This window comes from Enhydra lutris, unplaced genomic scaffold (assembly GCF_002288905.1).
Source record: "Enhydra lutris kenyoni isolate GAN:26980312 unplaced genomic scaffold, ASM228890v2 scaffoldscaffold9, whole genome shotgun sequence".
Taxonomy (NCBI): domain Eukaryota; kingdom Metazoa; phylum Chordata; class Mammalia; order Carnivora; family Mustelidae; genus Enhydra; species Enhydra lutris.
The window spans coordinates 76,116,453-76,184,872 of record NW_019154093.1 but is presented as its reverse complement, the minus strand read 5'-3'; the positions used below and the strand labels follow the sequence as shown (position 1 = coordinate 76,184,872).

At 41.8% G+C, this 68,420-nt stretch overlaps 1 protein-coding gene across 1 annotated transcript; it reads right to left on the bottom strand.

The window, feature by feature from the left end:
* Window positions 1-16,033: 16,033 nt before the first annotated feature.
* Window positions 16,034-64,769, bottom strand: LOC111143061 (CTTNBP2 N-terminal-like protein). The gene is made up of 6 exons (XM_022496502.1): window positions 64,727-64,769; window positions 52,354-52,477; window positions 49,362-49,469; window positions 23,627-23,857; window positions 20,131-20,238; window positions 16,034-18,768 (listed from the first exon to the last, which is right to left on the bottom strand). Exons 3-6 carry the CDS (start codon window positions 49,458-49,460, stop codon window positions 17,278-17,280), a joined length of 1,929 nt encoding a protein of 642 aa, XP_022352210.1. The 5' UTR covers window positions 49,461-49,469; window positions 52,354-52,477; window positions 64,727-64,769; the 3' UTR covers window positions 16,034-17,277.
* Window positions 64,770-68,420: the final 3,651 nt, after the last annotated feature.

Genomic DNA, 68,420 nt, shown 5'->3' with positions numbered 1-68,420 from the left:
CCATAGCTTTGTCTTCTGAGGCGTCTGGCCCCTCCAGTCCCTTCTCTGTAATGGGCTGAGCCAACTCGAAGAAGACACAGCCTGATTGTGTCACACCCCTCCTTCCCAATCAAAACTTTTCAGAGCTCTTAGGACAACCAGATTCACAAAGCCCTCCTTATTTGGTTCCTGTGTATCTCTCCAGAATCATCTGGTGCCACTCTGCCCCAGACATCTAGTGACAAAGACAAACTTTAGTCAGGCTCCCCTGCGCCATCTCGAGCCCTCCCCCGCCTTTCTGGGCCTGTGTGGCCAGCTTTAGAGATAACCCCGCTGAGGAGGGTATCACGCATGATATCTGATCAAGTTCTCCATCCCCCTTCTTTGACGTAAAGGTCCTTAACCTTCAGCAAGAATCCTGTTAAGCCGGTTTAGCAAGAATCCCCCTACCCTTGATGGGACCTCTTAGACATTTAACTTGTGCGGACCCCTCACTCTCCTTGTTGGTTCCCCATTTGTCCTTTTGGATTTGGAGTTGAACCTGATCTTTCGCCCCTTTGGCCACAGCTGTGACACCTGTTGGCAATAGTTCTAAATAAAGTCTGCCTTACTGTTGCGACAAGTGCTGGGATAATTTTTTTCTTTAACGCCGGCGGGCTTTAAGACTCTGTTCCTCGGGGTCTTCACTCATATTCTGTTTCCTTGGGCTGCTCTTTCTCCTCTCTCTCTAAAACCCATACATCCTTCAGATCTCACCTCAATGGCACTTTCTCAGGAGACTTTCTTCAACCCAGTTGGTGTAGGTTCTAGTATATTGCCTTCATAGCAAGGGTCACAATTTGTAAGTATGTATTTGTGCAATTATGATGATTAATGTGGCTTTCCATAACCCTTTTGTATGCTCCTTGAGGACAGGGAGACCATGTCTGTTTTGCTCATGATTCTTATCTCTAGCACTTTAACGCAGTACCTAGCACATAGTAGGTATTCCATTGTGTTTGTTATTGAAGGAAGGAAGGAAGGAAGGAAGGAAGGAATGCATACAAGAAAGTGCACTATAAAAAAAGTGCTCTATGAATCATTTTCCCTCGTCTCCAGCTATGGTGATAATCGTGAACACGATTGTTGGGGGAGATACAACCTTCTGTGGCCTACTTCAGCCTACTGTAAACCTTCCTAGCAAGAAACCCTGGGTTATACCCTTGGAGGTACCAGAGAAGTTCAGAGAGTTTAGATGACCCTTTTGAAAGCTCCCTTTCTAATGATTTACTTCTCAATGTCTAGAACAGTGCCTGGGACCTGGTGAACTCAGACAAATGATCTTGGAATTGACCCATGTCCTGATCTGTTTGGGTGGTTCCCAGGAGTACCAGTAATCCTCTTAAGACGAATGGTCTCTTGGATGGGAGTTCATGGAGATGATGCTAGTCCTCTTCTGCCCTGATGGCAGCTAGCCTAGCAAAAGATGTCCTGTGGAGAATAAAATTCATGAGGGCCTTTGCTAGGTGCTTAGTGCTATAAAACAGGAAAATGACGATACGAACTCAGTAAGACTTCCTATTTCTCTTACTGCCATCTGTTTTCCTGTAGTGTTTATTAGTAGAACTCGGGGCAGGGGTAGCAGGGAGGGAAAGGACACGCAAGAAAGCAGGGAGCTAGAAGTCTGTTCCAGAACCTGATGCCAATTCCACCTCCTTCCATTTTCTTCCTTCCCTTAGTTCCAAGATTTTGGAGATCACTTTCTTCTCCCCATCCCCCATCCTCCCTCTATGTGTCTCCTTTTAGCTTTATCCCTCCCTGCCTGCACTGTGCAACTGTTCTCCTAAGGTTTCCTGTGACCATCTTGTTGATAAACCATGCGGATATCTGGGCCCTAACTTGTGCTCCCTGAGGCTTTGGACGCTCTTCTCCTTTTCCTCCTCCTTCTCTTGGTGTCTGTGATGGTGCCCTGATCTTTTGCTTGGTCTCCTGCCTCTCTTTCTCATTCTGGTCTTTTTACTTGTATCTGTGTCTCCCCCAGACAAAAGCTCCTTGAGGGTAGGGGCTTTGCCTGATTCATAGTTGTCTAGTCTATAGCATAGTGTCTGCACACAGTAGGCATAAATATTTGCTAAATGAAAGAACAAGTGATTTCCTAAATCTTTGTCATAGCTACACTAGTGATTAAGGACAGTGACATTAGAGACTGCCTCAGTTCAAATCCTGACTCAGATAATGGCTATCTGTGTGACCTTGGACAAGCTACTTAACTGCTCTATGCCCTGGTTTCATTACAGTATTTTAAAACTGTTTCTTGCCTCACAGGATTGCTTGAAGGTTAAGTAAGTTAATGTTCACATGCCTGGCATGAAGCAGGTGAGTAAGTGCCATATAAGCACAACAACTTGTTTTACTCTATTACCAAACATGAATAATAATACTCTATTACCAAAAATGAATAATAACCACGCCTAGGTGGTTCAGTTGGTTAAGTGTCTGACTCTTGATTTCAGCTCAGGTTGTGATCTCTGGGTCATAAGATCGAGCCCTGTGTCTCGCTCCACGTGCGTACAGCATGGAGTCTGCTCAAGATTCTCTCTTTCCCTCTGCCCTTCCCTTGCTCTCTCTCTCTCTCTCTTAAAAAAATTATGTCAAGACAACAGTTGTAAACTCGGCCTGTCCTGGGCAAACAGAAACATTTGATTACCCTACATGTAAGAGCTCATTAAGTAAATAAATAATGTTTTCATTTTTGTTGATTTTGTTACTCCTGTTCATTTTTTCGGGAGTGGAGGGGCAAAGGGAGACGGAGGGAGAGAGAGAATCTTAAGTGAGCTCCACGCCCAGTGTGGAGCCGGATGCAGGGCTTGATCCCGAGATAATGACCTGAGCCAAAATCAGGTCAGTTGCTTAACCGGCTGAGCCACCCAGGTGCCTCCTTCTTGTTCATTTTTTCTAGTCATTAATAATAAATGCTTCCAACCATAAAAGATTATGCACTTATGTTTGGGGACAACAGAGAAAAAGGAAGCACAGAGGAGGCAGTGTCATAAGGGACAGAGTTGGTAGGGCAGCAGCAAAGAGACAGAAATGAGGTTGAATTCTCCAGCTGTGGATATAGGAAAAAAGGGAAGACTTTCCACATCCCCCTGAAGCGGGGGGCTTGACAGATGGAAGGTGCATGTGGTTTCCTTATAGGTGGTGGGATTTCAAGGGGTCCAGCCTTCCTGGAGCCTGGTCAGTGGAAAGTATCTGTGAGCACTGCCTGTGCCCATCTCCTCCTTGACATGCAGCTGCTGTCGGCTCATGGAATTTGCTGTTAGCTCTCAAACTGTTTCAGACACATGTGGTTCCATTTGCTTCCCCAACAGGGAGTGTTTTTTCATTACCTTAGAGTAGTTGTTTTTATGAGCTGGGATAAATACCTGGTGAGCAGGAGTTTTAGCTCATGGTCATACCAATTTGAATTCCATTATTTCTCTGGCTTACCTGGGGAGGGGAAAATATACTTTCCAAACACAGTTTTCCTTTTTCTGGTTTCCCAGACAGATGCACCATCGGATCATAGTGTCTCTGGAGTTGGCTGCATCTGACGAGGATACCAATGGCGGGAGGTTCTGGGGGTGACCACAGTGCTCCTGGGGTGGGGGAGTGGATGGGGGAGAGCAGCGTTCCTTACCTTGAAGTACAGAAGCTTGTCAGTCTGTGAAGGTGCCATTCAGAGACATGTACCAACTGCATTCTCACACCCCACCCTTCTGGGGTGGGAGCAGAGGTGATGGGGGGAGAAGGAAAGGATAAGAGAATGAACCAACATTTAGGGGTACTTCCTAGGTGCCAGGCCATGGTGTCCTTCTATTTCATTTAATCCTCAGAATAGCCCAAGAATAGAGATATTGGTCTTTCTGGTTCATAGAAAAGGAAGGCGGGGTTCAAAGAATCAACATAGCATTCTAAAGATATATTGGTCGTAGGAAGGAATTTGAATCTGCTTCTATCTGATTCCCAACCCCGTGTCTTTTATCTTATGTCTCTGAGGCCCTGAGAGGGGTTACATTCATTCGCTCAGGGTCACATAGCCAGTCTGCGAGCAAAGGGATGGGGGTGGGGAGAGGGAGGGCTAGACAAAATAGGCAGGTTTTGTGTTTAATTAATATAAGAGAGGGAAAGAGATGTGAAGGAGTTTTTGGCTGCTAGTGATTCCATCTTTTGTTTATTCAACAAATATACATACAGTGCTTACTAATTGTTAGGCACAGTGTCTCAGCTTATACGAAGAGTACAGTAGAAAACGCAGGCTTGAATTTATATGCAATACTTGATCTCGGCTTCGGACATGCTGATTTGAGGATATAGGTTTTTCATTAGGCCTTTGGATAAATTTGTCTGGAGCTCTGGGGAAAAGTGTGCAGGAAATGTAAATTTGAGGGGTGCCTGGGTGGCTCAGTGAGTTAAGTGTCCAACTCTTGATTTTGGCTCAGATTATGATTTTTTCCCCTTTATTTGCTCTTAATGTGGTAAATTATAGTGGTCAATTATCTCTAAATCAATCTTGCAGTCCTGAGCTAAATTCCACTTGATCGTGATGCATTATCCCTTTAAAAATCCTTTCTTTATATTTATGTGTTCTATTTAATAATATTTTATGGAGGATTTTGCATCAACATTCATTAGAGATATTGGCCCAATTTTATTTCCTGGTAGTGTGTTTGTCAGGTTTTGATATGGGGGTAATACTGGTTTCATAAAATGAGTTGATAATAATTCTTTCCTATTTCACTTTCTGAAGAATTCAAGTGTGATTGGTATCATCTCTCCCCTCAGCGATAAGTAGAATTCATCAGCGAAGCTGTTGGGCCTGGAGTTTTCCTTGTGGAAAGTTTTTACATTAAAAAATGCAATTTATTCAATAGATAAAGGGCTATTCCGATTTTCTATTTCTCTTGTGACAGATTTGGTAATTTGTCTTTCAAGGAATTTGTACACTTCATGTATTTTTCTCCCTCCCCCTGCTTTATTGAAGTGTAATTGACAAATAAAATTGTAAGATAGTTAAATCCTGTCCTTTTAATATTAATAAAATTTGTAGTGGTTTCTTCTATTATTCTTGATATTGACAATTGTGTTTCTCTCTCTCTCTCTCTCTCTTTTTCCTTTTATGTATGTAAAGATTAATTAGCTTTTGTTGCACTGCCAAATCCTACAATCTTAATGACTTACAACACACATATTTATAGCATGTTTATGGTATTGTGACCAGGCTCTGACAGCTCAGATCCAGGTTGTGGATTGTATTCCAGTCTGCTTTATGTGTTTTTTATTTTGGGGCTCAGGGTGGTAGAGAAGCAGTAACTGTGGGCATCCACTTTATATGGCTGAGGACTGGAGTATAAGAGGGCAGTGAAAAAGTCTCTTTTTGGAATGTCCACATTAACCTGTCATTGGCCAGGTCAAGTCTCATTAGTCATGCCCCAAGTAAACTGGGGAAGGAAAGTATACTCTGCCTACAGTGACCCATGGCAAGTGTGGAAAAGAAGAAAATTTTAAGCCAATAACATAACCTGTCAAGGGAACATCACAGAATCCAAGGGAAGAGAGAGCCGTTATCACTGTAAAGTGCTCGAGTGTCAAATAAAAGAAGATAAGGATGGAAATTATTCTTTGAATTTCATTTACGAATTTGGCTATAGAAATTTTTTTGAATAGTGGTAGTTAGAGCCAGGTTAAAAGAGAGATGGAGGTGACAAGAAAATAGAAGAAAGGAAACAATTCGTGAGGACTCCATTTTCTAGAAGCTTGGCTTCGAAGGAAAGGACAATGATATTGTCCTAACCAGTGGGGAGTAGAGAACCTGGAGAGATTGGGTGTGTGTGTGTGTGTGTGTGTGTGTGTGTGTGTTTGTGTGTTTACTTGATAATACTTGCACATGTTTATAGGCTGAGTGAAAGAGGCTGGTAAAGAAAGTGGAAGATACCAATATGTTAGTTTCCACTGTATTGCTTCTCCACTCCAAATATACCCTGTATTGCCTGCTCCACGATCTGAGAGCTGAACCCTGTACACATTACTCTTTCACCAACTGGCACAATGTTAAGCTTTGTTGATAAAAGGTGCTGAAGGGACCCTGGGAGAAAAGAGCTTTCCTTCTTGGTTTCCACGTGCTTCTCTTGGCAGGTTCCTGTGGCTGAATGTCAGAGCATATGGTAGTTAGGTGCAAGTGTGGTGCCCCCCTCCCTGTGGACAGCTGCTGTCAGCACACCAGAGTGTGGGATCCTTACAGGTGCTTTCCCAGCAAGCACCTCACCAAGTGTGTCCTTTGGGCACCCTGGATAGCTTTCTGGGCTGTGTGTTGTAGTCTCAGCAAGTTCTGAAGCCCAGATCCTCCATGCACATGGCTACTTTAAGAAGCCAGAGGGTGGCTTCTTGCTGAAATCTATTGGCACACTGTCTCAGTCAGCCTGTCATCATCCCTTTGCAACATAGGTTAGGCCCCTGGGGGTTGGGGCCTTGTCTGGATTTATGTCTTCTCCGGATACTTGGTCTCAATCCCAGAGGTAGAAGTTGCTCCCCATATAGGGGAGTGTGTCTTTTAGAGAGTTCTCTCTTTCCCTTTGGAAGGTAATCCCCGGCAGAGTTAATAATTGTATTAAAATTTCCCTGTTCCATTAGGGTGTGGTTTCTGTCTCCTGAGTAGACCCTGACTGATACACCAATAAAAGAAGGGAATAGAAATGTCAGAGATGGAGAAGACATGGAAGACAAGAATTCAAACCTGGGGGAAAGGCTGATTCTGAACAGGGAGAGAAACATTCTTTGAGCCTGGATACCACAGGAGGGATTCATGGTGGGTAACCTGTGGCTATATTTATGAGAGAAGTGGGGAATGAAAGGCGGAGGGATTTCTTGGCTTTGATTTTCTCAGTGAAGTAGGAGGAGGGCAATCTGCTGAGGGGTTGGGGAGCATGAGGTGGATTTGTAATAGCCCTTGATGAACATTTGTAAAAGACAAGTTTGTGCTGGAGTATACAGTTTTCTCCACCAGGACTCAGAAATACAGCCTTCAGCAGGGCAGACAGCTGTAGAACTGACTCAGAGTCGGGGTTTTCCAGGACTTGTGAGTGGAAGGGAAAGAGAGCAAGAGTATTGAGGAGGCTGATGAGAAATCATCCAAGATACTGACCAGAGGTCTAGCTTGGGTTTAGAAGGATTGAGCCCCAGGGTTGACGAGGAAGGGAAGATAAACTGATAGGCCATAAAAGGGAGGAAAGTGCTAGAACTCCGTGAGGTTGAGGAGCAGAGAAGTAGGAGAACTAGAAGAGAGTTGGCAAGATCTTGGTCTAAGTGGGATGCTGCAGTTTAATTTTGGGGAGGTGGAGCCACGCAGTAAGGGTCCAACTGTGGACTTGACAAATAGAGTAGGTTATTTGAAGTGCTCAGGACCAGGTTGGGGGAGGCGAGGGTGCCAGAGGGTTGGCCTCAGTAATTTGTCTCAGGATGGTGGTGGGAGTTAATGCAGTGGTGAGTGGGGAGAGCCCTCAGCGGGTGGGGGCCAGGGTCAATGACAGCAACAAAAGGTGAGGGCAATGAGCCATGCAGCTTGAGCAGGGCTTTAAATGAGAGTAGAAAAGCAACAGCATGGAAATGGCAGGGGATGCCGGGAGACTGCTGACTCCAAGTGCACCCTTCTTGGCTGGAAAATGGAACTTGTGGGAGGAAGAGCCGCCTCCATGCCAGAAGGCTGCAAGGGAACCAGCATCCTTGGGGTAAGGCCAGGTTTTAGTTACGGTGAGGAGGAGATGTAGTGAAAGTTCGTGGAGGGTGTTGTGAATATCGAATTTGTTTATAGCAGAATGAGGGTTTTCGAGAGCACAGGGGGAAGGAGTCAAAAGGACAACAGAGACAGGGAGGTGGAGAGGACAGAGGTGGTGAGTGGTCCAGGAGAGGGTCTCAAAATACAGCAACTGAGTTTTCATCCATGTAGCACAGTCCATGGTAGGCACACAGTAGGTGCTCAATTAATATATCTGAGTAGTTGGATAAGTCAGTGAATAAATAAAGTCTCTTTTTTGCAGTCGTTTATTGGGAACGCTGCTGCTTTTATCTCTCTAGTTCTGAAATTTATAGCAGTTTCCTCTCCAAAGCCCCAGTTCTTTCCATCTGGCAGAGTGGGTGTCTTATTCTATTCCATTTCACCCTTAGGAGGGCAGGGCAAGTCAGGGCTGAATTTTCCTCTGGTTACTACTTGGGAGAAACAAGTTCAGAGAGAGCAAAGCATTCACCCACTATCAAGAATTAAGATTTATAGTAAGATAGGGAATGAAATAGCAGAGCTCCCCCCACCCCAACCCATTCCAGCCTGTTTCTGGCCCCAAAGCAGCCCCAGAATTGTGCGTGGGGGACTCCTCTAGAGCAGCTGTCCAAGGCTGTGGACAGTCAGAATCTGTGCAAGGCAGCGTCCAGCAGGTGGGGGTGTGGAGTTGCAGAAGGCTGGTAGCCTCCCCTGGACCGGAAAGGCAGAGCCGCCTATGCCTTTCGGAGGCAACCTTCTGATTTGGACTTTGGACCAGAGTAGCTCTTCTGAGGAATGAGGTGTTTGGGGTATGCACAGACAAGCTTGGGAGACAGACTTCTGCAACCCCTTCATTCTCCAGCGATCCTTCCAGAACCATGTTGCCTTGGGAGAGGGGCAGGAAACAACGGGAGATAGATACTCCCTGCCTCTTTTTCCTCTTTGTCCTCAAGCTCTGAGTCTTGAGGTCTTGATGATGGGGAGTATAGCCCAATGGAGAACACACGGGTTGGTGGTTTCTAAGTCCCAGTGCCCCCACATTTTAGCTTGTGCACACGAGCTACTTCCAGACCTCTTTGAGTAAGTGATAAACCTGTCTGCCCCACCTTCTTCTCAAGCTTTTGTCCTGAAATACAGGCGAAAGCCTTGGCAGACTGAACACTGTAAAAAGATACAAATTTATTATTAATGATTAATGGGTAGTTAAGAGCAAAAATATGTTCCTTGATCTATTCTGGAGGGGGAAAGAGGAACTCTAGGGAAGGTATGAGCAGAAGACTTTCCTATTTGCAGAAGAGTTGACCCTTTGACTCTATGTGTTCATCTATGTGAGTGCTGGAGGGGTAAGAATGCCAATTTGCGGTAGAACCATGGAAGGAGGTGCAAACACTCGGAAAACAGATGACCACGAAAATAAACTCACATCTACTATATTCCAGGCACATTATATGTGTTGTTTATTTATTTTTTATTTTTTTGAAGATTTTCTTTATTTGAGAGAGAGAGAATAAGAAAGAGAGAGAGAGAGAGAAAGCATGAGCAGGGGGAGGGACAGAGGGAGAGAGAGAGAGAAGCAGAGTCCCCTGCTGAGCAGGGAGCTCAACGTGAAGCTGGATCCCAGGACCTGAAGATCGTTACCCGAGCTGAAGGCAGATGATTAACCGATTGAGCCGCTGGGTGCCCTACCTGTGTTGTTTAATTCAATCTTCACAACGGTTCAATAAGATAAGTGTAATTATCTCTCTAACTAGGAATGGAATCTTAGAATCTGAGAGGTTAAATACTAGCGGTGGGTTACCCTGATAAAAAGTAGTGATGGTAGGTTTTGAATTTAGGCCTGTTTGGCTCGAACAGCCCAGGACTTTCCTGCTGTAGTGTGTGGCATTTATACTTGGCTACATCTCCAAAACCTTTCTAAGGACCTTTCTCAAGCTGCTCACTTAGGAATCGCTCAGGGAATGTGTTAAAATGCATATTCCCTTTTTTTTTTAAATGAAAGATTTATTTATTTTAGAGAAGTGGGAGGGGCAGGAGGAGAGGGAGAAAGTAATTTTTTTAAAAAGATTTTATTTATTTGAGAGAGAGAATGAGAGAGAGAGAGAGAAAGAGAGAGAGAGAGAGAGAGAGAGTGTGTGTGTGTGTGTGTGTGTGTGTGTGTGTGTGTGTGTGTGTGTGTGTAGGTAGGTAGGTAGGTAACATAGTTCAGGGCCTGCACAGAGCCAGCAGCAACAAACACCCATGGAAAATATGCGATGGAGGATTTAACAGTTTGACATTTGTTTTGTTCTGCGGCCTTTAAGGCCTTTACGTTTGTATCCAGCTGGGACTGCCGGAGCTCGAACTCGTGGAAGGTGAGGACAAGGAATGTGGGCGTGTGCAGCTCGGGGAGCAGCCCAGGCACTGCGCAGTGGTACAGGGCAGGGAGCAGAGCTTTCCCATGGCGAGAATAAGGCCCACATAGAAAGAGAGAGAGGCAGATGCCAAGATCTGAGTGAGAGCAGAAGGAAAATGAGCCCTGAATAGGAGCCTTGTGTGTGTCCCCATGGTGCTGACTCACCAAGACGCAGGGGAAGGAAAACACGCTAGGGCTGAAGAAGGGGCCTGTATGCTGTGGTCACTGCTCTAAACCACCCTGCTACCCTGAGGACAGCGTGTCTGCTCTGAGGCCCCACGGGTCCTGGAAGGCTTTGCTTGGGGTTAGGTGCTCCGGGGGAGCGGGAGAGTGGGTACTGCACAGAAGCGAGATGGGCAAGTCTTTTGGGAATGCCAGAGGCCCTTCCTGGGAGAGCTTTGTGTCTGGAGTTCAGGTGGGGAAGGAGGACCGGAGGAAGAGGGTCTCCCTCTCTCTCAGCATTCAGCTGTCCTCCCTCCATGGGCAGGTCACACTCACAAGTACAGGGGGGAGATATGCTCACAGCTTCCGCGGCCTCTTTTCCACACCTGAGGAGCAAGGAAGGCATGCCCAATGCGTAAGAGTTTCCCAGAGCTGATGCTAGACAGAGGGAGGCAATGCCTGGGAACAGAAGCTCTCCCAGCTTCCCCACTCGTCGCCTTACTTCAGCTGTCAAACGGGTCCAGGGACACGAGGACAGGATTTTTGTGGCAACAAGTGTGGCAGGCAGCCGGAGGACAATGGGCAGAGGACAAAGCTGGGGGTATGGGGCAGCCCAGGTGAACAAGATCAAAGCCCAGACATTGTAGAGAAGCAGGTGAGAGGAGGAAGGAGCGCCAGAAGGAGCCGTTGGGGCTGGGCTAGGATTTCTTGGATCCAGGTCAGCTCAGGGAGGAGCAGTCAGTGCAAGGCTGAGAAGGCAGTCTGGGCTCTGCCATCAATGAGACACGTCAATTTGGGCAAGTCCCCTGACCTTGCTGGACCTCATTCTCCTGATCAGTAATAGGTCAGAGCCAGAATCCAGGGTATCTGAGCTTTCTGCTAGCTGCAGCAGTTGAGGACTCCGTGTGTGTAGGCAAATCATCTTTCTCCTTTTTTCTCACCAAAACCCTCAGGCCTTCGGTATCCCGTTCCTGCTGGGAGTCCCAGAAGCAGGGTAGCTAACTAGTGGATTCTACTTAGATGTTTGATGGACGACACGCTAATGCTCTTAACTCCTCAAACGTATCATTGCTGTTCTGGCTGTCGTGTGGCCTGTGGAAGGAGAGTGGATTTGAAGTCCAAACGGGTGAAGGTTTGAATCCCAGCTGTGCCACCAGCTTACAGCCCTGCTCTGCTGCAGGACTGCAGGCAACTTACCGGGCTTCAGGCGGCCTTCACTACCTCGTGGGGCAAGAAGGATTCACTGCTTCATTTAGTAGTTGTGTTGCTTGAATTAAATAACATGGAGGATACCCTGGCACCAAACAAATACTCAGAAAATGTGCCTGCTCTCCTTGGGAGGACTTAATCATGACCCAAAGGAACAGAGTGTGAGATGGAGACTGGGAATCAAGAGACTAACCAGGGGTGTACCCTTGGCATCCATAGGAAGGGACAGAGGGGAGGAAAAACGGAGGAAGCCGTCCCAACAGACGGCTCAGCCAACCCTACAGGGGTTTTGAAGCAGGGCATGACCCTTCAGAGTTCTCTTGATTTGGGACAGGAGGCCAGGTTTTTAAAAAATTTATTTGAGAGAGAGAGAGCGAGAGCGAGCGCGAGCGAGCAGGAGCAGGAGCAGGGATGGGGGTGTGGAGGGTGAGGAGCAGAGGGAGAGGGAGAAACAGGCTCCCCGCTGAGCTGACAGCAGGATGTGGGGCTCCATCCCAGGACCCTGACATCATGACCTGAGCTGAAGGCAGATGCCTAACCAACTGAGCCACCCAGGCACCCCAGGGCCAGGTCTTTATACTGCATACCAATCAGTCTTTGGACATGAACCGCCCCTTGAAGGAGAGGTGATCTTGGTCAAGTTAATTACTTTCAGTTCAGGCAATTCCTAGAAGTGGTGGGTAGCTTTGGGTTGTTACTGTCAGCACTTCCAGCAGCTAGCAAAATAAAACCTTTTGTTTTCTTGAGATTTTGTTTGTTTGAGAGAGAGAGAGAGCATGAGTGGAGGGAGGGGCAGAGAGAGGGAGAAGCAGACTCCCTACTGAGCAGGGAACACCCCCTCCCCTGCCAACGTGGCTCTTGATCTCAGGACCCTGAGATCATGATCTGAGCCAAAGGCAGATGCCTAATTGACTCAGCCCCTGACATGCCCCTAAATCCTTCATTTCTGAAGGGACCCGACTATCTACCATGTGGAGTTAGTCCGTTGGACTCCTGTCAAATTAAGTAGGTGACTGACTCCCTAGGGATAAGGCCAGTCTTGTTGCAACACTTCCCAGGAATTTCCCATTTCCACTTCCCAGTCGCTAAGGAGAGCCACACAACACCCTATGCTTGCCAATCTAACGGCAGCACAGTCACACTACGAGAAGACAAGAAGCTGCTTTTATTCCCCTCCAAGGCAGTAAGCCACTCACGAGTGTCCCAGGACTTGTCTGCCTCTTTTCAAAGCTTGATGTTCATTTTTCTCTTTTGCTTATGGAGATTTTGAGGGTAGGAGGGAACACTTAAGGGGAATGCAGTATTTTCGCAAGACAGTCCTTTCTCTATTTGCCTTTTCCTGGGTCTTCCCTACAAGTTGTTGGGGAATGTTTAGCAGAGTGCTGTGCCCTGGGAGCTCCTTCCACCAGCCCAAGCCCTCACAGAGAGCACTTCACACGGGTGTCTGTCAGTCTCCCTGAAACAGCACTGCGTTCTTGGGGATTTCCGGTGCGGCTGTCTCTGACCACAGCTGAAGACTAGGACAAGCCAGCTGAGACATAATGCAAACACAGGGAGATACTGCAGAACCCCCAGGGGAAGAATGCTTTGGAAGGAGGAGAAAAGACATTTGCTCCTTTCTAGGAACTTTTTCCTGCCCACCAAGAGCCCTGTGTGCTACCATAGTGCTTTTCCCATTCAGTTGTCTATCATTGACGTTCCGGCAAACCGGCTTCAAGAGTCTGAGACATCTCCGCAGGTCAGAGGCGAAGACCAAGTTCTTGAGAAAGAACAAGGTAAGGGCTGTGAGGCGCTGTCTTTCAAAATGTGAGCCTTCACCTACCTGCATCAGCCGACCGTAGGCCCAGTCCTCAGGAGGCCGTATTTTGGAAGGGTTCCCAGGTTACAGGAAAGTTTGAGAACCACTGTGGTCTCCTTTCTCCTCCTCTGCTTTTACCAATGAACTGGCCATTGGTACCCTAGCAGCTGGGTGCTCTCAAGTTTCCTCATCTGGTTTTACAGCAATGAAATTAAAATGACTCCCGTGGAACTGTGCTCATTACCTACTTCGGACTCATGATCTTGAGAACAGATACTATTTTGAAGCCAGCATTTCAAGACATTTGAAGTTCTGTTGGGAGGACCAAGCATCAGAAGAGCACTTTATAAATTAATTGACAAGGCAGTATTGCTCCTTCCGGGAAGATGGCAGAGCAGAAGGATCCTAGGCTCTTTGGCCCACAGACATACCTAGATCACCCCCACAGCAGTAGAAATGACCCAGAAAACGACCCAGACTGGTAGAACATTCTCCAGAAGAGGCCACATCCAAGAGGGTAGGAAGGGCGGTGACATGGTCTGGAGGCAAAGAGACCTGCGGGACTATCCGTGGGAGGGAGGGACACTCTGGGCGCAGAGACTCCACGCCAGGCACGAGGGACCCTCACTGGGAAGACAAGGCAGCACGGCTGACAGCGAGGCTCTTACAGGAAAACAGATATACCCAGGGTTTGTTGAAATGATCATTAATTGCCTTAAATAGTGGAAACTTAACATATGTAAACATCCACACTGTCTCCAGGTCTTTTGTACATCAAAGGATTTTTCAGGTGCTTCTGTCTGCCTACAGCAGGGTAGCGCCACAGCACTGGACTAGGAGATAAGGGATACATTAGTCACTTGTAAAACGCGTGGGCAGGGCAAGATCAGGCATTCTTTAGCTCGAGTACATGAATCATGGATGGCTTCAAGGTCTTTGGATCTTGGGAAGCCATCAACCACATTCTGCCTGTCAGTATATCCATTTTTCGGGGGATGTAGTCTTAGATTCTCAGAAGGTCCAGAACCCCTTTAAACCCCTCCAGGGCTTAAAAATTATAGGCTGGATCATCGCAAAGCCTTCTTGCAGCTCCAAGGTTCTCAAGAAAACCAAGAGCCTGGCCCCTTTTGGAGTCTAACCTGAACGGGTCACGGACTTCGCTTGGTTTTCGAAAGCCCCAGGCACGCGCTCCCTCCACACCACCTGCTCCTTCCCTGACAAAACAGGCCCAGTTGTGCAACATCCTTCACTTTGTACAAACAAGACTAGATTTCCCCAGAGAGTATGATTTAACTTGTTTTAATGTAGTCTGCTATAAAAATGGATGAAGACTTCTGCATGGTACACTTGGCTTTACAAACGAGAACAACGAGTTAATGCTTGTGGTATGCGCGGCACATCCATTAGCATCTGCTGACTAGTCATCTAGCGTCCACAACGTGGGTTAGTACCAAAATTGTGAGTCATGGAACTTTTACTTAGCACACACACACGATCTACAGCAAACGTAAATACTAATCTCTAAGACCTAGCTGGATTACTGGATCCATTGCAGTATTGTGCTTATTTATCTTAGAAGATAGGCAACTAGCAAAAATACACATTTCTTTTACATTTCCCCACCCCCATATTACACTGTAAAAGAAATACATTATTCAGTGCACTTCCTAAGAAATAAACCTCCTTATAGTATCTCTCTCTATATATATATCTATGCCGAAACAAAGGAAGAGCACAATGCAACTTTTAAGATTACCATTTAAAGCAAGAGAGGTAATAACACTCTGGGACTGTAGCCCCTCTCCTGTTCAGGAAGTTCAGCTATTTTATCACTTTATTTGGCCGTGCGTGGGAATGAAGTTTAACGCATGATTGCTTTGGGCAGCTTAAAAGATACCCCGTTCATCACTTGGTAGACACTCTGGGGCACAAGGAGCATTTTAATTTTTGATGTATTGGCCTTAATCAAACCGTAAGCCCTGGAGACACCAATTGTGATTTATACATTGATTTCCATCACTGGCCGGTCCCCCATCAATTCATATTGGATTAAGAGGAAATAGACTTAAATTACAGCAGGAGAGCAGGGCTGCTGGGTAGATGTTGGCTAGGGAGAAAGTATGCGAGGACACCAAGGCCTCTCCATCACTGTGGCCACAAAGTCCTATAACCGCCTTGTCCGAGCTGGGCTGCAGTCCTGTTTGGGGGGCGGAGATCGTCATTATATTCTATGGCCACTGTCAGCTGTACTAGACTACACACTGGAAAGAGGGGAGGTGTCTGTCCTCACAAACTCACAATGATGGCAATGACAGAAGTTTCTAGAATGAAAGAGGTTGCAACTTGGCAGCCTGTGAGCTAAACCCAGCTGCAGAAGTGTTTAACCAGCAGTTTCAAATTGTGTTTGAGTCTGTTTTGATATTTAAAAGTGAGACTGTTTCTCTGAAAATTTGGATTACACAAAAATTTGAGGAGCTGGTAACCCTGGTCTAGCACTGTTGCATGGCAACAAGCAGCTGGCTCTTGCCTTTCAGAGGGGGCTCGGGCAGTTCCGTTAGCTACAGCTTCTCCCGCCCCAGCTGACTTACAGCACTTGATCGAGTGACCTGTTTCACTCTTTTCATATGGCCAGGTGAGTTCTGTGCTACGGGTCAGTTTGGCTCTGGTGTTTTAGGGTGCTGAAGACCTGACTTCATCTGGAACTCCCTCCCACGCTGTCCCCCCCCCCATCCCTGTGGACAAGATTCCTCCTTTGACCGATTGGGTCCCAGGCACATCGAGTTGCTCTGTTAGGTAATCTTAATGTGCATTTCTACTCGCCCTTTATGCTATATTGCAAACTCCAAAGATATAATCACACTAATATTTATGTGTTTAAGTGTGTGTATGTCAGACACGTAAAAGGCTGTGTAGCTATACAGATCTATGTATACTTCCATTTAGGGAAAAGTTAATTTGGTTCCACAGATACAGACACCAAGTGCTGGCAGCTCCGAGAGTAAGTGTAACAATTTGGTAAAACCTGTATAATTCTGACATAATATTACAAAGACAATGAATTTTAAATTATTGCTCTTTGATTACATAATAAAGATCTCATTCTGTTGCAAACCTTTTTTTTTTTTTATACAGAACAAGTAACCATTTCCTATTCAAGTAATAGTAATCGGAATCAGAAGTTCCTTACACAACAGTAGATGCCTGAAGACATTTTTTGAATGGAGAGGTGATTTCATTCTATTCAAGAACTGCCGCAGGACACTGCAAGTGACTTAATTTTTCAGAAGTATGAGAAAAATCAGCACCCCAGCTGCTTCCTGCTCAGGAGGGATTCTCAAGGGCTCTAGAAAGCTTGGCTTGGTGGCGAGGTCACATCCACCTTTTTCCAATTCCCGTTCTACTGATGCAGCCTGGTTTCTGAACACAAAGCTTATATGAAAAACAGTAAAAGAGGATTAAAAGCAGTGTTGGTTTTTAACATTCAGGATTCACGGAGGATCTCATTTTCTGTAATTAAATGATCCACTCTGTGTTTTCGCTGCAGAATCACATTCATGTGGCAGTCTTATTTCAGGCACTTTTGAAACATGTACATCTGGAATAAAAATCTGCGCAAACCACTTCTGCATAATTCACCGTGAGTGTTGAGTGATTCCAGTCCCCAAATAGACAGCAAATCACCAGCTGGTCCTCAGTTAGCCTTCTCCATCACAATGAGATGGTGACTGCTCAGCTTGAGACGTCTTTGAGGTGCCCTTCTAGCTTTAGTACAAAGGTGGGAGGCATAAAAATCTGAAGGACTCAGTTTCTACTTAAAAAAAAATACAAAAAGGCGAAAAACACTAAATGGACTCTACAGATGGTTCCAGCTACTATCAAAATAAATAACATGATCTGACTCAACGGTTGGACTCTGAGCTCTTGGACGAAATCTGGTGGAATGTCAGCCGTGGAGACTCCTGAGAGGGACTAGCTGCTGGTGGGCAGGAGTATCTCCACGTCCTTGCCATTAGCTACGACAGCCGGGGAAGAGCAGCTGACGGCTAGGTCTTCTGTGGTGGCCAAAGAGGAGGCCTGGGAATGAGTTTTGGTCAGTGGAGTGGTAGTGGATGGAGAAGGGGTGAGGCCAGGTTTTTTGGGCGGGATGGGTGGAGGGTTTCCTCTCTCAGCTCTGGGGATGGTGGGGGACTTAATCCCTGGAGACAGAGGGCTCAGCGGACTGGACACTTTCCCTGGAGTCGGGGAATGGCTGGCGTCGCCTCTTGGGCTGGCGGTGTTGGCCAGATTCCGATAGTCTGTGCCAAAGGGAGAGCTATTGGGGGAGACAGGCTTGATCGGCCCTTGCTGGCTGGTGAATCTGGAGAGCACCTGAGTGACGGTGTTGCGGGCCAGCTGCTTGGCTGCAGAGTTATCTATGAGGGTGGGAGACAGGTCCCTGGATGGGGGGCTCTGCACACCACTGGCCTGTTGGTCCTGATCTGCTTGAGACTGAAATTTGTGCCGGGCTGCATGGAACCGCTGGTTGATCCCTACTTGGTAGGATGACTGGTAGCCGGGGCTGCTGGCTGACGACCCCAGCAGGCGCTTAGTTAGCACTGGGGAGGAGCAAGGAGAGGACGTGAGGGAGGAGGAGGCCGTGCTGCTGGGAGACAGTGAGCCCCCACTGGACGGGAGGTGACCAGGTGCTGGGCCAGGAGTCTCGATTCCCACAGGACACCCGCCATTCTCCACTGCTTTCTCTTGGGCCGACCCCAGAGACCCCACAGATCTCTCTCGTGGAGGCACTTGGTTTTCTATGCTGCTGCCTGCCCCTGGCTCCCGGGCAGTCTGCATCTCCGGCTCAAAATGGCCATTGGCTTTTGCATACGCGTAAGTAGGAGTGGCAGGACCAGGTAGCCCAGTGGCTGTCCCCTTGGCTGCGCTGCTCCCCTGGGTTCTTTCTGCCTGCGGACTTTCGGTTTGGCAGAACACAGACACCAGCACAGGAGGCTCGGTCACCGTGCCTTTAGACATGGTCACCGGCTTCTTCGCTTGCTCAGGAGGGCTGCTGTGCTGGTGAGAAGCCTCCAGATCCTGCACTATCTTCTTCAAACTCTCCATCTCTTCCTTCAGGGTTCTGGTGCGGTTCTCTTCTCGGTTCAGTTTTGCTCGCAGTTGCTCTCGCTCGATGTCGAACTCGGACAGCTGCTTCTCCACCTGGGCCTCCGTCTGCAAGCCTCGCTTCCTCTCAGCCGCCAGCTCTTCCTCCAGTTTACTCACCCGGCTCTTCTCCTTCTCCAGTTTCAGGCTCAGCTCGCCCGCCTTCTGGCCCTCCTCGGCCGCCTTGCTGGTGGCTTTCTTGCACTCGAGCACCAGCATGGATGAGAGCTGCTTGTGGCGGGAGCGCTCCTCCTCCAGCTGACTGGACAGCTTCTTCTGCTCCTTCTCAAACTTTTTCACTTGGGACTTCTCAAATTCCAACTAGAAAAGAAGGCCACCGGACAGCTTGATTAGGACAAGACAACAAAGAACTCGGTCGCAAAACTATTGTCAGCTGGGGCGTCCCGGTTGGCTCTCATCTGACGCATGGAGGCCTCGTGGCCATGTGCTCAGCTCAAGTGCTTCTGAGGCACCAGAGCGCCTGCCACCTGGGGGTACACGCTAGGGTCTACTCTTACTCTGGTGATTTAGGATGTTGATAGCGGCGGGAATCTGGACCATCATTTGTGTTTTAGGTCTGCGGGGCGGGGGTGGGGGGGTGGGGTCAGAAGATCGGAACGGTCAGGACTGATAACACAAAGCCACACACATAGGGTTTTGTGATGAATACTGAGGAAGACAAAACTATGCATCTTATTTATTTTAACTCCAGCATAGTTGATGCGGTGTTCCAGGAGTTTCAGGTATATAATATAGGGCTCTCATCAGCCTAAGTGATGAAAATAAAACTTTTCAAGTTTTGGTCATCATTCTTTCTGGTCTTAAAAACAAACACATAGTTGCATTTAAACTGTACTTTTGAGGTAAAACGTAAAACAAGATGAAACCAGAGAGGGAGACAAACCATAAGAGACTCTTAACCAAACGAAACAAACTGAGGGTTGCTGGAGGGGGTTGGGGGGCGGGGGGACATGTGATGTGAGGAGCACTGGGTGTTGTAAGACTGATGAATCACGGACCTCTACCTCTGAAACTAATAATTATATGTTAATTTATTTAAATAAATAAACTGTACTTTTTACACAAATGCAGTCTATTTTAATTGTTATTTCCACCCTATTTAAGGCACAGAAACTCCGAGCAAGAGAGAGAGCGTTGATGGAACCCTATTAGTCAATGTTTTTCAAACTCATTAACGAGACTCAGTGGTTGAGGAAACCAGTCTCATGAGTCACGATCAAAGTTTTAAGAAAATGAATGGCAGTAAGGGTTATATATAATTTCACGGGATTTTTGTTTCAGGCATGTGTTTGTGTATGTCTGTACGCTGGGTTGTGATGTATCTGTTTCTGGATTCCTAAGTGAGTTCGAAGTTAGTGTTCCCAAAGTATGTTCTACATGATGACAGTCCCACAGTGAGTGAGTTATGGAAAAAAAAAAGAGTCTATGAAAATAGATTTGCTAAACTCAGAATACGATCTTGTTCTGACGACTCACAATGCACTTTTCTGTACTAAAAGGTCTAAGAAATTAGAAACCTATTTAACGTTGTTTAATCCAGTAATTCCCAGATATATTTGACCACAAAGCCCTTTGTTTCTGAGTAACAATAATTTACACCCTGCAGAACAATGTTTGAGAAATGCTACTTCTCCCACGTGGTGCTGTGAGCACCATCACTACCTGCTGAGTCAGCCGCTCTCTCTCTTTCTCCAGCATGTAGGTGACGTCATCTCCTTCAGCTGTGTCTTGCGCATGCCTCTGCCTTTCTTCCTCAAGGTCCAGGATCACCTTTAAAAGAATTAAAGAAACAAAAATTCCAAATATCAAGAAAACACACTTAAAATACAACACAATTAAATACTAAGCGCCTATCTAAGCACCTAAGATAGTTCCAGAGTTCAATCCACCCACCCTAGTCAGGGCCATCCAGGATCACATTATCTAGCAGGGTGAAAGATATGCAAGCTATGTGCCAGAAAACAGTAAGATCAATGCTTTATTGGAGGAGATACAAAATGGCAAGTAAGCAGAGGAGGACAACTAATGAGCTCTAGGGATTGAGAAGGCTTCCGAGAATTAATAGGTCCAGCAACCGCAGGCCGTTTGCTCAGACTAGGGGTTGAGGGGAGGGGATGCAGCAAGACAGGACCACCGAGAGCTGAACACCGAGATCCTCCTCCCAAGCTCAAATCTCTGTGCCCCGCTCAGTCAGCAATACGCATTTTGTGTAGAGTTAGCTGACAGGTAGAGACTCTTGAGCTCAGCCTGCACGTAAAAAGCCTCAACACTTGGGATCCTATGTGGAGATTTTTTCAGAAGGCCTTTTAACTCATCTGCCACCCCAATCCACTTATCCTGGCACCAAAGGATTAAGCCGAATTGGAAGGCTAATACTGTCCACATTTAAAGGAACATTTCCCACATAATCCCATCTATAAATACTGCACAAGATGCTGAAAGACCAGGGCTTTTTTTTAGCAGCTTCTGCCCCTGCTTCCCAGATACCTTGGCCCAGACCTCTAGGGCAGAGCACTGTCCTCCCAATGACCATTTCTCAGCGTTTCTCTACACTAACAATCTTCTTGTATGGAGAGAGGAAAAGTTTTTGGGACATGAAACCCAAAATGTTTTCATTCAAGAAAAATGAAAACATCTTGGTGTTCTTCCTTCTGGTTTAAAAAAAAAAAAGCCTAACTTGGGGCGCCTGGAGGGCTGAGTCATTAGAGCATGGGACTCTTGATCTCGGGGTTGTGAGTTTGAGCTCCACGTTGGGTGTAGAGATTACTTAATAAAATTCTAAAAAAACAAAACTAAACTAAAAAACCCCAAACCTTAACTTTTCAATTTAATAGAAAAACAATTTTGGCTAATGGTGGTCAATCATCTTCTCTCCTTTTGGACAGCCCTCTAAAATCACAGAAATGGAATGAAAAGATAAAAACCCTCAAAGACAGAAATTGTAGCACACAAGAAATGTTAATAACATCTAAAGAGGGCAGGAGGCAGGAGGTGCGGTGGCTACTTTGGTATGAGGGAAGAAGCTGTTTTGCCCTGCAGGGCCCCAAAGAGATATGGAACCTGGAAATGGCAGGGGCTACAGAGGAGAGGTGAGATATGGGGTAGGAAACAAGGGCACTGAATCAAAATCTCTATTTTCTAGAAGGTTATCTGTCTCCTCAGCCTGATTCCCGTACATAAAATGTTAGGCATCCACTGCCCAGGAACAAGGCAAGTGTTTATCCTCAGAAGAAACAGAATGCGGCAGGCTGAGGATCTGGGAATAGCAGAGAATGAGGGTGAGGGAAGGAGGCTGTGTTTGTTTCAGGAAGGTGGTAGGGTGGAATGGGAGGCAGGCTGTAAGGTAAATCCGTATCTCTAATGACAGGAAGCAAGGTAGGTGTCAAAAATTGATATGTGTGGGAATAATATACCATTTAGAAATATGGAATTTAGCTACCAAAATAAATGGTCTTTGAATATGGAGAAGAAGGAATGGGGAGAGGTGGACGAGGGAACTCTGTTTCATAACAAGCAGGGTAAGCATGTAATTTACCGCTCAAACCACAGCACTTCTGAGAGTCAAAGGAGGTATTCTTAATGACTATGCCAAGGCGACAGACGTCAACTGGGACTCTCTTGGGCAAACTAGGACAATAAACACCCTAATTATAAGCCTCTAGGTACTGTTTGATTCGTAACAAGGTCAGGGTTTTACTTTGATAAAAACACTTACAGATAGGGAGTTGGTTTAAAAATATTTAACACTCAAAGAATCTTACAGTGAAATATAGTATTAAAGAATTTTGAATTATTTTTAATTTCTTCCTCTCCTAATCACTGAGAGCCACAAATTATCCCAGTACTACAATATTCATGGGCATGACAGCCGGCCAACCCTTCAGGGTGGCTCAGCTGCTTCATGGAGGAAGGGGTTAAAAGGCCGAGCAAACCATGCTGTGAAGACTTTCTTAGAGGATCATGTAAAAGGCCCCCAAATTTAGGCAACTAACACAGACCTGACACATTTTAAATTGGGCAAAAATGTCTTTTAGATTCCTTCATTCTAGACCAGCGGTTAAACTTTGCTGGGTCTTGGACAACTCTGAGAATTCAATTACAGATAGGGGAAAAAATTCACATTCTATAAAAACGTATGGACTTTTGGCATTCTGTGTATTTTCTGGGGGATCCTGGAACATCTGAGGCCCATCCATGGTTAAGAATCTCTACCCTGGCCTTTCACTTGGACCCTGGGAAGAGTGAGAAAAATGATGGGCAAGACCTATGCCTGAGCAATCTGAAGGTGCATTTTAAGCAGATTCTCTAATGCAAGACATCATAAAAGCAAGCTAAAGTTCATCAGTTTGCAATTGCTGACCCAATTTTTCAGAATAAAATGCTTCCTACTAAATGTGTTGATGTCTCCCTTGCTGGTATAAATCTAAACCAATAGTTTTAGAAAATGTAGTTTCCTGCCAGGCATCTTTTACAGGCCAAATCTGAGTGGTAAATCAGGTCGGGGAATAAAATCACAAGCACTAGAATTCCAATGAGATGAGATAGAGGAAAGCACAGGTTCGCCTTCCTAACTAGGGTCTGTAAGAGGAGCCAAACAGGTGCATGTGCGCGTGTGCCCGCGCAGACACACACACACACACACCCCTTACACTTTCCTAATACGATAGAAGAGCTTTAAGATAAACAATGCTTGGGACTGTTTATGGTTTTAGGAGAAGTAAAATGCAATGAATCTCAAAACTAGAGACATAAAAAACAATCCATTGGCTTGCATGTTTATAATCAGGTAAATTCTCTCTCTCTTGTACAGCATTCCCCAAATACCTGTTAATCTTGCTATTTGTCACTTAGGGAAGCACACAGGGAACACTCTGTTCAGCTGCGAGCTTGGTCAAACCCCAGTCTGTTGACAAAGTTTGGATGCTCAAGAGCTGAAAGGACAGAGCAAGTGTTTTGGAGTGTCCTATCAGGAAGGAATGCCGTCTTAAATAACATGCCTGGCATAGTCCCTAAATTTAACATTCTGCATAACTCGCGTTTTCTTCCTGGACTCTTGGCTCTAGGAGACCCCCTGACAAGTACTGTGGGAACGGGATCGGGCGTAGCCCAGCAGGTATCCGTGCGGGTCCACGTGGCAGAGTCCGGTGGGAGAACGTACTTTGCGGTGCCTGCTCTCGGCGGCCGCCAGCTGCGACAGCATGCGCTCCTGCATGTTCTTACACTGCTTCATCACCACCTTCAGGACGGAGAGTGGGTTTGTGCAGACCGGCTGCTTGTCGCCATCGTTCTTCTCCTTCAGCGTCTCGAAGTCTCTCTGCAGAGCCATTAAAGGATCACTGATGTTATATTTCCCGTAGCGTTCTTCAATGAAAGTATCTCTGTGTTGGGCCTGGGAAAGAGGGAAAAAATGAGCATTTTGCTTTTTAAAACTACTGTGGCCCGGGCTTTGCTAGGAGTTATATGGTAAAGACGGCAGTGTGAGTGTGAACGGAATGTGCCGACTACAAATCTGACTGGTGATCAGGCCGTCTTAATGTAGAAGCAACGCCAGAAAGGGGGCACAGTATAGTAACATCAATGAGGACAAAGTCTTATGTAGAGCCAACTATGTAGTAAACACTGTTACAAGCATTTATATTCACACTGACTTACTTAAAAATTTTTTTAGGTTCTTTATGTGGTTATATCTTTAGGATATAACCTTTTTTTTTTTCTTATTTTAAAGATTTTATTTATTTATTTGACAGAGATCACAAGTAGGCAGAGAGGCAGGCGGAGGGGGCACGGTGGGGAAGCAGGCTCCCTGCCGAGCAGAGAGCCCGACGTGGGGCACGATACCAAGACACCAGGATCATGACCTGAACTGAAGGCAGAGACTTAACCCACTGAGCCACCCAGGTGCCCCTAACTTACTTAAATTTTATAAGCCTCTAAGGTAGTGCTATCATGCTCAACTTGCAGATGAGAAAACTATGATAAAGTGGTCAAGTAACAGGTGGTCGGAACCAGGATTTAAAACCAGGCAGTCAGGCTCTATGTCTTTGTCCTTAAGCACCATGCTTACTGCCTCTGCTTACGAACGCTTGTGACTGCCAGCAGGAATACCTTATCCTTTCCTTCTGTTATGGCATTTGCATTTCTAAAATATGGTAAACATGAGAATTTTACAGTTTACATATTTAGGGATGTAACAAGGCAGTTGTATATAAGTAAAGAATGCTAAATGTGTTTTCACGTTATATTCTACGACTATTTGTGATCTGAACATGCAGAACGTCACTCAGTTATTGGTGGGTCAAGAAGACCAGGACACTCACAGCCAGAGGTGCAGACAAAATCCCTTCTACCGGCTGCTAAATTCCACCCCTTCTTTTAGTCTGTTTGCTGCTACCTGCCATCTTTCTGTCCCTTTCAGGGCTTGGTGGGCTTCAGGGATGAGACAGAAGGTGAGCAGGGAATGCAGGCTGGTATTAGAGTCTGCTTTAGGGCTTGGGGCCACACTGGATGCAAGGATCAGGAAGGGAGTGGAAAGATATTCTTTGACTTCCCTATTCTTTCAGGTCTGCTAGGAAGGACTTGAAGTACTACTTTGTAAGAACATCATATATTACATGCAGGCGAACAGGGTGACAGTAACGAGTACTTTACTACACAGACATTACAAAGGTTCCTGAGACATTTTACTATGAAAAAAAAAATGAAGTGTTAATACAGCATTGAAGAAACTTTCTCAAAAACCACAGCAAAGTACTGTATGATTTACACTTTGATATGAAATCTAGTCATGAAAACTACTGTCATTTGTCAATTTTTTAAAAAGTATTTCATCAAAAGCTAGGTTTTCTTTTTCTTCTTCTTCTTCTTCTTTTTTTTTTTTTGGTTGGGGGTGCTAAGTATTCATCATCATCAAAGAGGAACCCATTTGAAAAGAAAGGGAAATTTACAGTTCAATGGCTATGCTTAAAAAAACAAAGCAAAAACAAAAACAGAAAAACCTCTCAAGACAGTAAAGCAAACATGGGCTTTAACACAGAAGTATGTTTCAGTCCTGAAAACATGATGCTTCCTTCATTAGACTGTCCAAGTTCAAGACCTAGGAATCACTTAGTTTTATGCTATAAATATACGTTGGTGTCAATTGGCAAATGTTCAAAGCAGAGTTAGAAGCCCTGGGGTTTTACTTCTGGCTTAACTACAATGATTAAAAAATTTTTTAAGATTTTATTTTTTTTAACTACACCCAACATGGGGCTCGAACTCATGACTCTGAGATCAAGAGTCGCAGTTCCTTCGACTGAGCCAGCAAGGTGCCCCTAACTACAACCATTTTTTTAAAAAAAGATTTTACTTATTTATTTGACAGACAGAGATCACAGTAGGCAGAGAGGCAGGCAGAGAGAGGGAGGAAGCAGGCTCCCTGCTGAGCAGATGCAGGGCTCGATCCCAGGACCCTGAGATCATGACCTGAGCCAAAAGCAGAGGCTTTAACCCACTGAGCCACCCATGTGCCCCTCTATAACCATTTTAAATGATGACATTATTGGGGTGTTGGTATACTGGAATTATGAAGAACCAAATCGATTTGTTCCTTTAAGTTACCATCTTAAGATAACCATCTTCCTGACCTTACTACAAGTGTGTGTGTACGTGTGTGTCTGTGTATGTCTGTGTAAGCATGAGAATTAAAGAGGCAAGGATGTGAAAGAATCCAAGACAGACTCCTATTTTCTCAGCTCCCAATTAAAAAGAAAATCCTCAGTAAAATTTCAAAATAGTCACTATTCCATTTTAGGATAGAGAAACACAAGACCAATTCCTGAATTGGCTATTTTTATTGTTTTTTAAAATCATGGCAGGAGTAAAACAGAAAAAGCTAGTTTTGAGTTAGACTTTTAAAAGGAATAGTGTCAGACAACAGGAACTCATCAATACTTTCCTTTCACCAAGAACATCTGTTTCTTTAAGTTCAGGTATAAAAACTCGAGATTGACAACCCAGGATGTGATGAAAGAAACTGTCTGTAGCTATTTACGTCCTAAAGGCAAATCCAAGTTCAGAAAAATGCTTAGACAAAGGAAGCAAGAGGAAAAAAGACTCTTTGAAAAGTTGAAATTCTATTTTTCTTACTGTCACATTGTTTTATTCATGATTACCATTCTGGTCTGATTAGCAATGGTAAAGGAATGATTCTCAGTACTGAAATTGGTTTGGTAGGGCAGAAAGGAACACGGAAACCTGAATATTTCTACAGCTTTCTTTTCAGAACAGCAAGGGGGAAGTGGGATGGGACAGCAGGAGCTGGGAGTGTAATTCGTGACCTTGACAGATCTGCTGAGAAGCTGTCTCTCAGGCTGGAGTATATAGTTAACTAATACTTTAAAACATGACTTTTTAAAACCCACACTGTTATTATCCTGTATAATTAATAACCATCACTGAGTTACGAGTAATAGATGAGCTTCTTTGGTGAGGTCTCAGACTTCTCTGAGAACAGTTGTTAAGCTGTCTGTTTTCTCTTGAAGTACTTCATAGTAATTCCATAATCACTTGCATAGTAATTGCAAGTTATACAAAATTGGTGGTTTTGTACATAAATGAAAAGAATCTGTGGAATAATCTAAAAAAAGCTCCTTGTCACAAAACAATTCTTTAAAGTACATTCAAACGTGGGGCCCAGACATGGGGAAAGTGAATTCAAAGTCTGCATTTACTATAACCAAACACTGAATTGGAAAATGGGAGAAGGAATATGGTATTTTTCAACCAACTTAATGCCTCAATCGGGTGGACTGTATGGATAACAGGTTTCACAGAACAAATAAGGACAACAAAAATAGACGTTAAGAACTGAAGAATGAAAAGAACATTCATGGAGGTGTGTATTGGTTATCTAGTCCAATATAACAAGTCACTCCCAAATACAGCAGCTCATATAGTAAACCCTTCCTTATCTCATACAGTTCTGAGGGTCAGGAATCTGGGCGGCATTGAACTGGGTGGTTCTGACTCTGTTTTATGAGGCTGAAGCGGAGCCCTTGGCCAGCGCTGCGGTTATCTGAAGACACAACTGGGGCTGGTGCATCCATCTCCCAGCTTACTGGGATGCTGGCATAGGCTTTGGTTCCTTGCTTGTGCTGGCTTCCCACAGAGCAGGTGACATGACAGAAGGAGAGAGAAAGAGAGAGAGAGAGAGAGAGAGGAGAGGGTGGGAGACAGGAAGAGAGAGGGATGGGGGAGTGAGTGAGAGGGAGGGAGAGGCAGAGAGAGAGACTGACACCAAGATGGGCATCCCAGTGTCTTTTATATTATAACTTAATTTCAGAAGTGACATACCATCACTTCTGATGTATTCTATTGGTGACACAGACCAACCCTGGCAAATGTGGGAGTGGCCTACACAAAGGTGTGAATATCAGCAGGTGAGGTCATTGGGGGCCATCTTGAAGGCTGGCTACCACAAGATGAGTGACTAGATATGCTACCACTACTGTTTACATCTCAAGTCAAACTTAGAGACCAAATCCCTATTAAACACTAAAAACTGTTAAGGTTGAATTTTAATACTTTAATGGTGTATCAGCTATTTTGTAAGAAATTTTAAGTGATCCAGATTTGACTTCTGAAGGGAGGAATTCAGTAATACAGCTAAAAATCAATCAACTTCTTGCAATTTCATTATTTTCACTTCACTGACAACATATATTTTAACTGAACAGAAATTTCTACAATGTCAGAAAACATCATGGTCTTTAATTTCAGACAATAGGAATATAACTGGCTGGTTAGACAGATTCACTGATAAAGGGTATTGCTACAGCAGACAAAACACACGAGTCATCTATTACTCACTTTTCCTGTCACAGGCTGAATGAAACACCACTACTACTGAAAGCTTAAAATAAAACTGTATAATTCTTGGGAGTCTGTCATGCTTGCTCTCCAAAATTTTCAGCTTTGCTATGACAAACTTCAAAAAGAAATATGAAACAGTCACCTCCTCTCCCCTCTCCAATACAATTTATACTATTAGATATGTCACATATGACAATATACCTAAATAGTATAATACATAAAAGCAGTGCAATATATTTCTATATATAGTATAGTATGATAGTATCCTATTATAGTAATGTATGTGTGTGTACCTATCCTTATGTTTTTTTCCAATCTTGAAACAGGAAATCAACTTCTTCATTCTTTGGATTTCACCAACATGAAAAATGGTTCCAAATCTAAAAGTGAAGATTTAAGGCCCACTTAATTGGGGGTTTACGTTCAAGTACAAGTTTTATTTTTAAGACTCAGGATGGTACCCTAACTGGATGAGGATACATCTTTGCAATTGGTTGCCAATCCTGAAGTGATACTTTTAACAATAATCAGCAATACAAACTTTGTGCCTTTAAAAATAGCTGACTATCTCTATGACAGAGACCAGAAAGACCAGAGAACATGATTCCAGGATGGTTTTAACTAATGAAGCACCAAAAGCATGTTAAAAACTATCCTTTTCACACACAAGTTGAATCTACTAATCCTCAACTAATTTATACTCTGGAGTCCCTGATGAACCATAACTGGAAATAAAGTGACCGTGGATAAAGATGCAAGAACATTACAACAAGTACTCCCTCTGTTCTGAAAGTGCCTTTGACTTGCTCAAAGAAAACTGGATTTCAGTGTTTGACAATATTGGTAAGAGAGGATTTAGCCATGTTTGAATTAAATCTTAATTTTTGGAAAAGGGTACAAAATTCGACATGAAAATTTTTATGATTTAAAAAATACTTCTGGGGGCACCTGAGTGGCTCAGTGGGTTAAGCCTTTGCCTTCGGCTCAGGTCATGATCTTAGGGTCCTGGGATCGAGCCCTGCATCGGGCTCTCTGCTCAGTGGGGAGTCTGCTCCCCGCCCCCCCTGCCTGCCTCTCTGCCTACTTGTGATCTCTCTCTCTGTCAGATAAATAAAATCTTAAAAAAAAAATACTTCTAATATATTATTGAAAATCCAGTGCTCTTTCCCCTTAACCATAAATGCTATTTTTTTCAAATCTATACATTTATTTTCTTTAATATACTTTCTAAACATTTATTTTCTTTAATAATTTTTGGCTCTGGAGCCTTACCAGAACTGGTTCGTATCTGGGCTCTATGACTTTCTATCTGTATACTCTCAGCAATTCCCTTAATTTCTCTGTACCTCAGATCCCTCATATGTAAAATGAAGGTTAATGACCTACCTACAGGTTTGTTTTACAAATTAAATGAGTAATATAAAATGTTTCCTATAAGTACCTGGTGCATTGTTAAGTACTATAAATAGGAATTAATTTTTCAGTAACCAAGTGTAGAGGATAGGTTTTCCTTTTATTTTAGACCCTATGACTAAACCTACTCCTGGATATGTAAGAGCCTCTAAAATTGGACCGAGCCAGGAAGTCTTCATTAAAAGCAAATGAAATTAACCAATCCACAGATAACTCCAAAGTAATACATTACTAAAAATATACTGGGAACCTGTATAACTGATAATAGTATTTCTTTAGCAATAATCCTGAACTGTGATATTTTATGTAATAAATATAATAAATATTTATGTAACATATTTACATAAATATTTATGTAATAAATATCACATAAATAATTTGTGATATTTTATGTAATACCATCATTTGGTATTTATCTCCTGCATTATGATTAAACATTCCCCAGTTTTCTGTCTTGTTTTTCCTCCCGCCCAGATTGTAATGAGGCAAAGGAGAAAGCACTTCTCATACATCTTTCTTCTTCCTATATCCTATATTTCCACTTAAGCCTAAGGCATTTAACAGATGTTCACTTTCCAGCTCTTTCCTGATGTTTCAGCCTCTCCTAACTCTCATCATTTTTAGTGAGGCCAATATTTCATTTCGCCATTAACAAAATCTAGGATTTATTTAATATAATCATTTAAGGCAATATTAATTTATCCATTTAGCAAACTGACTTTGAAGTAGAAAGAGTTTCGAAGATTCCCTTTGGAGTCAGTTTGCAGCTGCTGCTGTTTATAAAACCAATTATTTACATAAGGATAAATGACCATTTGATATTATTTGACTAAAGTGCACTCAATTCTTTTGAAGACTAAAAATGGTAAGTTTAGTACAAATAGCTATAAGTGTGATATTTCCAGCTAGTATGCTGCTTGTTGATAGACTAAGAATATGGGTATAAAAGGAAGCTAGATCCTATTTCCTCTAGAGCTGAAGCTTTGCAGCACTCTATAATTGGCAGACTTGGTGTGGACGAGGTGTTTGTGCTGGTCTCCTAGGGAAGGGGCCTGTTGTGCTAAGTCCCAGGTGGACTTGCCCTAGTGGAGATGGGCCTCCAGGGTGCAGGGGGGTGGGGCTTTCAGCACAGATAGGGGGAGGAATATGGTGGCACCCTGACCCCGTCTACCTTGCACCCTCCCCGCCCCAGTCTAGCCCTGGAGCTGAAAGTTCACATCCTCCACTCTTTAGGAAGCCCCCACAGAAGAGCAATCAATCACCACTCTTGTGTCCCTGGCTTTTGTCAGAACTCTGCCTTCTCCTTGCCTGTGTTTGAGCTGTTTTATCTCAGGTGTAGGACTGGGTTTCAAAACTCCAAATTTTAGGGACTCCTGTGACGCTGATGGAATGGATAAAGATGTGGTGTGTGTATGTACACAAAACACAAAACACACACACACACAGTGGAATATTACTCAGCCATCAAAAAGAAAGATGTCTCGCCATTCACAACAGTGTGGATGAAGCTAGAATGTATCATGCTAAACAAAATCAGTCATTCAGAGAAAGACAAATACCATATGATTTCACTCATATCTGGAATTTAAGAAACAGAGCAGATGAACACATGGGAAGGGAGTAAAAGAAGGAGAGAGGGAAACAAGCCATCAGAGACTCTTTTTTTTTTTTTTAAAAGATTTATTTGACAGAGAGAGAGAGATCACAGGTAGGCAGAGAGGCAGGCACAGAGAGAGGGGGAAGCAGGCTCCCTGCTGAGCAGAGAGTCCGATGCGGGGCTTAATCCTAGGACCCTGAGATCGTGACCTGAGCCGAAGGCATAGGCTTAACCCACTGAGCCACCCGGGCGCCCCGCCATCAGAGACTCTTAACCACAGAAAACAAACTGAGGGTGGATGGAGGGAGGTGGGTGGGGGATGGGCTAGCGGGTGATGGGCATTAAGGAGGGCACTTGTTATGATGAGCACTGGGTGTTGTATGTAAGTGATGAATCACTAAATTCTACTCCTGAAACCAATACTCCACTGTATCTTAACTAAAATTTAAACAAAAACTTAAAAAAAAAAAAAAAAAGGTAAACAGCTTAATGTAGCTGCTTCAACATTCAAATTCCAGAAAGCCTTGTGAAAACTCCTAATGAAATTGAAATAAATGTATTCAGTGTTGTTGTCTTTGCTCTGTTTTATTTTGGAGGTGGGTTTATGTGTGTGGTTGAAACAAATTACATATACAATCTGGACTGGGGTCTCCATAAATAATTTTTTGAGTTGGGAAAGAAAATGTGCAAAGAGATTCAATAAGTACTGAACAAATTAATGAACATTAATTAAGAATTGTAAAGTATAATTTTAATGGTACATTAGATCCTAATCTCTTTTATCCAGGAGACTATAATGAGAGTTGACATCAACCTCATACCACACACAAAAAACAGGGATGGATCACAGACATGAAGATAATATAGGAATGGCCAAAAAGCACATAAAAAAGTGCTCAACTCATTAGTGATCAAAGAGATGTAAATTAAAACAATGATAAGATAACACTAGAAAGCCACTAGAAAGGCTAAACTTAAAGGCTGACAACATCAAATGCTGGAAAGGATTTGGAGCAACTAGAACACTCACCACATTGCTGCGGGGAGAACGGAATATCCACTTTAGAAATAAATTGGAAATTAATCATAGAGTTAGAAAACGCCTACCTCCAGCTAAGTACTTATCCAAAAGAAACAAAAACATAAATCCACAAAAAGACATAAACAATAATTGTCTAAAGCATGCTTTTTTCATAACAGTCCCACACTGGAAATGATCACCACAGTTTTATGGTGGAAAAATTACAGCAGAGGTTGTCTCTGGGTGTTGGGGAACAAGGTACCAGGAAGGGACCCAAGATGACTTTTTGGTGTGATGGGACTGTTTACATCTTGATGGGGATGGAGGTCAAATGGATGGGTGCATTTGTCAAAACTTACTGATCTGTGTTATCAACACTTAAGATGTGTGCACTCCACTATAACTAAATTATATCTCTAGTTCAAAAATATAAAAATACATAATGAGAGTTAAAGGGAAAACAAAGTTATATGAAATGTATTCCTTATATACAGTGTTTCAGAAACATGGGACACTGGAATCAATGTGATTTTAATAACAATTAAACAATGAAGCAGGTGCCAATATTGTAGTGCCTGCCAGGTATGCCAGGCAGTGGGCACATCTAATCTAATCCTAAACGACATAGCTCTGGACGTAGACATCACTTATATCTCCATTTTATAGAAGAAACTGAACATTAACATGGGACTTTCCCACAAAGCCAGTTAAGTAGCAGAAGTACTGTAAATGGTACAGAAGTACTGAATACGTTAGCTGAATGAGTACTACTTAAACAGATATTCCTCAGGACTTTGTAGGAATTAATTTCAATTTAGTAGGTCTCTCTCAGTGGCTTAAAAATGGAAGAGAACAGAAAACATTACAGAACACCGAATATTGTGAGTCGTGTTTCGAGACTTTTCTTCTGACCTAAGAATATAGGTGTGTGTATGTGTGTCGTGTGTCTGCATGTATGTCCCTTGGGTCACAATACAGTCTATTTTTACTCTGTGTCTCTGTCAAAAAAGTATGAAAAACACTAGAATAGAATGACAAACCCAATTAGTCTGACTCCTGAATCTATGATTTTAACAGCTTAAGCTATCATATATAAATTCTAAAAGAAGTGATAAAGTAATCAGTATTGTTGTTTTATTTTAAACTAATGAATGTTATAAATGTCTACAAGCCACGAGATGTTTGGCCTAACAACAAATATACAAGAATGTTAACAAAAAAAATCTCCGTGTTATCAGGGTTAGACAACCAAACACAGCACTGGAGAGGTTTGGGAAAATTTCCTGGACACATGGCTGATTCACAAGGACACATGTTTTGAATGCCTTTACTGACCACTTAATGTTTGCGGGGTACTACTAATACTGAGTGATGTGGGCAATGATAATGGGGATATAGACTTGACTAAGTAAGATGTAGTCTTCTGCTCTTAAGGGGCTTAAAATATGCCAGACAAGTTCAAGACCTAAGAGCAGAAATAAACAAACTGCCTCTGCTGTTTAAATGTTTTCTAAACAGTATCATTAATGTTTAGAGGAACACCAAGTACAATTTATTTGATCAGGACTTTCTAAGACTCAGATCTTACACTCAGAATAGGAAGGAAAAGGCCAACCCTGGAAGTGGGCGGGTTCTGGCAGATAAATGGGACTATCAGCGATATAATGAATCACAGGAAACACCAGGAGGTTGAGCCGGGCATATAATCCAAAAACCGTCTCTGAAGTATGGCACAGGGAGACCCAGACCACAGACTATAACCTGTGTGTGATCCTTTAAGCAAATGTGAACTTGAAAAACTTCTTTCTTAGAAGTGTGCTCAGCCTCTTTAACTCACAATGTATTAGCAGTGCAGAAACTAACTTCAAGGCTAAAATAGTTAAAAAGAGCTCATTAATAAGACTGAAAGGGTATCTTCCTCTTCCTCTAGTTAGGGGATCTTATGGAGGGAGCTGTATGATTGTGGGACGAGTCTTAACTCTAAACGTTTTTCTTAAATGACACACGCAGTCATACTACAAGGAAGCGTGGCAAGAAACCAGCCGCTCAGTGGTAAGGTCATGGAGAGAGGGTCCTTATTAGCAAGACTCAGGAGTAGAAAGTGTTCAGACTGAGAAGTTTAGTGAGGAAACAGGGCTAAGAAGTTTTGTGGGGGTTGAAAGGGGACTTGTGTGGCTCTCAAGCCACAAGGAGAGCAAGATGTGAGGGCAGGCAAACAGAAGCAGGGACTGTGCTAATTCTACCCACTGATGAGAGAAGGTAAAACAGTATTTATGATGAAATACTGAGAGAGAGCACAAGCCCTCTGTCACAAGTCCCAGGCTGGAGAGGTGGCAACCTCTGTGGTCACTGAGGACTCACGGAGGAGGAGGCAGCTAGCTATTCAGTTTGAACCAGCCGTCATACAGGGAAACTGGGGACTCAAAGTAGGGCAGGATGATTTTTCTTTAGAGAACAGAAGAGGAAGAGGAGTAAAGAAGCCAAGACCGAGAAGAGAAAGGTGGGCTACAAGTGCATTGTGGGTATTTCATGAAAATTTATTAAATGTGAAATGGCAATGTTTATCACTACAAGAAGGTACTGGATAAATACAGGTATGGTGAAACCCAGCGTGCTCAAATTGACCCCAGCTACTACTAATCCCAAGTAATCCCAACCCCCTACTGCTTTTATCTCCATAAAAGTGTACTGAGGAGATTAGAGGATGAATGGATGGGAAGTTATCTTTGCTTGGAGATATAAGAGCGCTTCCTTTTTACTTTAAAGGATAACAATACCTTTAGGAAACTTTAATGTCACCAAGGACAAGAATGGGATAACCTTGACCATTTCAATCCCCAAAGAAACAGCACCAGCGGCTCTATTCTAAGCCTCTCTGTCTGTCTCAGCCTCTTCCCTAATGGCTTCTTGGCCTCCTCTGGAGGTCGTCACTTGTCCCAGGAAAAAAAGGTTTTAAAGGGAAAAGAAAGGATTTCAAAGGGAAAAGAGAACAATTTGGAAAGCAACCAGAGAAAGGGGGGAATGAGGAAGATTTGGTGGGAGCCAAAAGCAAAAACCCACTCATGAAATGGGACATAAGTAAACAAGTTCTGAAAGATTAAGAGAGAGGATATGTGTAATTTAGACAGATGCCCATGGAGGCCCTTAGCTGCAGTGTCTGGGCAACAGTATTTTTGGATATACTTAGATACATAAGGAAAGACAAGCGATACTATACTCTTTAAAAAAAGATAATATACGATTTTCAATGAGGCTCACAAAGCTCCCATTGCTGGTCAGTCAGGGAGTGCAGATGACTACATTCCACTCTGACAGATAGGGACCCCGAGGTAAAATGCCAGCTGAAAACTAAAATATGGGGGTGCCTGGGTGGTTCAGTCAGCTAAGTGTCTGCCTTTGGGTCAGGTCATGGTCTCAGGACCCTGGTATCATCAGGCTCCCTACACCCTGCTCAGTGAGGAGCCTGCTTCTCCCTCTCCCTCTGCTGCTATCCTGTGTCTACTCCTGCTCTCTCTCAAATAAATAAATAAATAAAATTTTTAAAACCACTAAAATATGGCCTTTCATTAAAAAAAAAATTATTTATTTATTTGACAGAGTTCACATGTAGACAGAGAGGCAGGCAGAGAGGAGGGGGGAAGCAGGCTCCCTGCCGAGCAGAGAGCCCTATGCGGGGGCTTGATCCCAGGGTCCTGGGATCATGACCTGAGCTGAAGGCAGAGGCCTTAACCCACGGAGCCACCCAGGCGCCCCGGTCTTTCATTTTTTTTAGATGAAGACATAGGCATAGTGAACAAAGGTACATATCCCAATTATTTGGTATCCTTTATGACAAATATGGAAACAAACACAAGCAATGATTTCCCGTCTGAAGAACAAACCGTTCCTTCTTAGTGCAGGGTGAAATGTAAATAATGTCACCGAGTGGGAATTATCAACAGTAAAAGTTATGAAATTGTATTACGATAGTGAAGCCTCTCTTCTCAAAAATATGAATTAATAAGAGGCAATCTATTTTGGGCCTTGAATACATTCAACTTAGACCCCAAAGGCCTGAACTTATTCCCTCACATGACAAATACTTCTGCAAGAACTTTGGAGGTTCTAGACATTCAGGATGCAGGGCTGAACAAGATGAAGCATCCATCCCTCGTGGGGCTTGCTTACATTTATTGCAAAAGAGAAATATCAGACATAAAAGAGATGAAAATCTCTATTTTCTGTGGTACTTAGCAGCAGGAATTGATAAATTCCCATATTATCACTAATCTGGTGCAGACAGAGAAAAAGAAATCACATTAAGTATGATTCAATCCTACAAAACTTTACTGGATACAGTAATGGGAGAGTTTTTATGTATGGAGTTTCCAGTCAATAAGAATAGAGACTTCTGACTTCAGTAACACAGTCCCATACTCAGTTCTACCAATGAATTTAGGCTTTTGTCGAACAGACAGCCAGTGAATAAGATTAAAATAATTTTTGGAAGTTATGCCTATCTTAGAACTCACTAGGTGGAGTTGGCTTTTCCGACACAGAAATTCTTTTTGTTGTTGTTAAACAATGGAATATTATGAACTACAGATATGAAACTGAAGCCAGGAAAAGTACTTTGAAGGGTTATAGGTCTCCTGCTATGATAATGGTATTTCTTGAAATTTTAGTCACATAGTTCCTCATATATACGTTGTCAGCTCTATTAAATTTGAGTCCATGACCTGTGAAAGAATCTGCTTTGAAAGAACTTTTAGGCATCCTGTTCAAAAGGAGAATTTGAAAATTAATGGGAAATTTACTCTTTGCTCTTTTTGGGAGAAAATCAGGGATATGGTGTTAATAAGCCCATGCTCTCCCAAGTATGCCAGGCTTGTCTCTACCCTCTTAACTGTATCTTAGAATTATTTAGATTTATGTGAGAGTATAAATCACTTAGAAGTAAAGACACTTAAGAAATAAATGTGGTTCTTAACTCCTTAATGTTCCAGTTCATACTATATTTCTTTAAAATATAATTTTTAATTTCATAAATGAATATTTTCTAATAAAAAACTTAACTATACAGATAAAGCCAAAGTCCTTCCTGAACACAACCCAATCTCTCTTTTCTCTTTAAGAGTTTTTGGTGTCATGGGTATCCTTTCAGACTTTCTCCAAGTATATCCATAAATGTGTATATGTGCACTTTTTCATTTATTGTGTCTCAGATCTTTCTAATTAAGTCAGTACATTGCTTGTTTTTTTCTCATTAAAAAAAAAAAGCAATTAGATAATATGCCATAGTAAGGATGGACCACTTGATGTTGCTATATTTTATTAATGGACATTTAGATTGTTTATAGTTCTCTAATACTATATCAAGCAATACTTCAATGAGCATTCTTGCTCATGGATGTGACTAGTTTGGTGGAATAGATCCATTCCTCTGCTTTTCTAAGGAAATAAATCCCAACATGATAAAATTCCCTGCTTCACTCAATATATGCTCCCCAGTACTTAAGATTTTCAGCAAACATACAAGATGATGGCTTCCTCCTGTCTTTCCAAATATTCCTATAACTGGCTAAACTGAAATACTAAATGATGGATCACAGGCTTTAATTTTGCAAGCAACCTCGCTATCCTCCTTTCTCTCTCTTTAAGGGGAGCAACTAGAAATAACTTCTGATTAATCCCGAATCACAAGGCTCACACATGCAAGGAAGACACAATAAGAGGAAGTAAAAATAACAGGAATAAGCTGTTTCCCTTTTTTATTTGCTTTAGTTTCAGGCTGAATAAATGTGGTGAAATTCCCCACTGCTATAATCTTTTGTGGAACTGCTCCCCAACTGCTAGAGAACTGTGCATTCTCTAAATAGGTAGCATTGTACAAGCTGAGTTCCCCCTTTCTTGCCTCAAAGGCATACAGAGAACAGGCCACAGGAAGATGTGGTGAAATGAGAAATCTGCTTATTTTTTGGAACTTTCCCTCTTGAACCCCTAAATACCATAATTTGTAATACGAATGATGATGTGGGTAAAATCTGCAGGGCAAGCAGCTGATATCAGACAACTACTCTCAAGAGTCAGTTAGCTATTCCTTCTGGGGCTCCACATTTTTCTGAATGCAACAAAGATGCTTCATCATTTAAGAATGCAGTCCTCTCTTTAATATAAATACCCAATTTAGAAACAGTCCATATAGGACCAGCCTTTCCTGCTTCTTTTGGCTCTTTTCTGTCAGAGTACCCACCATTAAACCTGGTACATCCCTTTCAGGAATCTCACTCTCTTCCCAGGGCAGAACATTTTTTGGGAGCTCCTACTATTCTCAAAGAAACCAAGCCAACGGGAAGCAAGAAAGAGGCACTGTAAGATGTATTTCTGGCTTCACCAGTTGCAACTTAATACTGTTTCTTCCCCCCCCCACCATGCCCACTGTTCTGTGACTTATTTTCTCACTTAACCATATCCTGGAGAATGTTATACATAAAGCTCTATCTCTCATTCTCTTTAATGATTGCACAGTATTCTACTGCATAATATTACCATAATTTACTTGGCTGGAACCCTACTAATAGACACTTAGGTTGTATCTGGCATTTTGCTGCTATGACCAATATTGCAATAAATATCCTTACACATACACTTGATTGGATGGGCCTAAGTACATCTGTGAGGAAAATTTCTAAAAGTGGGTCATGAAATTAGGTTAGTAGGATCACAAAGAGCATTTAATGAAAAATAAAGTGCAAAAGATCAGAAAATAATATAGTACGGTATAGTATAAATATTATAGTAAAGCATAAAGTTAGTATACATTTTGGTGAAATTTCTGCTTTACTTAATACATGCTTGTTGCTGTCTATATGTGGCCTGGATTGTGGCAGAATGATGGAATATATTGCAAAACTGTTTGAAAGACACCTCTTTAGACTCTGGTATGATAAAGAGGTATTTTTATTATAGCCTTCTTTCTTCTTTCCCTAAACTCTATGATCTTTTTATTGTATAGCTTGGGAATTGAGGTTGGTTTTTCAGGCAGAGATAGTTATTTAGGGTGGGCTAGAAAAAGAATAATATTAACAATATCAGGAACAACAAACAGGGGATAATTTAACTGTAGTTCTAATTAGCTCTGACATCTTTCCCTACAAAGTGAATATTATGTAACTAAATTATCGTCTTAGGGCATGACTGTTAACAAACAGAAATTTGAACAAGAAGCTGTTGTATACGATTACTATATTTAAAAGCACATGTTTCTGATTTCAAAGTAATTTACATATAATACATAGGTTTTGGAGAAAAAAATTAAAATGTACCTATGATTCCACTACCCAGGGACAACCACTATTAATATTAAAACTACAAATTTCAAGGGTGCCTCGGTGGCTCAGTCAGTTAATTGTCTGACTCCCGATTTCAGCTCAGGTCATGATCTCAGGGTTGTGAAATCAAGCCCTGCCTTGGGCTCTGTGCTGGGCATGGAGCCTGCTTAAGATTTCTCTCTCTCCCTCAGCCCCTACTCTTCCCTACTCGTGCATGTATGTGCACTCTTTCTCTCTCCAGAAAAAAAAATAAATACAATAAAACTACAAATTTCAATCTATTTGTTTGAGTCCTTTTCCTGTGTATACACACATGCACACGTTATTCTTATAATCAAGATTAAAGGATATATTTAATGTTACGCACTGCTTTGCAAATTTAACATTACACCATAGGAACATTACCAGGTCGTTAAAACTTTTTCATATGCATTATGTTTTTTTAAGGTTTTATTTACTTTTTATTTGACAGAGAGAGAGAGACAGCACAAATAGAGGGGAGGAGAAGAGGGAGAAGGAAAAGTGGGGTCCCTGCTAGCAGGAGGACCTGAGCCGAAGGCAGATACTTAACCCACTGAGCCACTCAGGCACGCCAATGTTTTAAAATAGCTATGTAAAATAGCTACCTAACAGTTGCCATGTGGATGTATTACCTAATTCATGTACCCATTAACCAAAGGCTACTCTTTATAAAGAATTAATTGGAAATAGAACAATATAACTATGTTATCATGAGCTGTTTGGGGGGTAACTGGAAGTAACATAGAAAATTTTTTCTGTAAATAAATTTTTACATAAAACCATTTAGACTACAACAAGTCTCTTCAATAAATAGATGTCTTGAGATTAGTATATTTAATGAAAGAAACCAACATTGAATTTTTAATTCAAAAGCATAACAGCGAGGTAAACTATGTCTACCTATTCTGCAGTAACCCTCTGGAATAGCACTCAGATACAGGGATGTTGCCTCTAAATAAATCCCCTTTAAAATAAATTTTCTTCCTATGGTCCAAATTAACAATGAGAAAAAGAATGCTTTCTAGGAAATAATAAGGAAACAGTATATTTTAATGTCTATTTACGGGCTAGTGAAAATCATTTAATATAAAACTTTTTTAAAGATTTTATTTATTTATTGGACAGACAGAGATCACAAGTAGGTAGAGAGGCAGGCAGCGAGAGAGGGAGGGGGAACCAGGCTCCTTAATGAGCAGAGAGCCCGATGCGGGGCTCGATCCCAGGACCTTGGGATCATGACCTGAGCCGAAGGCAGATGCTTTAACACATTGAGCCACCCAGGCGCCCCTAAAATGTTAATTTTTAAGATGATCTTTAAACTTTAATTAGATTAGTTCTGTTACTTTTAGGAAAGAGGTAATAATATTCTATCAAAAGGTGAAAAATGTACATACTGTTTTTTTCCTCTTTAGAAAAATTACTCAAAATAATAAATAAAATTATTTATCAAAAAATAAGATACAGGGGTGCCTGGGTGGCTCAGTCAGGTAAGCATCTGCCTTCCTTCGGCTCAGGTCCTTGGATCAAGCCCTGCCTCTGGCTCCCTGCTTAACAGTGAATCTGTTTCTCCTTCTTCCTCTGTCCCCCCTCGTGTTCTCTCTTTCGGTGTTGCTCTTGCTCTCTCAAATAAATAAAATCTTAAAAAAAAAATAAGATAGTAAACTATTAAAACTAATAAAGACAAGGGATAAAAAGCTGCTTTAAAGGGAGCAGTTCATTAAAGCAGCAGAAGTACTGTTTCTTTTTCTGAGATGGCTATGATTTTTAAATTACTATTAAGTTTTGCCATTGGAAAAATAATTAGTGAACTCTCTTCAGCAAAATTTTAAAAATTAAATTACAGAATTTTAATTTCTTTAAAAAGAATTTTTTAAAAAAAGATTTTTTTTATTTATTTGACAGAGATCACAAGTAGGCGGAGAGGCAGGCAGAGAGAGAGGAGGAAGCAGGCTCCTAAGCAGACAGCCTGATGCAGGGCTGGATCCCAGGACCCTAGAATCATGACCTGAGCTGCAGGCAGAGGCTTTATCCACTGAGCCGCCCAGGCGCCCCACAGAATTTTAATTTCTAAAAAGCGGTAGAGCAAAGCTGAAAAAGCTACTCTGCATCACTTTACTCGATCTAAGAGAAGGTTAATAAGCATTGCCAGAGGCAAGGGCAACAAAAGCAAATATGAACTATTGGGACTTCATGAAGATAAAAGCTTCTACACAGTGAAGGAAACAATCAACAAAACTAAAAGGCAACCTATAGAATGGGAAAAGATATTTGCAAATGACGTACGTGATAAAGGGTTAGTATCCAAAAATCTATAAAAAATTTATTAAACTCAACACGCATAAAACAAATAATCCAGTTAAGAAATGGGCAGAAGACAAGAACAGACATTTTTCCAAAGAAGACATCCAGATGGCCAACAGACACACAAGAAGATGCTCAACATCACTCAGTGTCAAGGAAATACAAATCAGAACCACAATGAGGTATCACCTCACATTGGTCAGAATGGCTAAAATTAACAAGTCAGGAAACAGATTTTGGCGAGGATGCAAAGAAAGGCAAACCCTCTTACAAGCTGGTGGGAATGCAAACTGGTGCAGCCATGCAGCCACTCTGGAAAACAGTATGGAGGTTCCTCAAGAAATTGAAAAAAGAGCTACCCTACTAGTGATACATATGACAAAAGATGGGAAAGACCTATACACTGAAAACTATAAAGCACTGCTAAGAGACCTAAATCAATGGAGACAAATACCATGTTCATGGATTAGAAAAGACAATTTTTAGATGTCAATTCTCCCCAGATTGATCTATAGATTCAATGGAATCCCAATCAAAACCCCAATAGCATTTTTGGAGAAACGGATGAGCTGATTTTAAGATTCATATGGCAATGCCAAGGAGCATGAATCACTAAAACAACTTCGGAAAAAACACAAACCAACCCACAGTTGAAAGATTAACACCACCTGATTTTAAGATTTATTATAAGGCCCCAGTAATCAAGAAAACGTGGTACTGGCATCAAGACAGATTAATGGAACAAAACATTAAATCAACAAGGAAATGCAAATTAAAACTGCAGTGAGCTATTACACACCTATTAGAAAGGCTAAGATTAAAAAGACTGGCCATACCAAGTGTTGGTGAAGATGTGGAGCAACTTGAACACTTACACATGGCTGGTGGGAATGTAAAGTACACCAGTCTTAAAGTCTGGCAGTTTCCTAACAACAACAAAAACAAACATACACCCACCAGGTAACAGAGCCATTTCATTCCTAGGTATTCATCCAAAAAAAAAAAAAAAAAAAGAAGAAGAAGAAGAAGAAGAAAGAAAGCAAGCAAGCATATGTCTATGTAAAGCCTTGCATATGCAGTTTTATTTGCAGCAGTTCAAAACTGGAAACAATGAAAATGTTCACCAACAGATATGGAGGAGACATACACTGGAACACTACTCAGGAATAAAAGGAATGGACTATCAATATAGTAACAACATGGATAAATCTCAAGATAATCACACTGAGTGACATACTGGGCCAAGAAAAAAAATGTGCATTCTGTAAAATTCTAGAAAATGTAAACTGATCTCTAGTGGATTAGTGGGGTGGGTGCCAGTAGAGGGAGAAGGAAAGGTAAAAGAGGGGAAGGTTAGGTAAAAGGGTCACAGAGAGGCATGGGAAAAATTTGGGGGAGGGGATAGATAGATAGATATGTTCATTATCTTGGTTGTAGTAATGGTTTCATGACAGTATGTATACATGTAACAAAACATCAACTTATACACATTAAATATACATAGTGCAGCTAGAGTATGTCAATTATACCTCAATAAAGCTGTTTAGAAAAACAAAATGTAACAGCATGCCAAATCAAACAACAGAGAAATACACAAGGAAATCAATGGGAAAAAAACTTACTTCTAAAAAGCCTTCCACGATGTCCCTGTATTTCCTGTTTTCATTATGGGTGGAAGGGGGATATAACATAACATCTGTTTCATGCCCCAGAGCACACCCTTAACCCTTGCCAGCTGTCTCAAAGTACATGCTTTTGGTGGTGGGGGTGGGGATGGATCCACTCACAACCATCAATTCCCATAAGAAAAACAAGCTAAAGTGTAAGCCCTAGTGACAACAAATATTTAATCTAAAGATTCATCTTTTGTATGAAGAACAGCATATTACTGAATATACTGTTCGAAATGGATGGACTGTAAAACTTTTGTTCTAATAAACATAACTAAGAGTAAATGACTACTGAGTACCTCAAATAGCACTTGCTATCTCATTTAATCCTCACAATATATCATTCTGCTGATAAAGCTTATAGTGTAAATAACTGGCCAAAAAAATCACACAATTAAATGGCAGTACTCTAAACTTTTGATTTGAAAGCTCCATACTCTTAACAGCTATACTTAATTTGAATATTCTAATCAATGGCTTTGTAGACTGCCTAGTAATTATCTTTATGTCTCTCTTGTTTGAAAAGCTAGGATTTCACATCTGGACTTCACTCAGAGAGAGTAGGAATAGAAAATATCAGCCATTCTAACTATAAAAAAATTAAAATACGGCCCCAAACACCCGCTGATTAAATCCCTTCTAAAACATGTTTTACAGTAAAGGTTATGAACGTAAATCTAAAAACCTTAATAAAACCTGACACTGCATCAGATCTAAGACATGCAGATATAGTACACCCAATGTGGAAGACTCAAAAATAAATGATTTAATCTAACTTTTATTAGCAATCAAATCTATTTTTCCAAATGTTTTAAATGGCCATTAAGGGTCCTCTATCTTCCTCTGGAGTAGTCAAACCTCGCTGGGAAGCCATCTCCTAGATCTGCTTAGAATTAATGAGCTCTCTTACTGAACTGTGGGATGCCGGCCCAGGCAACCCGGGACAGTTAGTTCATGAGCACTGTAATTTGCTTTCACTATGGAAGGGATTCCTATAGTGTACTCATTCATGAAAATAAACTGGTGAAAGAGAAAGACTTTCACAAAGAATGTTTCCCTCTGACATAATCTCTTGTAAAACAGAAAATCACTTTATATAAAAGTTCAGTTAGGACCAAATACAGTATAAATGGCCTCTGTAGCAACTAGATTTTTAAATACAGAGAAGCTGAATATTACACTATTTTCTACCGACTTTCCTGGTTCCATGCCAAACACGCCTTGGCTGCAACAGAAGAACGAGGAGGCTTTTAGATTTTGGGGAGAAAAGTAACTATGGCGGGGGCTTTTCTAGAAGGGTGTAGTTGCAATCTGGCACTCTGCAGAAATTCTGGAAAATGAATGAAGTTCTTTTATAAATATAGCTCTATATGTAGAATCTGGGACCTTTATAATAAATATATTCCTATAAAAACCCAAGCCCTGCCAATGTGACCTACTATTTATTTAGCAGCAACTGTGAACCATATGGTTTTGTTCAAAGTTGCAAGGTTGAAGAATAGATTTTATGCCCAGGAAAAAAATCTATTTTGAAGGTAAAGAGGGAAAAAAGATAAGCTTTTTTACTTAAGCAGAAGGAAAAAAAACCAATCTATTTCAAAAACTTTTCAACCCACGAAACATGAATTAAGAAAGAATACTAAATGTAAGAAAATTAGTAAGCTGCCATATTAGTCCAAGAAGCCCAACAGGTGCTTGTTGCTAAGCAAGAATTATAGAAATAGTAACAGTAAAATCTTTATATATTATAGAAGCCCAAACAAACAAACAAACAAACAACTACAAACAGAGATTTCATTTTAACTTTAAGAATCTGGTATGGCAGTTGCTTTTCTCAAAAGGACTGAAACAGTTTTGACCCCAGCTGCTACTGATTTTATCTAACAACAGACTGTTTAAAGACGTCTCACTTCTGGTGAAGCTATTCATTTCAACCTAGACTGCATCTAGCTTAAGCTTCAGAAGACAACTTTATCACCTCCAAGCCCTATGCAGACTAAACACAACACTTGTGCCCCATTCTGAATGGTATCTTATATCCAAATGCTCCCTTAATTATAGCTCCTGCTTCTCAAGCTGCTCTTTCAACTTGTCAGAAGCTGCCTAAAGTAACTAAAATTGGATTCGCGCAGAAAAAATGTATTTTAGGAAAACATGTGCAACAAGCACCTACGCATCTGTTAACATTAAAACCAGAAGGCAGTATGTTCAGCCACATAAGAACAAGCTATAAAATTTAATAATTCACAACATCCACTCTGAAATCTTATGGCAGTCCGTTATTTATTTATTTTTGAATATTTTATTTATTTATTTGACAGAGAGAGAGATCACAAGTAGGCAGAGAGGCAGGCAGAGAGGGAGGGGGAAGCAGGCTTCCTGCTGAGCAGAGAGCCGGAGCCACCCAGGGCCGCTCTGGCAGGCTTTTAAAGCAGCGCATCACAATGGCACGATCATTTCATCTGTTTGACAAGTCTTTACTGTCTGTCTGTAAGCCCTACGCTGGGTGCAGAGGATACAGTGATTAGCAAAATAGACACATTTGGTTTCTAAGGCTGAAAAGCAAAGAGAAAATAAGGTTGGCTTAGTTTTTCCATTCGAGCCAGCCATCCCCCCACCATCCCACCTCAATTGTGAAGGGGTTGAGGCCCACAAGTTTTTGTAAAAGTCAACTGTAATATTGATATGGGGAACTGCCTTCCGGAGCCCCAGTGCCGACAGGGGTAGATCTTTAGCTGAGTGTCTTTAACACATGTTGCCAAACTACTGGAGTTTTCTAAAATCTGATTGCTATTTATAATAATAATGCTCCTAGAAAATGCTTTCTGGGTTTTACAAGGAGTCATTGGTATGAGCCAAGCACTTCCCAGTGCAGCTTAGGCAGAGAACTCTTCGGGTTCTAAGCTGGTAACACCTATGGGCAGGAGAGCCAGGTTCTCAGATGAGAACCAAGAGAAGAAATGAGAAAACAACAGGCAATACAAATGAGAATTAGGAACGAGCTCAAACTTCCCCCAATCCTTTTCTCTCTTCTCTTCATTGAGCAGAAAAATACGGGATAAGAAATGGGAGCGTGTCCTGGGTTTAATCAGTTTATGACTACTGGTAACAATGGGATGGGATTATGAGAAACAGAATAGTTTCCAGGGATGTACAGGGAAAGGAAGAAAATTCACTAATAGTGACAAAAAGGGGAGGCCTGTGGAAGCGGCAGAAATGAGTCACCAGCCAGAGTGAACATTTATATGCAATGTAAGTTGGCAGGGGAGTCATTAAAAAACTAGGCACCACTGAGGGCACACTAAAGTCATCCATTCATAATATTAGCGACCACTGACTGTTCCTTGGATATGGGGAATGTGGTATGCACTGAAAGAATCTACATAAAGGGTAAAAAATGGCTCCCATGCTGTTGCAGGATCTGCAATGCCCGGCAAATTACAATATTACACACAAATACTAGTTAGTAATCATTTATTCTTATTACAGAAAAGGAAGCTGTGCTCCAGACAGATTGAATGATGTGACCAAAGTCATACAGTTCTAATTAGCAGTATGGGAGGCAAAGACGCAGGCAATGAGCTTTAACGTATGTGACTCGGCATGTGTCAAAGCCATAAACGTGATCCCCAGGGAGCCGCGCAAACCCAAGACTGAAGCAAGCAGGGAAAGGAAGAACAGAAAACAGACTCCCTCCCTACCTCCGCCCCCCCACATAGCAGAAGGGAACTGCCTCATGCACTCTGGAGAACGAAACCACTGGAAATTACTTATCACATACGACAAAGCTACCAGGGAAAACAAAACAAAACAAAAAAACCAATAGTTTTCGGTGATAAACTACCCTGAGGCATACTCATTAGACAGAAATGTCAGTCTTTTTCAGTTATTCTTGAAAAACACATTAGCATGTCACTTTAAGAGCACATAGAAATAATAGGCTTAGATTTAATTTTATCACAATTATAATTTTAGAGTAATCAAAGAAAAGACTACCCAGATATGACCAAACAAACAACACATTTACTCTGTATCAGTGCATGAAGGGAAAAAGGCTTTTTGTATGAACTCTTTTGAGTGGTTATTATTGGCTACTTAGGAAATCACTGATTCTCTAAGCTTCCTTGAAATTATCTAGAAAATTATCTTTGTTGCTGTAAAAAAATTCTTCATGGGGCGCCTGGGGGGCTCAGTGGGTTAAGCCTCTGCCTTGGCTCAGGTCTTGGTCTCAGGGTCCTGGGATGCATCGGGCTCTCTGCTCACTGGGGAGCCTGCTTCCCCCCAACCCCTGCCCACCGCCCTGCCTGCCTTTCTGTCTACTTGTGATCTCTGTCTGTCAAATAAATAAATAAAATCTTTTAAAAAAAATCTTCAACAATGGAGCCTCATATGAACACACATGAAATAAATATTAATGCAATATTTTAAAAAGCAGATAATTTTGAAAACAAAACAAAACAAAAAAACCCAAAATACTTCATAAACTTTTTACCAGTGAGTTTTAAGGTGTATACGGATCTAACCTCTAATTAAAATTTGAGACTATAAACCTCTTCTTAGATCCTTAGTCTGGGGTGAGCGCTCTGCAGGGGCTACTCTCTCCAGCATGCTCGAGTCTCTCTTCTTTGGCCATTTCTCCTCCCTCTCTTCCTCCTGCTGCTCACACAGATACCTTTACTGTCTTTTCTCTGCATCTGCAAATCTGATCTCAGAACAGATTGGGAAACATCCTCACAACGGTGTAAAGGGTTCATGAAACTTGAAAGGAGGTATACCCCCTTATATTTATTAAATTAGACTTTATTTTTTTAGAGCAGTTTTATTTTTTGTCTTTTTACTTATTTTTTTTTTTAAAGATTTTGTTTATTTATTTGACAGAGATCACAAGTCGGCAGAGAGGAGGAAGCAGGCTTCCCGCTGAGCAGAGAGCCCAATGTGGGACTCGATCCCAGGACCCTGAGACCACGACCAGAGCGGAAGGCAGAGGCTCAACCCAATGAGCCACCCAAGCGCCCCTTACTTATTATTTTTAAGTAGGTTCCAAGCCCAGTATGGAGCCCAATGCGGGGCTTGAACTCATGACCCTGAGATCAAGATCTGAGCTGAGATCCAGAGTTGGATGCTTGACTGACTGAGCCACCCAGGCACCCCTATGAGAGCAGTTTTAGGCTCACAGAAAAACTGAGTGGAAAGCAGAGTTTCTACATATGTCATACCTGCCTCCCCCCTCCCCCTTATGTCTTAACAGATATCAAATACTAAAACAACAGTAAGAATTCTTTATCTGGGGTCTAGGGAATCCAGAGATGGTCTTCATGGAGTCCTTGATCACCCAGATATTATAACCTGAATTTTGGTATATGGACATATATACATTTTTTAGGAAGCAAGTCTCATTGCGTTCTGAAGCAGCTGGCATTCAAAAATGGTTAAGGCCTCTAAGCCAAAGAATGAAGTTCAAGTTCCAGACATGAGGTAGAGAGACTAAAGAACTATTTTGGGGTCAGAAAGGCTTTACCAGCATCCTTAAAAGCACACCACACAGGTAGCTGCCAGAGCAAGTATCAATATGTACAACCAGACCTTGAACTTCAACAGGGGCTACAGAAATAGGTTAAAACAGGTTAAAAAAATTTCAACCCATAAAATGACTTTCAAAACATACGATGACCTCTTTTTTTTTTTTTTTTTTTTTTGGTTTAACACACCTTTAAAGCCTCTATCACAAGGTCCCTTGCTTCAAGCTCTCCTTCAAGAATACTGAATAGCGTTAGGAGTTCAGGCTTGCTGAGTTTTTCCAGATTCATCCTGAAAGCCTAAAACAAAGACAACGATCAGACAAGCTCCAGAAGACAGAGTGAGTTTGATATTACTAAAGAAAAAAATAAAGTGAGTCAGACAAGAAAAGAACAATAATTACAGTAAAAAATGGTTTAAGATGGCAAACAGTACAATTAAGTAGAAGAAATAAGAGCCTCTGATGTTAATCATAAACTGAGCAGTAAGGGAAAATAAAATTCACCTTAATTACGGATTTCATCACTATTCAAAAGATCAATTTTTCATCATTTTTCCTCCAAGCATATTTACGAACATCCTGGGAGGTCTCAGAAAGAGTTAGTCATGAGTTTTGTTACTAGAAGCACAGGTAAAATTCTGTTACCATGAACACTATTTCACCAGAAAATCATGAGATCATGAAAAGACTTCCCAGTTTTAGAGAACCAAATTCCTAAACTGTTTATAAAACATTCTGGCATCCCTCTGAAGTTGGATGAAACAAAACCTGGGCAAAGACAATGGCTGGTGGCAGTATGGGAGACAATTGTTTTTAAACCATCTGCTTTCACGTGATAGGTGTTCTCTCTGAAATAGAGTTTAAAAGGAAAAACACCTACCATGGTATTTATATTTCATATAGTAAAATAAGACTTCAATGCAACCATCATACAAATATACTTTCAAATAATTTTTTAAAATATACCCTCCTTATTAAACATCTTAACTGGACAGACTACTACAAACTGAATTTATCTGACTCAGCAAGGTCATGTTTCCAAGAAGTCTTGTATCTTCTGAAATATGTTAAATGGCAAACTGTATACCACAGACTCAATCCTTTCTATAAGATTAATTTCTCAAAAATCACAAAGAGACAGAAGTTAGACTGCTACACAATTTTCCAAGGGTCTTCTGACCAGTGGGTATGGTGAGATACATTTTGTAACTTCCGAGGCTGAGCAAATACTACTTTCCTTTTCCCTCTTTTTACTTCCAAATTGTCACTCTCATATAGTTTCCTTTAAAGTGAATTACAACATGACTAGTTCACACACCCTCCAGTAATTCCCAACTCTTATGAGCACATGAAATTTTAGGAGGCAGACAAAAGAGTCATTGATTCCTTCCAGAGCTACCGCCTCTCAGTGAGGGAGAGCATGTAGGGAAGGCCTACTTCACTGTTGTTAGATTGTGTTCCAAGACATGCCGTACGAATCTTTCGCCACATGGCAAAATATGTTCCATCTAACTTCAGTTTTAACTGTTAACTTTCTAACTACCCGAGTTTTAGCAGCTGGTTAAGTGGTCCTCACTTTGAGATTAGAGAAGACCTCTCACATCAGGTATTTTAAACATAACTAAAAAAACAAACACACAACCACATAAATCTAATAAAGCCACACACTTAATTTAAGATGGGATGCTGGAAAGAGCTTTGCAGTCAGATAGATGCCAGGTCTGTATAACCTTAGCTGTGTGATTTGGGGCAAGTGTTCTGATTCTCGGTTTTCTTATCTGTGAAAGAGGGATGATGGTATCAAACTCATAGGGTTGCTGGGAAGACCGGGTTAATAAATGTAAAACATCTCGCCAAATTCCCGATACAAGCTGAACAATGGTCTAATTATTAATAACTAGTATCCTCTCTCATTTTCCACAAGAATTCTAAGAAAGGCATTATCAAAATTGGGGGCAGCCAAGATCAATGACCTCAGAAATACCTTCAAGCTGCCCTTTTGTGGTTTGGAAACACAAGTGGAGAGGGGTGATAGCATCCTGGAGTGAAGAACAGTGAGGAATTTAAGCCACCAGTTGAGTCACACTGGTTTCGTGGATGAAACCCTTCCCCCTCTTCCTGACGGTTTCATGGTTCAATCTCGCAGAGATTAAAAAGCAGAGGAAAAATCCCATCATTTTATGCCCATTCCCTTCCCTCCCATGATGTTAAGCAGAATAATAGGCACTTGGAAAAGTACTCTGTAAACACCAGCTACCCTGAGGAAATGAACAGGTTGCAGAAACACCAAAATAATAATGGTAGTGTTCACACGTATTCTCCTTTTTTTCCTTCAGTATCTTTGTAGTCCTTCAAAACTCTTATTTAGAGATCTAAAACTGGGGCTGAAGGAAGCAGTGCCCGGTGAGGAAAGCTTAACAGACCGGGAGCGAGGTGTGCAGAATTTCAGTCTGGGCTCTGCCACTGAGCAGCTCTATGGCCGTGGGGACAAAAGTTACCTAGTTGCTCTGGCTCGGAGTTTCCTCACAGGTAAAATCAGACAGACTAGATCATCTCTAAAGTCCTTCTGGTTTCCATTCCAAACTTTCATGGGTAAAAATCCAGAACTAATTGTTAGAGAATGCAGTGAAATAAGAATAAAGTGAATATACAATAAACTAAAACAGTACCTAAATCAAAGTCTTGGATCTGTTGTGATAAATATACGTCCTCATAAAAGAGGAAAATTGAAACAATCTTCAGAGTCACTTAACTATTCAGCCTAGGCAAGAAAAAATTCCAATCTTTGTCAATGGCATAAAGCACTATAATCTTGTTATCTGCATTTGTAAATCACTTCGCCACACAAATCTTAGTATCTGGAACAATCTGCTAATATGTACCCACTCGTCCAGCTGAGTGTCTACATAAGGTAAATACAATACAAATATGACACAGGAGGAAAAAAGGGGTCACAGCTCTGTAACTGAAAAACCAATAGGTCTGTTTTCACATACTCTTATAACCTTTCTTTGGAAATACTAAAAATCAGCAGTTCTTTGCTGTTCTTCATATTTGAATCCAATCTTAAATTTGCAATAAATTTAATATAAACGAAAGACCATAAAACCACAGCATGTTTTAGGGGAATAGCGATATTCCTGGGAGTGGGGGTAAAGGTGAGGGGTGGGGATGATACTGACCTGATAAGTGGCAGTTACACTTTCCGCCTCGAGGATAAATTCTTAAGGTCTTCTTCAGTTAAAATTTGGGAAAATCGGCAAATATATTTAAAATACCATCAGCATGGTGGAAGAGTGTCCGATGCTGCAAAATAATAAGAAATTTATTTCTATGTTACTATACCATAAATGATTGGATAAACCCCATGAATGTCAACTATCATTACAACTGATAAGGCCTGAGAGGTGTGGGTTGACACAGACAAGAAAGAAAACAGCCACTTCTTCAAGTCGAAGCTGAGTAATAAAACAAAAATACCCCCTGGGGATAAAAAGATATTATATGTTTATGAAAAAGAAAAATTAAAAAAAAATACCATGCATCTGACTTCCTTTTTGCAATTACAGTTAGGGAAGGTGAGGGCTTTCAAAACCTTTTTTACTTTAAGATGTGCACTGCCATTTTAAGGACTAACTTATGAATGCCCTAGAAGAGAAATGACTTTGTCTCCCTGAATTGACAAAAGCCTATTTGCTTAAATCACCATGACTAATGCACAATACACTCGGATGGAAAAATTACATAATTACAACTGAACTTTTCAAACTGCTAAATTTTGTAAGGTACGCCTTTATACCCTCACCTTCTGCCAGGCAATGAACAGACAAATCAACCTGTCACCATCTGGACTTTGTCTGTAAGGCTAATTCCTCACCTAGCTCCAACTTTTCCCCATTTTTTCCCAAACGTTAAGTGTTGAATTACATGCAAATTCTGTGTTTATATTTTCCTAACAGTATATCAGACCCTGCAAACTTTTTAAAAAATGATAAGACTTTAAATTTTATGAGGAAACACAACTTTTGTCCTATACTTTAAGACACCAACTCTTAAACTTGACTCCCATTCTTGCCTAATATATAAGTGATGTGGCCCAAGATATTTGGAAAAAGGCTGTTGCTAATTCCATATTAATTGTCAGAAGTAAGAGTGCCAGATTTCTGGCACGTCGTCATCTACAGACTCGTTCTCCACTTGCTTTCTGAATGAGCTGTTACTTGTCACTGTCATGATCCATTAAGTAACATTGAAAGACAAGATCATTTCAACCAGATGCTCAGTTCATTCCTTCCATTTGAAAGTCTCCAAGACACAACTTTCCTTAGAGTTTAGAGGCAGATATGCCTGTTCAAGGCATGCCACAGTCTATAAATCTGAAATAAAAACCACTCGTAGACAAGTTGTCTGAATACATTATTATACACTGTGGCACAGCTAACTGTGGCTATAGTAAGCTTTATAGTTTTCTCAATTAAAAAATAAATGTCTATAAGAAAAGAGACAGGGCGCCTGGGTGGCTCAGTGGGTTAAGCCTCTGCCTTCAGCTTAGGTCATGATCTCAGAATCCTGGGGTTGAGTCCCGCACTGGGCTCTCTGCTCAGCAGGGAGGGAGCCTGCTTCCCTTCCTCTCTCTCTGCCTGCCTCTCTGCCTAATTGTGATCTTTCTCTGTGTCAAATAAATAAAATCTTAAAAAAAAAAAAAAAGATAAATTATACATATTTTGCTACCTGGGGTAAAATAAACCTATTTATGGGATAGGTATGAAACTTATTTTTAGGCTATCAATAAATAATTTTAAACACCAGTTTGCCCAGCACACCATTTGGTCTATTCACAGGCTACTTTCCATCAAGCCAGGACCAACAGTCAGGAGTGTGTGAGTCTTTGACACAAACTTTTATGTGCCAACAGTCACAAGAGTGGAGGCTACCAAGAAGGATGCCCTCACCCCTCCCTGACCCTCCTCAGTGGCAGTGCTGATTTTGCCATGGAGGTATGTTGCTGTGGCTTGGGTTCTGTTCATTTTATTCTGACATTTTCCCTTCTCTGGATAATACCCAAGCTCCATTCGTTCTGGTTCTGGTTGCTCCTTTTCGTTCTTGACGAAGCCCCAGGTTTTGCTCTAGAAATCTGAATTAATTCTACAGGAGAGCAGGAGTTGCTGCCTTTTTTTAATCACAGAGACACTGGTTGGCAGAAAAAGAAACACCCTAGGTTTCTATAGCTATGTAAGCAGGAGGGCAGGGCAGGGTGGAGTGCAAGTACATGTTTGTATATCTAGTATCTGGGTGTGTGTATGTCTTTATGTGGAACAGTAGGCTTGACTTCTAAATAGTGGGTAGTATGGGGCATGAAAGAGGGAAAGCACATTTTTGGTAAGTCTTAGGTACTTCTGGACATAGAAACACCTTAAAAAAATCTACACAGATCTGGGTTTGTTTTTTTTTTTTTTCTTTTTTAAGTCAACTTGGCTAGTATAAAAAACAAATCAGTTGTTTTGCCCAGAAAATCACACTTGCAAACTGCATAAAAATCACTTCTTTAATATATACTGAGACATCAAATTTAAAAAAACTTATACTTGGGCTGCAACTGACTGGGATTCAGGCCATTTAGTAAGTTTTTAGTATTAGCAATAAAACAGAAAGCAAATTTGCTCCCACTATGTGAGGATTTTCACATACATATCAGCTAAGGCAACATATAGGAGGCCAATTAATTCTTAAAATTCAGAGTCAACACTGACATACAAAATGGGTGTTTTTGAGAGCTTTCCACTAGATAATGTACTTTCTTAAAAATCCAGAATATATGAAACTTAAAAAATAAAATAAACATGTCATATTTATAAATACTAAATCTAAATATGGACAAAAATGCACTGCTATTTTTAAAAATGTATCCAAAGCAACCTACTATCTGGGGGTGGAAGGCGTTGACACATTACCTCGACTATCTCAAAAAGATTTGTTTCCCCATCCTCTGGCACTTCTAGTTTTTCGGAAGGGTTATTTATGCATTTGGGGGTAAGAGAGTGACAACATTCCAAACTGTATTTCTCATTCTGCTTTTGGCATTTTAGGATTAGTCTAGGGAAGAAAAACATGTCAAAATACTATCAGAAAATAATTTTCTGACCAAGAAAGCAGATCTTTTGTATGTTTACTAAAGAGAGTTGTTTTTGCTATTATTATTTACAAAGGTTCTAAAACAAAGGTATAAAAACAAATATCATTTTATTGAATTCTACAATACTAAGCAATATAAGCTTTACTACAAATGTCAAATAAATCTTTCAGTTGAAGATAAAAGATATTACTGGACTATTTGGATCCTTACGTGTCTATGTGTTTTAATAAGTGTTTGGACTAGGGGTGTCTGGGTGCCTCAGTCAGTTAAGTTCCAACTCTTGATTTCCGCACAAGTCATGATCTCAGGGTTGTGAGATCAAGCCCTGCATTGGGCTCCACGCAGAGTGTGAGCCTGCTTAAGATTCTCCCTTTCCCTTCGCTCCCACCCCCTGCTCGCTCTCTCTCGGAAAAACAAACAAACAAACAAACAAACAAACCACAAAACTGTTTGGGCTAAATTGGATGCCTGCCCCCATTCATATATTCAAGTCTTGATCCCCAACACCTCAGAATATAATGCATTTGGAGACAGGGTCTTTAAAGAGGGAATTAAGTTAAAATGCGGTTATTAGGGTAGGCCCTAATCTACTATGGCTGGTAGCCTTATAAGAGGGGAAACCTGGATACAAACAAGGGACAGGGAAAGACCATGTGAAAGAGGGTCATCTACGAGTATAAGAGAGAGGCCTCAGAAGAAACCAATCCTGCTGACACATTTCCAATTTCTAGCCTACAGGATTTCGAGAAAATAAATTTCTGTTGTTCAAGCCATCCGGTCTGCCTTGTTATGGTAGTCTAAGCAAATGAATACAACATGTTAACCATTTACTACTTTACAGACTCTTAGAGCAACTAGATCTGAGCCTTCCCATTACTAGGAGAGTGCTATACACTTCTCAGAATGCCTTGCTTTGTCTTATTGCTATCAGTTTGTTTTTTCAAGCCACACTATAGATAGTATTATATAAAACAAAATGGTCTCAAAACAGTTTTGAAGATTATAAATTTCACGACCCTGAAATGTAATATGAATAATACACTTAGAAAGAAATTGCAACAGTGCTAAGGGATCGAGATGATTGTGTATCGATAGTCAATACAGACTTTGAAGTAGGCCTCAAGAAACCAGTTCTGTAATGAAGCTAATTAATGTCGACATTTAAAATACTTTCAGTACTCTATTCAAACATACTCTATTCACAGCAGATTCTAGAATGCCAAATTTTCTGGATTTATGTTTAGTGCAGAAATGAATAATGATATAATTGAGCCTATCAATGTTAATCACCACCACCTCAGAGTTTTATAGCAGAGTTTTCCAAGAAGAATTCAAGCAGGAATAGTTTTAACAAAAAAGATATTAATCGAGCTAAATAAAAACAAAACAAAAAAGATAAACATTAATGTGTTCCAGGCAGTGTTCCAAGTACCTACCATGAATTAATTCAATCCCCACAACAACCTTAGATGACAGATGCTACAACCACCATCACATCCCCATCTTACAGACTAGAAAAGTGAGGTACAGAGGCTAAATAACTTGCTCGAAGTCTCCGATATAGTATGCGGCAGAAATGGGATTTGAGCCTAAGTAATTTGATTCCAGTGGCTTCCTTAACAACCACTGCGACTTGGTAACCATTGTTCACATCTGATCTTCTCCTTTTACCAGCTTTATGAACTGTATGGTAGAAAAACCTCTCTAAAACGTGATCCACAAATCTGGAAGGGACCTCAGCAATAATCTCATTTGGCACTCTTCATTTTACAGATGAAAACTGAGGCCAGGGTTGTTCAGTGAATTCCTGAAGATTACAGTTAAATAGTAAAGCTATGTTTTCTATAGATCCGGTCTAATCCACCTTCTGGGACACCATGTTTTCTATAGATCCAGTCTAATCCACCTTCTGGGACACCATGATGGATATGAGATTTTTGTTTTGTTTTGCTCTGTTTGAAGACTCCTGCATCTCTGGTCTATCTCTTTCTGTGTGTGAATATCCATCTCCTCTCACTATGTGTGTATGTGTATATGTCTGTTTCTCTCATTGTTTCTCTTATTTGTTGCCAATAAGATTTATAGGAGTATTGAGGAAAACAAGGAAGTGGCCTCATGCCCATAAACAAATATTCAAACATCTCTCCCCCAAAATGAGGACATTTAGCACAACGCTATTAAAAACAGGTCTGTCTACCTGGATATCTGTTACACCCTTTCAAGTATTCTCATCTGAGACAAGACCAAACCAGAAGAACTACATTAGTTAAGCTACTGGAATGTATGTTAATGAAAATGAATAATAGATTTTACATTAATATTTTTCATTAAAAATGTCTTTTAGCATTGGAAAAATACCAGAAGTATGAACCATTAAGTATATGCCGGTTGACTTTATTTAGCTTAAATGAAATTATAACAAGATTCATTGACATATACATCTGTCTGTATCATCTATCTGCCTATCATTCCCCTAAACTTCTGTATTTCTGAAATAATGCCACCATGAGTTGTAAAATACTACAACAAAGAAAAAAAATAACATATAGATTGATTTTCTTTCCAGTAAAATGATTGATGGGCCACAATTCTAGGAACAGCCTGAAATACAAAAACCCTTCAAATGTCAATGTAAAAGGAAGTTGTTGACTCCATCAGGATTCCAAACCGAAGAAACAGAACATACATACAAGCCATAAAACAATCAAGGTATCTGTATTGTAGCTATGCTCATAACCTGATTCTCCTAGAACTGTAAAAAATTCCACAATAAATATTATAACTGTGTGTGTTTTACCTTTTAAATTTTGTCTTCCTTTTTAAATGAAAATTTTTTTTTTTTTTAAGAGAGAGAGAGCGAGAGAGAGAGCATGACTACACAGAAGTAGGGGGAGGCAGGACGGTGCAGGGAGAGGGAGAGAGAGAATCAATGTGGGGCCCAACTCGAGGTTAGATCTCAGGACCCTGAGATCATGACCTGAGCTGAAATCAAGAGTCAGAAGCTTAATCGACGGAGCCACCCAGCCACCCTTTAATTTTTGTATTCTAAATCAGATCATGGATTTAAAAAATAAAAGTTTAACAATTTGCTATCAGCTGAAAATTACCAACAATGGACCTAGCAATTGTTTTTGCTCCAAGGTTCCTCAGGGACAGTAATGCTCCTGAGAGGTGGTATGTTGCAGCAAAAAGCTGTGTGGGCTTTGGAGTAGGACAGACCTAGGTTTGCATCCTGGCTCTGCTACTTCAGCATTCCTCTATCCACTTAACCTCTGAGTTTTCAGTTCTTCATTTATAAAATGGGCTAATACTAACTACTTTAACAGGATGTCGACCAGTTAAAATGAGTAGCTGGTCAGTTCTCATCCCTGGAGCACATATGTGGCTTCATTAGCAAAGATAATGAAGTTTACTTTTCCTGTGAGTTGCCATTTTCTATTATTCATGTGTCTAATTTAGAAATCAAAACAAGTTTACTCCTTCTGACTTGGCAGGTTGAAGGTCAGAACTCAGGAATATGCACAGCATTTGTTCAGGCCAATGGTTATCTCCAGACTTGGGAAAAGAAAAGGACATCCTTCTGCCTACACTAGCTTTTTGTGACTTTAGGACACAGGTGAAAAGCATGACTTCATTTCCACAGAATTTTTTACAGCTTTTAATCAAGTCACAATTTTTTTTTCAAGTCACAATTTTAACTTAATGCCTGAGAAATTGATTTTCTAAACATAACATGGCTATTTTTTGTATTATGTTAAATGCATAGTGGATATGTATCTATATTTGTAACCCAGGAGCAATTACGACCTTCTGTTGTATCAGTTCTTCTGTTTTCATATCTGTCTTCTAAGACCTCTCTCCTTGACAAACTCAAGCTGATTAAACTTAGCACCTGGCAGTGTGGTTCAAAGGAGTTTTTTAAAGTATGCTGGTTGGAAAGAAATGTACAGCTCTGAATTACAGCCAGCAAGACTGGGCTTTATCTTCTAGGAAATGAGAAGCCACTAAACATTTTTCATCAGGTAAATTTCATAAGAGAAGCATACTTTTAGGAAGGGAAAGAGCTGATTTGACTGAAAAATTGGAAGCAGAAAAAGTAGTTAAGAGAAAACTTCAACAGCGCAGGGATGAGGCAAAAATGTGTGAAGTAGGATGGCAGCAGTCAGGATGGAAGAGAAATGATGGATGCAGGAGACGTCGTGCAGAATTTATAGTAACTTGGTACTGGTTCCATTCTATGACACAGGAGGCGAAATTATCCCAGCTTGGCTGAACATTTAGACTGATTGACTAGAATGATGACGCCATTAACAGAAACAGGGATGTTAGAAAAGGAACTGGTTTTAGAGGAAAATGGTCACTGATGTGAGACATGCTGAATGAGAAGTCATCAGACTCCCAAGAAGAACGAAATGTGTTAAGAGTCAGTGTAGGGAAGACTAAAGGTTTCGAAGTGGAGAAGTCTTCATGGGTAGAGCCTTTTAAGAAAATTCCTCCTGTGCCTTCAATTTAAGAACAAGAGGCAACAGGAAGGAGCTGATACATGGGATGAGACCTGATCATTTTTGTATCCTCAACTATTAAATCACTTAAGAACCAGATTTGTTCTGTCCTTATTCCTGAACCACCTGCTGCAACAGAAAGGTCTGGCTGGCAGAAACTGAGAGATGGGGCACCCCTTCCCCACACCTCCCCAAAGCAAAGTTAGTGCTTCTCTCTTTTTCCTATAACCTACCAGTCACTTACCCTTTGTTCCTTTCTCTTTTGTAACTTACAGTTCTTACTTCTTGTTAAAACAATTCCTCCCAGCTTGCTTCTCCCTGCCATACTTCTTCCCTGGCTCTCACCAGTCTAGGATGGCAAACCTACAGCACTCTTCAGCCTTGCCCTGCCTAGCAGCTGTGTACAAAGGACCCAAGCAGATGCTCTTAAGGCTCAAGGTCAGAAGTTTTTTTGGTCTGTAAACCCCATCATCCTGTGCTCTCCTATTTTCTTTTCTAGTTTTTATTGAACTCAGTAACAATTAAGGTAACATTCTTTGTGGCTCCACAAGTCAGAAAGGCTTCATTTAGCAGCAAAGGATACATTTAGATGGGAAACTCTGGCTTTGGACCTGAAATACAGAGTTTGGAAATACTTGGCAGAGAGGAACCCTATTACTGCATTCTTTACTTCAATGCCTGCTTGTAGTCCTATTTTCCTCAACCCACACACCCCTGTCCTCAACTCCTCTCACCTCCACTCTTAACTCCTGTCTATTGTTTCTTCTCACCTGTTCCCATCATCGCTCCTTACTTTGGGGGCAGTTGGGGGAGCTGTCTTCAAAAGGCAAAAACCACTTTTGATCAAAATTACCACTGAAAATCCTTAAATCTAACAGAAGGTGCAACCCTGTACTGTCATCCCCATGTCCACAAAACCAATTATAGGACACTGAGGATGGAGGTACTTAAGATGGTAGAGTTTGGATTGTAGCAACTGACAAGTCAGAGAAGACACAAGATGGTTGAATCCCTTGCCTTTCTTTTTCTCAGGCCAAAAAATTCAAGGAAGATAATTTGCATGACAAAATTATGAAATATACACTCTATGAGGCGGACATACATACTCCCCTAAAAATCCTTGTATCCTTGTATCAGATGTCTGAGATCATGATGTATAGAAGCTTTGTTTCCTCAACTTAGGAATCTTAGCTATATACTAAAATAGTTAAAAGCAACCAAATGATAAGTAAAGTCATATACTGATTATTTACTTTCGTTAAAATGCCAAAGGAGTAAAAGAATATTTAACACTAAATTCTGTAATTCACATGCAAAGTGCTAGTAAGGACAGCAATAATACCTACCAATACTGTATGCTTCCTACATGCCAGGAACCTCGCTCTGTGATTATGTATACATTAGTTCATGTAAACCTTAAAAAAAAAAAAAAAAAACTCTAAAAATTACTTCTATGTCACAGCTGAGGAAAATGGGATGTGGTGAGATAGAAAACTGCCCTTGCCTGGGGCACACTTTGTAAAAAAGAGCAGCAGAGCTGGGATTTGAACCCAGGTTTGCCTTTAGAGTTTCTGCTGTCAATTCCCACACTCTATAGCTTCAAAACAAATAAGCCATTTTGTCATTGAAATGCTTTGAACTGCAACTTACAAGATGTGATTTTTAGTTATTAGCAGCAAACATGTAGGAAATAAGAAAAAATGGGCCTTCAGAAACAGCTGACAAGTCATTCCTGGGGTCAACCACCAGAGACTGGACATATTTCCTCTAGAAATAAATCTCTGCTTCTCATATCATGACACCAGATGCCAGTTCAATGGCAACCCCTTGAAACATGGGTCTCCTACACTCAAAAAAGCCAAGAATTCCAATCCTGTTCTGCAAATAAACTGGTAGCATTGCAAACCTGATTCTGCCAAGACACATCCATTATAGACCCGAGTGCACTGGGCCCACCGTATCAGTCCACATGATTCCATTCAGGGACCCAATTCTATTTGTGTCCCTGTTCATGTATTTAGTGCTAGTTCAGAAAAGCACAAAATTGACTAAAAATCCACTTGAAAAAAATCCCAAAGTAGATGCGTAACTTGTCTAAATCAAACACTCGGAAACCATTCTTAAAAACCAGCGATCAGTTCCTAGTGTGCTCTCCTAAATTCACCTCATTCCACTCAGGTCAAAGTCTCAGAGAAATAAAATTCCAAAATGACTAGCAGTGATTACATTAGTAAGTCTGTTTCAGATTTCATTACAGCAAAATTATATATATATAAACAACAGATATTTTCTTATAGGAAATTCAATATTTTAGAGTCACTTAAGATACTGGAGTTTCCTAAGACATCAGGTAGGGAAAATAATGTAAAATCACAGCAAAAAGAAACGGATTATACTAAGTTGTGTCATATCCTATCAGCAATTTATCTTTCTAGTCTACCCTAAGGTGACAGCTTCAAACAAAGTTCAACAAACACCTGTCCCAGGGACTGGGAAACACACAATGATTAAAAAAGAATGACTACTGGGGCACCTGGGTGGCTGAGTGGGTTAAAGCCTCTGCCTTCGGCTCAGGTCATGATCCCAGGGTTCTGGGATAGAGCCCCACATCGGGCTCTCTGCTCAGCGGGGAGCCTGCTTCTCCCTCTCTGCCTGCCTCTCTGCCTACTTGCGATCTCTATCTGTCAAATAAATAAATAAAAATCTAAAAAAAAAAAAAAAAGAATTACTACTACCTGCTCTCAACGATTTTATAATTAAGTCACATAGAGTAGATATATACATAAAATCCTCTGCATACAATGCTTTTCCTCATCTAGTATGACCAAACAGTTGTTGAAAAAGTCAGAGCAAAGATTTCCAAGACCCAAACGTGTATCAGACAGGTCCTGCTTGTTGTGCCAAATAATCAAAGAGCATTATTTGCTTTTTCGTCTCTGCTCATTAAGGCTCTGGCAATCATCACTGCTTTGGTTCTTAGTCTCTTACCTCAGTTTATTTTCTGTTCTCTGCTCATGTAATAAGATATATCTTTTTGGGATTTCCTGTTCTGCTTTTAGTTTCTTTCTGCTGCTTTTGCCGGGGGCCCCATGTCTTACCCTCTCCTATCACAGTAAGTTTTGTTTGCTGGGGAGACCTACCACACGGTTCTTTCTTTGTGCTTTTTTATTGGAGGTCTGGAAACAATCACTGAACAGATCTGTGAGCACTAAGGGTGGCTCTGAAAACTTCAAAGCTAACTATTCAAAAATAATAAACTTCAGGAAGTCTACCTTCAGAAAGTCTAATCAGGAAGGTAAGAGACAGCCATTATAACTGCCCACCATGATTTCAACTCTTTGCATTTCACGGCTATAAGCCTGGCTACAGATAACAGTAGTAAGATAAACTTGAAAGCAAAAGAAACGATGTTAAAAAATATGGCAAATTTTAATACATGGAAGTGCTACCGATAGATGATTACTGGGGATTCAATATCATTAACAATAGGCCAAAATCATCAGTATTTTGCACCTGCTGAAATGAAGGTCAACTTGACAAAGCCTTTATGAGCACAATACAGAGACACTTCTTGGTGGTTACAGGTCCATGAATAGCTGGAGCTGACCTTGCTTTTTATTTATCCTTATCTCTGAGATTTAAACCTGGCTCTTACTTCTCATCCCTTAAATTTTGGCAGGTGATACCTCTGTTACAAAACCAGTCAATAATATCATGTGTGTTTCAGTTTCCTCTGGAAGGAAAAAACCGCCATAAAAAAGGGGCTACAGAGTAACTAAAGGCCACAGAGGGGATTAATGATAAACCTAGATGGCTGAACCTGAATTTTCTTCAAACGCTTCCTGCCTTTTGTTTCAACAGAACTATACCTTCAAGGTTAACTGCAGTCTCCCTGAGCAACGGACCAGCCCACCCTAGACTGGGAGATACTCAGTCCTAATCTAATGCTCTTTGTATACTTATCTACACTGTTTTATTTGAAAACGTGCTATTATTCACTAGCAGTCCAACAATATACACTGCATTCTACCCACGTAAGGCCAACTCTGCAGATAACCAACACACCCACCTATCTGTGAAACAGAAAGGGATGGTTTTTCATCAAGTTCCCAAGGCAGAAATAGGGTAGAAAGGCAAAATGAAACGCGACTCAAACCTGAAAAAGCCTTAGAAGTTGGGTTCTCCCTCAAGGAGCAGAGATTGGAGGGACGGCACAAAGGGTGAAGGGGGAGCGGGGAGTTAGTATTTCTCGTTCCTCCAGAGTCTAAAACAGTCCCGAAGCAGGTGAGCTCTGGGCCCGCGCCACCTTACCCCTCCCCCGCCCAAGGGAAGAGAGGATCCGAGGGGCTTCAAGAGGAAGCCTGAGTATCAGAGCGTGGGGGATGGGAAGAACTGAAGTGGGGGAAGGCCGCTTCTTCTGTGGAGCTGGCTGTCTAGATAGGGTCTTGATTTCTGCCTCACCCATCTTTTTGGGAAAATACTGATTTTTATCCTACGGGTGAAACTAGCTCTGGTCCCACTCTGGCGAGCAGAGACAAGTGTAGGGAGGGATGTCTGGGTTCCCGGGGGTACCGTATGGGGGTGGGGGCGGCAGCCTAGAGAATGGGAACCTGTGCGCTCTCCCCAAGGTTGAGGCGCCGGGCGAGCGGGACCCTTAAACGAGGGGTGTCAGGAGGGAAGCCTCTTATACGGAGCTGGGATTGACGGGGGACAATAAGTAGTTGCGAGGACCTTCGGAGGATGAGGAGCCGCCTCCTCGGGGAATACCGGGAGGCGGAGGAGACGGCCCCGCCCCCTCAGGGGATGGGCGCAAGTGGCAGTTGGGACGGCGGGGGAGGACACCGGTGGTCCTACTCTTGCTTTTCTCTCGAGAACCCGGCCCCCCAGCCACCGCCAAGCCCCAGCCCTGGCGGCTCCTACCTTTTCCCGGCGCTCCGGACTCTGCTCCCCGCCGCCTCCGCCGCCCGCTCCCATCCAAGCCTCCTGAGGCCCCGCCCCTCAACCGCGAGACGGGCGCAATGGCATTCACCAGGGCCAATCGCCACCTCGCTTCCTCAGCACCGGCACCAATCCGCGCCGGCTGGAGGAGGGGCTTCTCCAAAGTCATTTAGGCTCCTCCCGGGGCCCCAAGATCCCTTTTGTTTGGGGAGAGCCGGGCTGGGATTGAGCCCGCGTCACTTCCTGGAGGAAGCGAGCTCCTCCGGCCGGGGCTCCGGGATGGGCTTGCTCCCCTCCCGGCTCGGCTTCTGCAACTTTCCACCTTGTATGCGGTTTCTGGGCAGCACGGTGCCGAGTGCTTTACCCTCCTAGTCTGGGAGGCTTAGGAATGGCGGACTTTGGGAGCTCAGGTTGATTGGGCACATTAACGTTTCATTCTATCCAAAATGTTAATAAATGAAATGCCCTTTGGCGTCTGCTTTAGAATTAGTTGTCACAAACCTGGTAACGTGTCTTTCCTGCTGTCTCTTTCTCTTGGACCAGCTTGTGGGTGTGGTGCTAGAAGCAAGAACGTAAAGATGATAAACCCGGAGACACCCCCACCTCCCCGCCCCAACCCGGCCTTCTCTTTTCCCATTACATTTGGAAGGGATGTACTAGCACTGGAGCTCCTGGCGCGGGGCCACTAGGGTAGCACCAGGGAGGGCAAAACCCAGTCCCACCTGCCTTTCAGGCAAAAGTCGAGTGATTGCAAATTAGTCTGTCAATATGCGTGTCTGATGAGGGGATATTTTTGTGTTCTTGGCCCTATTATATTGTGGGGCAATGGCGTTTGCAGTGAAGCTGGAACAAAGGGCAATGTAGAAGATGCAAGAAATGTCTGTCCCTTCTTGTGAACACAGGAATGCAGATCTTGCTGTTAGCAGCAAGCCTTCCAGGACCATCCCTATCCCGGGATAGGGATGCATCCCTATCAGAGGTTAAGATTTCTGGGTTCCTTTCCCATAGACTGCTCTCCAGGTCACCAGATCTATTTAGCTGGTTAAAATAGTAATAACCGGGGCGCCTGGGTGCCTCAGTGGGTTAAAGCCTCTGCCTTTGGCTCAGGTAATGATCTCAGGGTCCTGGGATCCAGCCCCATATCCGGCTCTCTGCTCAGTGGGGAGCCTGCTTCTCCCTCTCTCTCTCTGCCTGCCTCTCTGCCTACTTGTGATCTCTGTCTGTAAATAAATAAATAAAAAATAATAAATAATAACCACATTATTTTAAAATACAATATAATAAATACTTATGATACAATTAAAATTTATAATGGCTAAGTAATGTATTGTTTTTAATATATTATTCTTAATCATAAGAATTATTATTGAGCAAGATAGTACTAGGGGCATAGTATTGATCTAGGAAGATATGTCATCACTGTAACAGGCACTTTCATATGCTATCTTACTTAATCTCCGCTATTATATGATAAATCTGTCCTAACTTGTAAGATAGACATCATCCTGCCCATTTTACAGATGAGAAGATAGCAATGAAAAGAACTCAAATAACTAAGGGCATAGAACTAGTAAATAGTAAAGAAAGAACTTCCAACGAGGTTGTATGACTAAACCTGTGCCATATTCTGCTTACCGCACACGGACTCTCACGAGGAGGACGGGTCCACAGAATGGGCCTGGGAGAGTATATACAAAACCAGAATCAGAGCCAGAAAAAGGCTCCATGCCTGCCTGCGAGGCTTGAGAGAGTCATCCCTATTTAAGGACAGCAAGACTGTACTGAGAAGCTCAGCAGCTGGCCAAGTGCTTTTGAAGTAATGACATAGGAAATTCAGAACCAAAAGGGATCATGCCCTGTGTTCAGGAGAGCAGACAATCCGAAAGGCACGATGAAGGCCAGGCACATAGTAGGTGTTCAGTGAACACTGACCTGACTTGAAACAGAATGTCTGAAATGGTTAAAAACATAGAGTGGGGGGTGCTGGAATAGGTCCACAAATGTGAAAAATCCCATTTCCTCCTCCCTTTCGCCCTGCCTCTGCATTTGCAATGAGGGAAGTGCCTCATTGCCCGACAATGAGGCAGATGTGGGAGAACAGGCTATTTTCTTCTAGCTTCTGAGTCACCCTAAGAGTTGTTCTAGTGAATCAGCTCCTCCCTCCTTCCCCTCCTTTCCTTTGTAGCTGCTGACCCACCACCACCCATTCGCCTCCCAGCCTGGTTTACTTCCTTGATGGTAATCAGCAGCTCTCCTGACTTCCTGGCTCCCTCTGCCCATTCCTGAGTGAGTGTGGGAGGATCTCCAAGAATGACATCATCCCTGTCTGGGAGGAATCAGAGTCCTAAGGGTGTTCAGATTGCTTTCCTTTTAATTCATCACCTCTGGAGGTAGTGAACAGGCAGGCTTTGTAAAGCCCATGGTGACCTTTAGGCTGCAGTGTGAGACGGTTCTGAAGTTTTATGATTCTTCGATATGAAAAGCATGTAAATAAATTTAGAGTCTGGTACAAAGGTGTATGCAGAGGTAGAGAGTGGGTTCATAATAATATCTTAAGTTTGTATTACATTTGTATATCTATAGCTTTATCAACTTGCCAGTAAATGTTGTGTTTCAGACAACTACTGTGTTTCAGGCAACAACTTCGTAAGAAGTGCTGACAATTATAGCTTGTGTCGATTTTTCTCCAAATAGGTAAACTTCCTAGGTAGGTGTTCCACAAATGTTTATTTGCTGGTCTGGGGAGTTAATGATGGAGTAGACTAGAAGTGGGGGGAAAAAAAAAAGAGTTCTGTTGGAGTTCTCCCTCTCCCCAAACCATATGAGTTTCCCAGGGCTGCTGGAAATTAGCACAAACTGGATGGCTTAAAACAACAGAAACTTACTCACTTTCAGTCTGAAGCCTAGAAGTCTGAAATCCAGGTGTTGGCAGGTTGGCTCCTTGAGGGAGGGAGCCCTGAGCAAGGATCCATTCCTTGCTTCTCTTCTCGCTTCTGGTGGCTTAGACCATCCTTGGCTTTCCTTGGCTGGTAGCTAAATCATTCCAGGCTCTGCCTGTGTTCATGTGGCCTTTCCTGGGTGTCTTTTGTCTCCGTACCTCCTCTTTTCTCCTTATAAGGATGTATAAGGATAACAGTCCCATTGGATTAGAGCTCACCCTAATCTAGTACCACCTTGTCTTAACTCCTTACATCTATAAAGGTGTTTGTTTCCAAACAAGTTCACGTTCTGAGGTTCCAGGTGGACGTGAATTTTGGGAAGGACAGAAAACCATTCAAACCAGTATGCTAACCTACTTCACAAAGTAACATTCCTCACTTAACTCCATTTAAGTTCATTGGTAAATGGCATGAAACTAAGGAACTGATTCTTTTTTTTTTTTTTTTTAAGATTTTATTTATTCGTCAGAGAGAGTGAGCACAGGCAGACTAAGAGTGGCAGGCAGAGACAGAGGGAGAAGCAGACTCCCTGCTGAGCAAGGAGCCTGATGTGGGACTCGATCCCAGGATGCCAGGATCATGACCTGAGCCGAAAGCAGCCGCTTAACCAACTGAGCCACCCAGGCGTCCCTAAGGAACTGATTCTTAAAGGTCATTTCAGTTCTATGACTATATGATAAATTGTATATACCAGAAACATTTCTCAAGTCTTTATGTATATGCCAGGCATTGTGAAA

Coding starts and splice junctions, on each gene's coding strand:
- LOC111143061 (XM_022496502.1), bottom strand. CDS start 49,460: ATGAATCTGGAAAAACTCAGCAAGCCTGAACTCCTAACGCTATTCAGT. Junction 23,858..49,361: donor TTGTGATAGAGGCTTTAAAG/GTGTGTTAAACC, acceptor CCTCTTTCCCAG/GCCCAACACAGAGATACTTT. Junction 18,769..20,130: donor GAGAGCGGCTGACTCAGCAG/GTAGTGATGGTG, acceptor CTTCTTTTCTAG/TTGGAATTTGAGAAGTCCCA.